General features: G+C 38.2%; 2 protein-coding genes across 3 annotated transcripts in view; both read right to left on the reverse strand.

The window, feature by feature from the left end:
• Positions 1-912: 912 nt before the first annotated feature.
• On the reverse strand, positions 913-38,109 carry ERICH2 (glutamate rich 2). Its single transcript, XM_078451156.2, is given in 12 exon segments — positions 913-1,110; positions 1,758-1,829; positions 8,811-8,868; positions 20,690-20,877; positions 24,414-24,562; positions 26,654-26,749; positions 29,132-29,168; positions 29,402-29,450; positions 37,045-37,090; positions 37,206-37,577; positions 37,579-37,777; positions 37,897-38,109. Coding segments are annotated over 11 exon segments (1,380 nt in total). The 5' UTR covers positions 37,770-37,777; positions 37,897-38,109; the 3' UTR covers positions 913-988.
• Positions 38,110-71,561: 33,452 nt separating this feature from the next.
• The window catches only part of SP5 (Sp5 transcription factor), a 3,873-nt gene continuing 3,345 nt past the window's right edge, over positions 71,562-72,089 (reverse strand). For both annotated transcript variants that reach the window (XM_060621596.3, XM_060621597.3), the window contains exon 2: positions 71,562-72,089. This exon is cut by the window's right edge and continues 1,224 nt beyond it. The gene's annotated coding sequence lies outside the window, so the exon portion shown is untranslated.

Below are 72,089 nucleotides of genomic sequence, written 5' to 3' on the forward strand. Positions count from 1 at the left end.
GATAACAGCCCATGTACTAGATAAGAGCCTGTAGAATCACAAGTAAGTGTATGTTCCTGATATAACTTCCCCAGTGCCCCTGGTGATAAACAGTCTCTCCTGCCTCCCAACTCTTTCCCCTGTGCATCCCTTAGATAAGACCCCCACGGAGCTTACTAAAACCTGATCTTTTTGGTTTGAATTGGTAAATCCAGCCTTAGCCTGAGAACCCCCAAAGCACTCCACTCATGGCCCTAATAAAGGCATGCCCCTGGTCCTGCTGTCCACTCTGTCTGCACCTTGACCTCCTTATGTGGCCCCTCTGATGCATGCCATGTACCTCCTCCAGGACCTGTGAATAATAAACTTCTCATTTTACTTTCCCTTGTGGTCTTTGTGGAAGCATCACGAACCATCTGACACACCAGGGCTCTACTTAACAAATGTTACTTTAACAAAAATCACAACAGAGGGGAGAGAGAATTAGAGAGATGACAATGTGAGAAGATCTCAGCCAGGTGTTGCTCGTTTTGAAGATGCAGGAAGAGGCCAGGAGCCAAGGAATGTGTGGAGGCTCTAGAAGCTGGCAAAAGAAAGGAATGAGATTTTCTCCTAGAGCTTCCAGAAAGAGTACAGACTTGCTGACATCCTGATTTTGACTGAGTGAGACTCATTTTGGATTTCTGACCTCCAGAACCGTAAGATGATAAATTTGTGTTGTTTTAACCCAAGCCTCATGGGTTTGTTGGATTAAATGAACTAATGTGTGCACAACAGCACCTGGTACACAATTACAGCTATGTAAATATTTTCAATTACTAATTTCCTCTCTGAGTAACTCACATAGAGGTAAGAACTAAATATCAAGAAGGAGCTCAAACCGATATGGATAAATTAAAAGAACTCTGTGCCAAATAAAGAACAAGACTAAAATGCAGCTTTCTCCTTTATATTTCCATGTATACAGTAATGAAAATACATGAAGATTAAACCATAGCAGCAACCTTCATCACCCGTCTTCGCATTCATCAGAGCTTTCTTCACTTAGCTCCTCACTGCTCTCTCCTTCACTCTCACTGCTACTGTCTTCTTCACTATCTTCATCATCTTCCTCAAGATTTTGAGATTTCTCTGCCATAGAAAGGAAGAAAATTGCTTAAAATGTTCTTGATATTTCTACTCTTTGAAAAATCATAATTCTTCTTGCTTCTCCCTCCACTAAGAAATACCTATCTTTGGAACATGAAGACTGAGCTGAACTTTGTTAACTGTATGTAGGATCAAAATAGTAGTACAAAGACCATATTCTTACTGGTATAAAGATGTTTATGGATTTAGAGTAAATTTAAAACATAGGTCTATAAAGTTTTTTTTTTTTTTACTATTGTCAATGTAATTCTTAATTAAATATAGTAAGAGTAAGTGAGATGTAGGATAATTTAGAGGGTACTAGTTTTCCTTGGAATTGTGGGATAGCTCTTTTAACATGTGTGGAAATTAGCACGTTCTGTTCCTTGTGAAGACCGTGTCAGTCCCTGATGCCTGGTACCCAGGGAGCCTGATTTACTTGGGCAGTTCTACCCCACAGAGAAAAGGGAGTCACCCTGACCATCTACAAAGGACAAGTTGGTTTCATTAAACCATCCAAGACAACCAGTTAGCCTTTTCTTAACCACTTTCTGAGGGTGTACTTCACTAATCTCCTGGGATAATAGGTTTTTAAATAGTGACTGCTCATAGTTCTATGAGAAAGAAGGAATTTCAATTTTTAAATTTACCCATCAGCAACATTTCTTCAATAAGTGAGAAAAACTCCTTGGCCTCAGGATTTTCTGGTTCATAGATTAGAACTGAAAATGGACAACAGAATGTGTGTTATTAATCTTCAAAGTGTTTCAGCAAGCACTCCTCAGAATGAGATTGGAACTGTCAATCAGAGTAAGTAAAAATGCACAAAGCAATAAATACCAATTATACCATAGGAATACCAAAGTGTAAATAGAGAAAATGTTCTACTTATCATAGGTGCATTGTAAGAGAAATAATGCTCAATATATTTTCTACCTCCTGTCTAAAAAATGCAATCTCCACCACTATGAGGCTTTCCTCATAGGCCTTGTAGCCAGAGTGTTTCTTGAATATAATCATCCCACAAACAAGGTACATATCCTGCAAAATGTGGAGGCTTTGCTAATGAGAAGACTGTGCCTGGAGGTCTGTTAATCCTGCTTTTCATCTCTCCCACTCAATGTCTACAAGACAGCCTTTCTTAGAGACCTTATCTGAACACAGAACAGAATTTTATTATGATTTTTTAAAATGCAAGCTCTTCCATGGTAGAGATGCCATTTTGAGAAACTCATCTTTCAAAGAGGGAAAACTTATGTTTCTTTTTTCTCTTCATCCTGAAAACTTTTACCCTGGTTTACACCCTAGTCATTGCCTACTTAACAGCATGTGTCATCTTTGGACCATATCAGTAGATTTTGGGGGGGCTTGGTGGTATGTTATCAATGTTTTAGAGGTTAGAAACATTTTCAACTTTTGTTTTGGAGTTCTTTAGGCTATTTTTTAACCCCAGATCTCTCTCTACCTTCTTCCTACCTGCCTTGAGGGACATTCATAATTCTGCATTAGCCATTTAATGTTGTGACTCCTGTGCACTATCTTGATGGCCCCCAGGGGGCGCTAAAACATCGTGTGCTATTCTTCTGGCTTAGAGTAAGACAAATAATTGTGGCTGGTTCAACTATGCCCCAGTGCTCAGAGGACCTCATCCCATATGGCTTTCATCCTGACCCACCAAACCAGTGTCTCTATTTCCTAATCTACCAATATAATTTACCATCAGTCTGGGTTAGCATGACTGTGTGCCTGCTTTTAAGGATCCTATAGGTATTTAGACACCTTTTAAGATTTCTAATAAAAGTATCTTGATTCATTTTAAATTGGACTAAAATATACTTATCATTAGCAGTCTAAATATTCTCTGAGCCTTTTCAAGAGCAGAGTTTCTTCAATTTGCCCCTTGGGATACTAGCTAGTTTCTTAAGATATTAATACATATTTTGGAAACTAGGTCAAATGAGGTTAATCAGGTAAAATTTACAGTAGAAGAAATTGCAGGATTTTACAGAACCATTAATATGCTCAGACCATTATGAGAATGTGGTTTCCCCAACTTACTATTCCCATGGAATCCTTTTTGGTTGAACACTTATTAAGAAATCTTGAATACAGTTTAGAAAATTTCATATTGGAATTAGGATCATTTCATGGGATTGGAGTATGAGATCAGCTACTCTCATGGTTTAAAAAAAACTGTTGACTTCTACAATTGTCAATTTTCAGAGTGAGGGAAAGGTATCTGTTTTAAAACTTAGCCCACAAATATGCATTCTAGATGATGAATCAGAAAGTCTTTGACAGGCTAGTAGAGTTGGTAAAAAGGTAAGAAAAGCCTCTAGCACATTCAGTTAGTGTCTTGGGAGTTGTTCCCAACCTGAGTCCATAAACAGATTCCAATATGGGCCCTGAAGAAAGACTGTCAGATGTGAATCCTGGTTCCGCCACTGTCTAGTTGGGTCTCCATGGGGGAAATATTTACTATCTCTGTACTTCAGTTCTATTATCTGTAATAATACTATTGGCCACATTAGGCCATTTTGATGAATCAGTGAGATAATGCAGATAAAACACTCAGTCCAGTCCTTAGTGCACTAAGAACCAAGTAACTGCTGATTATCATTCATTTTCCTGGAATGGATTTGGACCTAGAGAAAGGCTTGGCTCCTTCCTAAATGTTCAGTGGATGTCTCCTTCCAGCTAAAGAGCTGGGGCAGGGAGCTGGGGGATTCTGTTGTGCATTGGGCTCTAAGTCCCCCAGACTGGAGGCTATTCTAAGGTAGATAAGACATTGGTCTTGTTCACTGTAGCATCCCTAGGAGACTGACACAGAGCCGGAGCCCTCAAAACATTAAAAAATGGAATAAATGAATAGTAGGAAGCAGTCCTTTGATGCCTAGATAAAATTATACTCTAGGTTAGGGGCGTCTGGGTGGCTCAGTCGGCTAAGAATCTGACTTCGGCTCAGGTCATGATCTCTTCGTGGGTTCGAGCACCACATTGGGCTCTGTGATGACAGCTCAGAGCCTGGAGCCTGCTTCGGATTCTGTGTCTCCCCTTCTCTCTGCCCGTCCCATGCTCTAGCACTGTCTCTCTCTGTCTCTCAATAGTAAATGAACGTTAAAAAAAATTTTTTTTTAAATTATACTCTAGGTTAAAAAGGAAAGAGTGATTTATTTTACTCAAAAAGAAAAAGGAAGGAAAAGAAAACTGCAGAGTAACTATCTTTTCTGAAGATACATCTGTAATTGTGTTAGACCAAAATGATGAGAACCATTTTGGTTCTCAGGCCATTATTGTTAAACACTTAGAATTATTATAATTGATGAGTAGGTCTTCCAGGCCTAAATGTTTTTTGTGTGTAAAATCTTGGGCTGCTGTGAGGAGCACTGTTGTGCCCTGAGAAAAGTGAGCTGCACATTCCCTTCTTACAGGTGAAGAGACCAGTAAATAGAAAGATTGACCAGCACAACATCTCACAGTCAATCATGAGATGAACTAAAAAAAGTACTTGGGACTCTTGACCTTCAGTCCCATTTAAAAACCACTTTCCCAGGATGCTTCCAATGCCTGGCAGGAAATGGCATACAGCCAATATATCACTTCTGCATGACATAGCAGGAAAATGGCTGAGGAAATATTAGGCACATATAAAAACTGTGTGTGAAAGATAGATAAAATTCAAGCCTTTACCGACAAATAAAATTTCTTGGGGGAACCCAATACAATTTCTTTTTTTAAAGGCAGGATGAAGAGAAAAGAAACCAATGGATGCCAGGTGGGAAGCCCTGAAGCCAAACAGAGATATAAATGATTACACTGTGATTGGACAGCAAGGAAACATACAGGCAACCAGTGGCTTTATTCAGAAAATGAATTTTTAAAACATTTCAGAAGGGACAAAGATGCATTACTTTATGTAAATTAACTGCCTCAGATACAAAGAAAATAAATATATTAGTTGACCATAGGAGCCATTTCAAGCCTGATTGACCCACAAAAGTACCTCTTTTCCAAGTCTCTGCCTCCTTGACCAGAGATATGTTTATTAATCAAATGAGGAAATGGAAATATAGTAGGATATCAGAAGCTTTCAAGCCAGACCTAGCATCTAATCCTAGGTGAATTAGTTTTCCTTGCTAAGACTCAGTTTCCTCAACTGTAAAATGGGGTTCATAATATCTGCCCCATAGAATTGTTTTAAGAATTAAACAAGGTATTCAAGAATGTTCTCATTATTAGTAGGTGCTCAATACAGACACATAAATACATAAATATGTAAATAATCTATGTTTACATACATAAATATATATAAAAATATATAGAGAGATACATAAATATATATAAATACATATAGAGATATATACAGAGAGAGATATATACATAGAGAGAGAGAGAGAGAGAGAGAGAGAGAGAGAAAGGAGTGTTCTATAGCAGAGGTAGAAGATAGGGAAAAAAAGACAAACTGGGGCACCTGGGTGGCTTAGTTGGTTAAACATCCAACTTCGGTTCGGGTCATGATCTTATGGTTTGTGGGTTCAAGCCCCGCATTGGGCTGTGTACTAACAGCTCAGAGCCTGGAACCTCCTTGGGATTCTGTATCCCCCTCTCTCTCTGCCCTTCCCTGCTCATGCTTTCTCAAAAACTGAATAAACATTAAAAAAAATGAAAAAGAAAGAAAAAAGGACAATATACTATAAGCATTCACATATAAAATAACCTGACGCCATCCTAGATGAAAAAAATTCATTTTGTCTGTTGTTCTGAATATAGAGAGGAACTTTGGTCAGTCCTCAGCCAAGTGTTTCCTATTAGCATCAAACTAGTACTTTCTCCCCCCCCCCCCCCCCCCCCAGACAGTGTCTCCAACTCTCTGTTCTTTCCTGAACTTGCTTAGCATTGCTAATCCTGGGCCTCCCTAATTTCACATCAATGGCTGGAATCTGCTTCAGGGGTAGCCAATCTTATTTTGCATGCACATGCAGCCAGCCCCCCTCCCCCCCATCTCTGCACCTTTCTGCCCCATTTCCAGTCATCCTCCTCTTTTGGGAGTAGTGTTCTTTCCCACCTGGCATGGTGCCGGTCTTAGGGCCCTCCACAGCTCCTTTTCCTGTCTTCTAATCCTAGTCTGAGGCTATTTGACACTGACAGAAAAAAGTGAACAGTATTACTGGCTGAGCCAGTGGAGTAACAAACCAAACCAAACCATGGTTAATGTCAACTCCAAAAAGGTTTAGAGCATGTGTGCTGTGATACCTGCTTTCTCTCCAGCTCCCAGCACAATGTCTGGTACAAGTCTGTGCTTGATATAAGGGAGGGAGGGAGAGAAATTTTACAGGGACATAACCCAATTAGGATAGACCAGTTTGAACTTTTTCATTCTCAATGAATGTATTTAATGGACGTTTACTGGTTTGACTCAGGTCAATAAGCATTTTATTGAGCACCTGCTGTTTATGCGACATACTATAGGCCTAACAATCAAAAGTGACTAACAGATGTGGTGATATCAGTGCATATATTTTATCAGCTTCAGCCAGAGGCTTTCTAAAATGACTGATGGATACGGAGATATAATACATGAATTTTCCCACTATTAGGCTGCACAAGAAACTCTGGGAGCTGGGACTGAGAACTACAGACTCACTCACCTGTACCCCAGCCCCCAACAGAAGAGGGGTGCTGTGGGAGGCGGCAGCTTGGGCTCCAGTTTGGCCATGCCACTAGCTCCCTGAATGGTGCTGACCAAGCCGCTTAGCCTCTCTCTGCTTCTGCTTTGTTATTTGTAACAGTGGGAATGGACACGATTTTCTTGAAGGAGTCCTTCTTATCAGAAATTCTGTTTGTGCACCACCCAAAAATACTTTTAATCAAAATATTTTATTCAATGGCTCTAAAGGTCAAAAGTGCTTAAAAGGATTAGACAAGGCAAATTATTTTGGATATAAAATAAGTAGTGTGAAAAGCATTCAAGAAATCCATTTTAAAAATTAGCCAATGAGGGGTGCCTGGCTGGCTCAGTTGGAAGAGTGCATGATTCTTGATCTTGGGGTTGTGAGTTCGAGCCCCACGTTAGGTGTAGAGATTATTTAAAAATAAAATCTTAAAAAAATTTAGCCAATGATGTAAGAAGTACTGTACCCATAGCGGGGAGTCTATGTGAGGCAAGTGAAAGTAGATCCTCACAATTCCTACATTATATTTTAAAAAAACTTTTTTAACGTTTATTTATTATTGAGAGACAAACACAGAGCATGAGCAGGGGAGGGGCAGAGAGAGGGGGAGACACAGAATTCAAAGCAGGCTCTAGGCTCTGAGCTGTCAGCACAGAGCCCAATGCGAGGCTTGAACTCACAAACCGCGAGATCATGACCTGAGTGGGAGACGGTCGCTTAACCGATTGAGACACCCAGGAGCCCCAGGAACTCACTGGATAGTTTTAACAGCAGATTGAACACAGCAGAAGATAGGACAGGTTAACTCAAAAACAGGTAGGTTAGTAGAACAATTCTAAAACAAAGCATAGAAATAAAAAGAAACGAAAAAAAAAAAAGAAAAAGAAACAACAGCCTGAGCGTAAGATACATCAGCCAAACTACTAAAAACCAAAGGAAGAAAGAAAAATAAGGTAGATCGTTATTATTCCTCTACTCAAAAGTGCCCAATGGTTTCCCACTTTGCTCAGAGAAAGAGCCAAAGTCCTTAAATTATGAAAGGGTGCTATGCAATCTACATAATCCCCAAACGATAACCTCTCTGACCTCATCTCCTGTCACACTTCCCCTTAGGTATTCTGCCCTGATTACACTGGCCTCCTTGCTGTTCCTCATCAGGCATGTTTGCATCTCAATACATTTGCTATGAGTCCTGCCTTCCTAGACCATCTTATTCAAAACTGCTTTGCATCTTTCTAGTACTTTCTATTCCTTCTTCTCTACTTAATTTTTCTCCATAGCACCTATCATTTATGACACACTAGTTATATATGAATTTGTTATCTGTTTGATACTAGATATAAATGTGGGATTGTTATCTGTCTTATTGACTGCTATACTTCCAGTGTCTAAAACAGTGCCTGGCACATGGAGGCACTCAAATATTTGTGGAATAAATGCATATTAAGTAAGGTTTGCTATACTACCTGACATGTCTTTGAAACTAAAGGCATAAAGTTAACTAACTCATTATCATGAAGGTCAAGATTTTTATTTATTTTCCAGTGATGATTAGTCTTTTTACAAAAAATTTTTTAATGTTTTTTTTTAATGTTTTTTAAAATTTATTTTTGAGACAGAGAGACAGAGCATGAGCAGGAGAGGGGCAGACAGAAAGGGAGACACAGAATCCAAAGCAGGCTCCAGGCTCTGAACTATCAGCACAGAGCCCGATGTAGGGCTCGAACCCGAGGACTGTGAGATCATGATCTGAGCTGAAGTCGGACGCTTAACAGACTGAGCCACCCAGGCACCCCTGATTAGTCTTTTTTAGTTTATCCCAAAGTTATTCTAGATGTCTAAATTAGTCCTTACACCAATCAACTTAACTTACTATTAAGGAATCACTGAGATACTATTAGGGAGTTTACTAGGCTATAATAATCAGACCATCTTACAAATTATGAAATGCATTTAGAAACAAATAAAAGATTAGAAAACAGAAAAGTATTTTGGAAAAAAAAAGAAAACATAAAAGTATTTTGTACTTACTCATCTGACATAATTTTTTTGCCAAATGGTAGTCTTGGCCCATTTCTGCTCTCAGGAACTGGAAAACATTAAGAAACTCTTCAGATAAGTACTTTCAGAGAGAATTTAAATGTCAATAATAAACCCCTTAAAAATATTACATTATTTATTAAATATTTTTCTTTTAATATTTCTACATTTTTGCAGGAGTAAGTCTGTAATCAATTAATGAAGAATATTTAAGGACTTCCCATGGCAAGGCAACAGAGAACAAGTATGATACCTCTATGTTACTGCAGCCATACTATATGTATATTACTTAACAATTTCAGAATACATAGGTTGGTTCAACTGGCAGAGATAGTAAAGACATTCATCACTTTAATATCCCTTTGGTTCAGATACAGCTTTTTTTTTTTTTTTTTTTGTAAACTTAGTCCATAATTACATGACTAAGATTGTAATTCATTTCATTTTACTATTTAAAAAAAATTTTTTTTAATGTTTATTCATTTTTGAGAGACAGAAAGACCAAGCATGAGCAGGGGAAGGGCAGAGAGAGAAGGAGACACAGAATCTGAAGCAGGTTCCAGACTCCAAGCTGTCAGTACAGAGCCCGACGTGGGGCTCGAATTCATGAACTATGAGATCATGACCTGAGCTGAAGTAGGATGCTTAAACGACTGAGTCACCCAGGCGTCCCTTGTTTCACTTTTATTATATTTTTATTGTTACAAAGTAGTACATATTTTTGTATGTAAGGAATTTAAAAGCTAAATAAACACATTCTGTCCCCAACTAAAAAGCATTTATATTTCTACCATCCAGAGATATTTATTTTTAGCATCTTCATCATATCATTTTAGTATTTTTCCATAAGTTAAACACATATTCACAAAAACTAGGATTATTCAGTAACTTTTTTTGCTTATTTTAGAGAGAGAGAGAGAGCATGTATGTGAGTAGGAGAGAGGGGTGGGGGGGAGAGCAAAAGAGTGAGAGAGAGAGAGAGAGAGAGAGAGAGAGAGAGAGAATCTTAAGCAGGCTCCATGCTCAGCGCAGAGCCCCATACAAGGCTGGATCCATGACCCTGGGAAAATGACCTGAGCCGAAATCATGAGTCAGATGCTCAACCAACTGAGCCACGCAGGTGCCCCTATTCAGTAATTTTTTTTTTTATTAAAAAAAATTTTGTTTTAAGTTTATTTTGAGAGAGAAAGTACAAGTCAGAGAGAGACAGAGAGAGGGGGCAGGGAGAGAATCCCAAGCAGGCTCCACACGGTCAGTGCAGAGCCTGATGTGGGGCTTGATTCCACAAACCATGAGATCATGACCTGAGCCAAGGTCAGTTGGTTAACCAACTGAGCCACCCAGGCGCCCCTCAGTAACTTATGAAAAATAAGCCACATATCATGATAATTTTCTCCCCATAAAATTAAATATTCTTATATATTTTTTACTTAGGCTACAGGTTAATAAAACTAATGTCCTATTCTAAAACTTACTTAGACTGCTTCCATTAAAAAATAACCCTAAACTTAGATGATTGTTCTTGATTGTGTGTACTATATTCTGAACATAGGCAGGTATACTAGGCTTCTTCTGCAAGAGACAAGGGCATGGAGTATTAGAAGAGACACTTCCCCATGTTTCTAGACATTTGATATATACCCAGGCACCATTTTAAGAAGTTCTCTACCAGTTTTTTCAGTTTCTTCCACAGGTATGATTATTTACATTTCTTTAATGGAAATAGAACACTTCTGCAGATTTTTCTATAAACCATTACCTTTACCACAATCCCCACTTTTTCACATATTAATAAATGCTATGGTAAACTCATTAAACAGAATTGTTTTTGGGTTTTTTTTTTAGATTTTTTAAATATTTACTTATTTTTGAGAGAGAGTGAGAGACAGCGCAAGCAGGGGAGGGCAGAGGAAGAGAGACAGAGGGAGACACAGAATCCGAAGCAGGCTCCAGGCTCTGAGCTGTCATCACAGAGCCCACCATGGGGCTCGAACCCACAAACCGTGAGATCATGACCTGAGCCAAAGTCGGAGGCTTAACTGACTGAGCCACCCAGGCACCCGTTACATTTTTAAAATCTATTTTTGTCTATTAAGACCTATTTATTTTCATTCCTATTTGTGGTTTCCTTCCATTTTAATTATGGTATCTTGTGGTTTATCTAGGTCATTCTTTTTTCAAATATCCTGTTCTTAAATGGATATAGTAATTTGGTATTTACTTTGAATTTTGTTTATTTAATTCCTTTTCTTATTTTCCTTATATTTATTTTGTTCTTTTTCTAGGAATTACTATTTAGTTCATTTGTTGTCATTCCCCTTTGAATCAACATTGTCATCACTTAAGTATTCAAAACCTTAAGCTCTTTTTGAAAGCTTTAATATTTAGTGTTGTGGTTATCACTATTTTCTAAGTAGTTTGTAAGTTTAGTTTTGATTTTGATTTGTAATTCAAGTGTCATCCAGAAGAATACCTTTTAGTTTAAAGTAGTTTTGTTATTGTAGTTATTTTTATTTTCTTTTTTTTTTTAATTTTTTTTTCAACGTTTTTTATTTATTTTTGGGACAGAGAGAGACAGAGCATGAACGGGGGAGGGGCAGAGAGAGAGGGAGACACAGAATCGGAAACAGGCTCCAGACTCTGAGCCATCAGCCCAGAGCCTGACGCGGGGCTCGAACTCACGGACCGCGAGATCGTGACCTGGCTGAAGTCGGACGCTCAACCGACTGCGCCATCCAGGCGCCCCTAGTTATTTTTATTTTCAATGCCTAGTTTAATTCATAACAGAGAATGTGACCAGTATCATATATAGCTATTATTTATATTTTTAAAATCTTTATGGAAAATTTAAATAAACACAGAAGTAGAAAAAATAGTAAAAGAAGTACACATCTCCAATTCTCATCTTCAAAAATTAATATTTTGTCAATCTGATTGTATCAATATTACTATACATTCTTTTCCCCAGTCTGCCTAGACTGTTTTAAGATTTTTTACAGATATCATCTCATTTCACTTTAAATTAAAAACCCAATGACACTATGGCTATTATACCTAACAAAATTAACAAGAATTTCTCAATATCAATTAATATCTAGTCTATTTCATGAAGCATTATGTTAATAATACTAGCCTCAGAAAATGAAAAGGAGCATGGAATCAATTTAAAAATGTACTTAGCACTGACCTGTTTGTTGTTGCTGTTAACAAAAAAATGTGTATGTATATATTTCCTTTTAACAGTTCAAAATGCAGTGAAATTAAGAAATTCATGCAATGGATATTTGGCTAAAGACTTTCATGAGAATTGCTTAAAACTTCAAAGTCAAGCTAAATTAAGAAGACAGGTTTAAAAAAAGTGGTTTTACATTAAATTATTTGTGACATTCAAAATAAAGAGATGGGACTTCCAGGGAAGATGGCAGAGTAGCCGGACCCTAAACTCACCTTGTCCCTCAAATACAACTAGGTAACACTTGCATCACTGCAAACAACCCAGATAATGACCCAAAGACTGGCCAAACAAATTCTACAACTGAATATAGAAAAGAGGCCACGTCAAAGAGGGTCAGAAGGGTGAGGATTCAGTGGGAACCTAAACCCCATAGATCTGACCACTGGAAGAAGGGAGCCACAGACCCAGAGAGGGGTGAGAAACAGACTATCACACAGGGGGAGCCTGCAGGGGGAAGAGGAATACCCACAGCATTTGCCTTTGAAAACCAGAGGGTCTAAATTTCCTGAGTGCTTACAACCAGAGGTACTTAAAGCCTGAAACTTTAAAACTCAGCAGCCTTGGCTCTGGGAGAGCTCAGAGGGTGATAGGTAGCTGAGCCCTTACCCTTAAAGAGATAGCACAGCAAACATCCTTCAGAGATACAGCTTGTAAACAGTTTGAAAGTCACCTGGAGCTTATGGGAGGGAGAGTTGGTTACCAACTCAGGAGTTTGGGGAGGAGCTTCTCCAGGAACAAAGGAGCTGGCAGCCTCCATTTCCCTCCCTTGCCCCTCATCATAAACATACAACTACCTGTGGGAACCAGCACAACACTGGCATTCACTACCTACCTTGCTTACACCACACCCCGCCCCCTCCAGTCAGGCCTGCCTCAGTCCTTGTGTTGTAGATCCTCTCCCCCAGAAGACCCCTGCAAACCTTGCCAGCAGTGCCTCTCCTGACCTCTCACGGGGGACGTTTGCACCTTGTTAAAACTGCATCCCCTGACTGCTCATCCTTTGTGGAGTGCCCAGCTCTGTCTCTGTGGTAGCTGCGTGTCCCCTGTGGAAGAGGACCAGTGCTACCTAGTTAAAAGTGCATGTCCTTCCCACTACTTACAAGAGCAAGAGACTTCCCTAACACACAGAAACAGACACAGAGAGTTAGGTAAAATGAAGAGACAGAGGAATATGTCACAAATGAAAGAACTGGACAAAATCACAGCAAGAGACCTAAGCGAACTGGATATAAGTAATATGCCTGATAGAGAATTTAAAGTAATGACCATAAAGATACTCACTGGACTTGAGAATAAGGTGGAGGACATCAGTGGGACCCTTAACACAGAGATAAAAAAAAGAACCAATAAGAGAGAAAGAACATAATAAATAAAATCAAAATACACTTGATGGAATAAATGGCAGGCTGGAAGAAGCAGAGGAACAAATGAATGATCCAGAAGATAGAGTAATGGAAAGTAATCAAGCTGAACAAATGAGAGAAAAAAGAGTTACATAAAACAAGAATGGTCTTAGGGAAATCAGTGACCCATCAAGCATAATAACTTTCACATTATAGGGATCCCAGAAGAAGAAGAGAGAGAATTGGGGGCAGAAAATTTATTTGAAGGAATAATAGTTGGAAACTTCCCTAATCTGGGGAAGGAAACAGAAACCCAGAGATCCAGGAGGCACAGAGATCCTAACAAAATCAACCAAAGGAGGTCCACACCATAGTAATCAAAATGGCAAAAAGTAGTAATAAAGAAAAAAAAATTAAGCAGTAAAAGAAAAGAAGATAGTTACCTATAAGGGAAATCTCATAAGGCTTTCAGTGGATAGACCAGAAGGAAGTGGAATATATTGAATATATTCAAAGTGCTGAATGGGGAAAACGTGTAGCCAAGAACACTATCCAGTAAGGCTATCATTCAGAATAGAATGAGATGAAGAGCTTCTCAGACAAACAAAAACTAAAGGAGTTCATGACCACAAAACTAGCCCTACAAGAAATATTAAAGGGGACTTTTTGAGTGGAAAAGAAAGAACATACGTGAGAGTATGAAAAGTAGGAAACATAAAAGTAGTAGGACTAAATATTTCTGTAAAAAATCAGTCAAAGGATTCACAAAATAAAAGGATGTAATACATGACACCATATACCTAAAACACGGTGAGGAGAGGAATAAAGAATGGGTTCAACTTTAAGTGACCATCAACTTAATATAGACTGCTATATGCAGATGATGTTATATACAAACCTAATGGTAACCACAAATCAAAAACCACTAATAGATACGCAAAGAATAAAGAAAAAGGAACCTAGGTATATCACTAAAGAAAGCCAACAAATCATTAGAGAGAGCAAGAGAAGGATTAGAGGAAAACTACAAAAAAAAACCATAAAACAAGTAGCAAAATGGCAATATATACAAATCTATCAATAATTACATTGAGCGTGAATGAACACTCCAATAAAGACATAGGGTGACAGAGTGGATAAAAAAACCAAACCCATCTACATGCTGCCTACAAGAGACTCATTTCAGACCTAAAGACACTTGCAGATTGAAAGTGGGGGGATGGAGAAACATTTTTAAAAAATGAAAAGGTACGTGCAAAAAATAAAAAAAACCAGAGTAGTTTTTAAGAAAGAGAGAATAACGACACTTTTTAAAACTATGACTACCTATATTACATTGATAATATTAAATAAAATTGTAAGGTTAAAAAAAAAAGACCTAAATATGAGACCTGAAACCATAAAAATCCTGAAAGAGAGCACAGGCAGTAATGTCTCTGACATTGGCCATAGCAACATTTTTCTAGATATGTTTCCTAAGGCAAGGGAAATAAACTATTGGGACTACATCAAAATAAAAAACTTCTGCAAAGAAAGGGAAGCAATTAACAAAACTAAAAGATAATCTACTGAACACAAGATATTTGTAAATGACATATCTGATAAAGGGTTAGTATACAAAATATATAAAGAACTTATACAACTGAACACCCAAAAAACAAACAATCGAATTAAAAATGGGCAGGACATGAACAGATATTTCTCCAAAGATGACATTCAGATGGCCAACAGACACAGGAAAAGATGCTCAACATCACTCATCATCAGGGAGTTGCAAACTGAAACTGAAATGAGATATCACCTCATATCTGTCATAATGATAAAATCAAAAACATAAGAAACAGCAAGTGTTGGAGAGGATGTGGAGAAAAAGAAACCCTCTTGTACTGTTCGTGGGAATGCAAACTGGTACAGCCACTGTGGAAAACAGTATGGAGGTTCCTCAAAAAGTTAAAAATAGAACTAAACTATGATCCAGTAATTGCATTACTGGGTATTTGTCCAAAAAATACAGAAACACTAATTCAAAGCGATACATGAACCCCTATGTTTATAGCAGCATTATTTACAATAGCCAAATTATGGATGCAGCCCAAGTGTTCACTGATAGATAAACAGATAAAGAAGATGTGGTATATTATATACAATGGAATATTACAGATCAAAGAGTACACTTATGATGAAAACAAAGAAAAGAAAAATTGAAAGATTAGAACTATGAACACACGTATACATTTTACCTAGATTCAACACTTCTTAACATTGTGCTACATTTGCTTTATCTCTCTCTTTTGATAGGTAAGGTGTAGATAGTCTAGATATTTTTCACAGAAACATTTGAAAGTTACAGACATTGTAAAATTCACCCTGAAATATTCAAGCATGAGTCTCCTAAGAATAAGTTCATGCTTCAGTGTAACATTATACCCTTATCACATCTAAGAAAATTAACAGTAATTCTGTAATAAAATATTACATTCAAATTGAGACTTCCCAATTTGTCTTTAAAATTTTTTTAATTGTCTTTAAGATTTTTTTCTAGGCAGGATTCCATCAAAATTCATGTTGTGATTTTAGTTGTTAACTATATTTTGTTTTTGTTTTTTTTTAATTCCAGTACAGTTAACATACAGTGTTATATTAGTTTCAGGTAGATAATATAGCGATTCAATTCCATATATCACCCGATGTTCATCACAAGTGCACTCCATAATCTCCATCACCTCTTTCACCCATCCTTTCACTCATCTCCCCTCTGGTAACCATCAGTTTATTCTCTATAGTTATGAGTCTGTTTCTTGGTTTGTCTCTAATCTTTCAATTTTTCTGTAGGTTTGAAAATTTTGAAAATAAAAGTTGAGAATTTAAAAAGAGATGCATTCTGAAAACAAAAGATCTTATGCACAGATACAGCATAACATATGAAAATAAGCAATCTCATATTGTTTGAATATTTATCTGAAAATGAAGTCATGGATTACTTTTATAATTTAATGTCAAAAAAAAATAGAAAAGAAATAAGGGGTGCCTGGGTGGCTCAGTCCAACTTCAGCTCAGGTCATGATCTCACAGTCTGTGAGTTCGAGCCCTGCATTGGGCTCTGTGCTGACAGCTCAGAGCCTAGAGCCTGCTTTGGATTCTGTGTCTCCCTCTCTCTCTGCCCCTCCCCTGCTCACGCTCTGTCTCTCTCTGCCTCAAAAATAAATAAAAACATTTAAAAAATTTAAAAAAATAAAAAACAAAAGAAATAGTGACAGGGCACTTGGGTGGCTCAGTTGGTTAAGTGTCTGACTTTGGCTCAGGTAATTATCTCACTGCTTGTGAGTTTGAGCCCCACATCAGGCTCTGTGCTGACAGCTCAGAGCCTGGAGCCTGCCTCAGATTCTGTATCTCCCTTTCTCTCTGCTCCTCACCTGCTCATGCTCTTTCTCTCCTTCAAAAAAAAAAAAAAAAAAAAATTAAAAATTAAAAAAAAAAAAAGCAATAAAATGAGCAACTACAAAGTGTTTGGTTATGGCAAATAGGGTCTTTGAATGCTTTATAATTCATGAATGATATAGATGTTCAGTCAAAGGATGAGGTTAAGTAAAATCTTCCCAATGCTTGGCATCAATTTTTTTCTCCCTTGCTAAAACACCTTATAATATTAAGGAAGTTTCAAAACTCTCTACATATGCTTTATTCTAAGAGGAAAATACGGCAAATGTGTCTGATTTCTTTATATGATTCCATGGCTTAGCATTTCGGTTAAATTATATTAAAAGGCAAGCACTTTAGCATTTTATGCTAAAACTCTAATTGAGGCTTCTAGCCATGATGGAGCTAACAGAGATCAGATTTTTCTCCCTCCTAAACAACCATAAAACTATACAAAATATATGAAACAAGAGTTTTCAGTAATTTGACAATAGGTATTACGGGATAGTGATCTGGAGAAGAGAAACAAGATGGGTCCTATTACTACCTCAGTTTACAGGTGTGGGCTATTTCCAGGTACCAGCACAGGCAGGAAGGAACCAGATACCAGTGACTGGAGTGGAAAAAAGACAGTTTGGAGTTCAGAGAGGCCAATGTTATATTTTCAAGAGAGCTCCAGCAATCTGCAGAGGTGTCTCTTTGAGTCTTTGGCTGGAATTCATCTGCATGTGAGTATGAAGAAACTATTTGAGGCTAGAGAAAGAATTGCTGGAATGAGCAGGTAGAACAATTACTGAATCACACACAGGGCTGAACAGAGCTCATGTTTTCTCCAGCCAGAGTAGAAGTTCCTCTTAATACACAGAGCATTGGGAAGAGTCCTCATAAGGGCATTGCCTTAGTGCTGTCCCTACAATATAAAGGCTACCCTGGACCCTCCCAACAAAGCTTGAAAGATAAGACTCAAAAAGAGAAACCTGCTTCCAAGAAACCCAACTATGTCCCAGATCAAAGCCCAAAAATATTTAAAGGAAAACTACAAAAGTTTGTACCAAAGAATATAAAATTTTTAATGTCTATGATTTAGTAAAAAAAAATTACTAGGCATGCAAAGATGCAGAAAAATATGACCCATATAATGGAGAAAACTTAGGCAACAGAAACCGACCTAGAATTGACAAAAACGATAGCATAGCAGACAAGCACGTTAAAATAGCTATTATAAATATGTCATATGCTTAAAAGTAATATATGAATAGATGAGAGAAATAACTGATATAAAATATTTAAAACTTCTAGAATGATAAAATATCTGAAATTTTATACACACACATATATGGAGAAAGAGGGAGAGAGGGAGGGAGGAAGGATGGGATTAACAGTAGAGTATAACTATAAGAAAAGATCATGAACTTGAAGAGAGACCAATAGAAATTTCTAAAATGTAATATATACAGAAAATAAACAAAAAAGGAACATCAATGACCTTTGGGACAACATTGGGTCGTCTAACATACATGTAACTTGGAGCCCACAAGAAGAGAGGGAGAGAAGAGGTTAAAAAAACAATTATTTGAAGACTTAATAACATTTTCAAATCTGGTTTAAACTATAAACTCATAGACCCAAGAATCTCAATGAGCAGAAGCAATGTGAAGAAAACCACATCAAGTCATATTGTAATCAAATTGCCAAAAATAATAATACGAAAGAAAAAAAAATTAAATAATGAGAAAAAAAACATATACAAATGGACAAAAATAACAGCAGACATCTTGTCTGAAACTATGCAAAGTATTGGACAATGGAACAGCTTTCAAAGTACAAATCTTCCTCAACTTATGATGGGAATAAACCCATCATAAGTTGAAATAAATTGGAAATGCATTTAATACACCTAACTTACCAAACATCATAGCTTAGCCTAGCCTACCTTAAACATGCTCAGACCACTTACATTAACCTATAGTAGGGCAAAATCATCTAACACAAAATGTATTTTATAATGAAGTATTGAATAATTCATGTAATTTATTGAATACTATACTGAAAGTGAAAAATGTAATGGTTGTAAGTGTATTGGTTGTTTACTCTCATAATTGCGTGGCTGGCTGGGAATTGCAGAATGCTGCAACTACCCAGCAACATGAGAGAGTAATCATACAACATGTCAATAGGTAAGGAAGAAATCAAAATTCAAAATTCAAAGTATGGTTTCTACTGAATGCGTATCATTTTCACACAATTATACAGTCGAAAAATTGTATGCTGAACCATTAAAAGTCAGGGACTGTCTGCACCAAAAAAACCTCGCAACCTACAAATTTCTAGCTCATACATTCTTTAAAAATGAAGATGGGGCGCCCCGGTGGCTCAGTTGGTTGAGCCTCCAACCAGCTCAGGTCATGATCTCATGGTTTGTGAGTTCAAGCCCCACCTTGGGCTCTGCGCTGACAGCTCAGAGCCTGGAGCCTGCTTCAGATTCTGTGTCTCCCTCTGTCTCTGCCCCACCCCCTCTCATGTTCTGTCTCTCTCTCTCTCTCAAAAATAAACATTAAAAAAGTTTTTTTTAATTAAGATATTAAGACTTTTTCAGATAAAAGCTGAGAGTATTCACTGCTCACAGAACTACATTATACAAAAGAAACCATAAGAAGTTTTTCAGGTAAAAGGAAAATAGTGTCAGGTGGAAATTGGGTTCTACACAAAGCTATGAAGAACACCAGAAATGTGTTCCAAAAAAGATATTTTCCAATTAAAAAAATGTTTTTAAAGAGGATTGACCATTTAAAATAAAGATAGTAACAATGTATTATAGGGCTTATAATATACATGGAAGTAAAATGCATGACAATAAGAAGGGGGAAATTAAAATATATTGTTATAAAGTTCTTATAATATACATGAAGACGTATAATATTAACTAAAGGTAGACTGTGATACCACAACTGGGGTAAAATTGCTTTTTTCTTTTTTTTTCTTTTTCTTTTTAAAAAAAATTTTTTTTTTAACGTTTATTTATTTTTGAGACAGAGAGAGACAGAGCATGAGCAGGGGAGGGTCAGAGAGAGGGAGACACAGAATCTGAAACAGGCTCCAGGCTCTGAGCTGTCAGCACAGAGCCCGACGCGGGGCTCGAACTCACGAACTGTGAGATCGTGACCTGAGCCAAAGTCGAATGCTTAACCGACTGAGCCACCCAGGCGCCCCAAAATTGCTTTTTTCTACATAGAATTATCAGTAAACGTTTATGTACAACTTTTGCATGTGATGTTTCAGGCTTCAGTGCCTTTGCACATGCTTCCTATGCCAAAAATGCCATCTCTACTTGTTTACTTGATGAATTCCTGAGCTTCCCTTTTCCTTCAAGTTTCTAAAACTCCAATGACTATTCTAAAAATCTTTCCTTTATCCCATTTCTCCTACTTCTACTCTCAGTCACTTAATCCTCCCTATTCCCTGAGAACTTCTTAAATACTTCTACTAGCACAGATTTCATTTTATTATAAATTGTACTATACACATAATATATACCTGTTAGTTTTCAAGGGTAAAGACATATCTTTCTTACCTATCTCTAAATATCCCCAATAACTAGCATGGTGCCCAGTTGTGTAGAAAGCATCCCTTAAAGCAGTCCTTGCAGAGTTTTGTACCCAAACTTTTATTCCTGTTTCTGCCTTGGGCAGAATAAGTCACTTCCAGAATCTTCTCTCACCTCTCACTTCGTGAAGGTAGTAAGAGAGATGAGTAGCTAGGTAAGCATCTGTACATGGGCAAGGATATTTTTACTATTTTTTCAATCTTCAAGACTATACACTACTTATTTTAATATTTTTAACTTTCTTACATTATAATGCACAAGTTGAACTTACTTCTGCCATTAACTCTAATGGAGCATGAGTATCCTTATTAGGGTGACTGTCTTCATCATTATCATCATCACTGGTATCATCTTCACCATCATCATCTGTCGATTCAGATAACTTATCATCAATATCCTGAAGGCAACGTTTATTATTTTTCTCCTGCTCTTGAAGGACTGCATCTTTGCCCACTTGACCTAAAATAGAATATGCATATTTTTTTAATTTAAATTTAAATTTTTATTTTAGAGAGAGAGACAGAGAGAGAGAACATGCAAGCCAGGGAGAGGGGCAAAGGGAGAGAAAGGGAGAGAGAGAGACAGAGACAGAGAGAGACAGAGAGAGAGAGACAAAGAGAGAATCTTAAGCAGGCTCCATGCTCAGCACAGAGTCCACTACAGGTCTAGATCCCGTGACCCTGGGATCATGACCCGAGCCAAAATCAAGAGTCAGACACTCTACCCAGGTACCCCAGAATATACATAATTTAATCAATACTGAAAAGTTCAAAAATTAAAAATGGTTACTCCTAAATTAAAATGTATATATACTATATGGCTCCCTGTTCTGGGGTTTATTTTTTTCATGACTAAACAGCACTGCAATGAACTTACCTGATTTCCAAAAAAAAAAAAAAAAAAAAAGTAATACAACTACCAAGAGGGAAAAAAACAAACCCAAAACACTGAACTAATCTTAGTGTTGTTTGGCTCTTAAAATTTTAATAGTAAATGGAAAACAGTTTTGTTTATATAAAATATGATTTCAAGAAAAAAAAAAAGAAATGAATACTATTCTATCTCCAGAAATACATTTCTTAAATTGTTCTTATAGGAAGGTAAATATGAAATAAAGAGCCTGGAGAGTAAAAGTAAGACTGGAGAGGCTGAAAAGAAAATAGTTCTTCTCAGGCAGGTCATGTCACTGCTTGGATACTTGAGAATAAAGTTCTTTATCTCTCAACACACACACACGCAAATTAGAAAAGAGACATGTGGGGGCACCTGGGTGGCTCAGTCGGTTAAGCAGCCGACTTCGGCTCAGGTCATGATCTCACGGTCCGTGAGTTCGAGCCCCATGTCGGGCTCTGTACTGACAGCTCAGAGCCTGGAGCCCGTTTCAGATTCTGTGTCTCCCTCTCTCTCTGCCCCTCCCCTGTTCATGCTCTATCTCTCTCTGTCTCAAAAATAAATAAACGTTAAAAAAAAATTTTTTTTAAAAAAGAAAAGAGACATGTGAAGTATTCTAGCTATAACCAGAAGTTACATAACATTAGTAATGATTTTTCTAATGTCAAAACACAATAGTTATGGTGAAATGCAGATGACTGAAAAATAAAAATAAGCACTAATAACTACCCATTCAGTGCCCAGCACTATGTAGAGTCCCAGGAACACAAAAATGACAGTTCTTGACTTCAGGGTACTCATTCACACTCTCACTGGGGAGTCAGAAACATAATGGATAGTGATAAAACAGTATGAAAGTACGGTGATAAAAACGTGTGGAATAAACAAAAGAACAAAGGAAGGCCCCATGCCAACCTGGAGAGTGGTCAGGAGTTGCCCAGTCTGAGTGGATCAGTTTTTCTAAGGAGAGGAAACAGCATGAACCAACACAGAAACAAGAACGTGCCTCAAAGCGCTTTGACACTTCTTAGGAGTCAAGGTTGAGACTAAAATGGTGACAGATATGGCTGGAGGGGTAGGTAGATAATGGAATCTTATGGGCCAGGAGCCTTGGAATTAGGACTATACCCTATAAGTAAACCCTACTAATGATGGATTTTAAGTACGAAAACAAGTATGGTCAAATCTGCATTTCTGGAGGAACACTTGGTCAGGACGGTGGAAAGTACATTTGAGGGGAGACCAAAAAATAAAAAGAGCAAGGAGAGAGGTTAGAGGTCTCTTTTAAAAGTCTAGGTGAGAAATATGACTAATATGAACTGGTAAAATAGGGATGGAGAGGGGGGAAGTAGATTAGAGAAATATTTAAGAAGTAAAGTCTCTATGACACAATCTACTGGAACATTTTCCAACAGTTCAATTCTTTTATTATCTGCATCTATTTTTGCCATATGAGTATCACCTATACTAATTATTCAGTATTTTTCTTTGAATCTACTTTTCTAACATATAAGTTTTATCAGATCACAAATATTACCATCCATGAAGCTGATGGATATACGAATAAAAATAACATATAATAATCCCAACAAACATTATAAGTCATTACTCTTTTGAACATTAGATATATTAACTCATTTAATCCTCTCAACATCTCAATGAGGTGTGTACTATTTTCACTCTGTTCTTAGATGAAACAGAGAGACCGAGAGGTTAAATAACCCACCCAACTTCATGCCACTAATTAAGTGGTGGATCTGGGAGTCAGTTTGGCTCCAGAATCCATATTCATGACCATGTCTTACCTTTTTCTAACATACACTGAAATATATTATCATTAAACTAATTTTTTAAAAAAGTTACTATGTGTTTCCTAAAATTATCTCTTTGGGAAATACTACTGAGTGAGCTTGTCAACTGCTCTGGCTCTACCAAGGTCTTTCACAGTTTCAACCTGAACTTGTGTGAAACCTTGCCTTCTTGTAAGATTTTGAGTGTCTGGAAGTCTTGTGAGATGCCTTCTTGGACGGGAGTTTGGCCATTAGCTACTCCAAATCATGTAGAAACACTTGTGTCAGAAATAAAATGAAGAAATCGAGGAGATCTCAAGAGACAGCAATGTTAGGAAAACGCAGGCCAAAAAATCAAAAAGCTGATAAAACTCCAGACTCCACAGCAAACACCTGCCTAAACCAAAAAATGCTACCCTGAAAACAGGTACCAGTCCTTCCAAGAGTAGGATGGCTGGGCTCTTCAGGCCATCTACCTGCTTCTGTTTCATTAATAGTCTCCATCAGCTCACAGCCACCCTGATCTTCCAGTGGGTACCCGGTCTGTTCAAGACTCATCTCGGGGCGCCTGGGTGGCTCAGTCGGTTGAGCGTCCGACTTCGGCTCAGGTCACGATCTCACGGACCGTGAGTTCGAGCCCCGCGTCGGGCTCTGGGCTGATGGCTCAGAGCCTGGAGCCTGCTTCCGATTCTGTGTCTCCCTCTCTCTCTGCCCCTCCCCCGTTCATGCTCTGTCTCTCTGTGTTTCAAAAATAAATAAACGTTAAAAAAAAAAAAAAAAGACTCATCACGCTGATGTCATCAGGGTAAGGTCATAATAGGGAATTAAAGACTTCATGGGATGTCACAGGAACCGTCTCATTCAATTTACTAACACTGAGCCATTTATTTGCATTATAGCACCTACCACAACCTGTCATTGTCTTATTTTTCTGTTTATTATTTACATTTAATAGTTGAGTATCTCCCACTAGAATGTGGACTCCATAAAGGCAAGGATGTTGCCTATTTGCCAACTATTGTATCCACAGCTTCTAAAAGAGTCATGGTACTCAATAAACCATTGTTGAATAAATGGAAGTTAATGCTTTCATTGGTATTTTAATCCATTCTAAAATGCCTCATCATTACCATTTTATATAATGTATAGCATGGATGCCATACTCGCATATCAGAATCATCTGAAACATGAATTTCAAAAATTATAGCACAGGTTCCTTTGATTTGCTCCAGACCTACAGAGTTGTCAGAATACCAAAGGTCATGGAAGAGGGCTCAAAGAGAAGCTACATTTACTCACATAAAAGATTATTACCTATGCTTTCTTTTAAGAAGGAAGATGACCATAGCTTAGACTGTAGATTTATTTCTGTATCTTTATTTTCAATATTCTTTGAAGATGCTCTATTTTCAGTATTCCTTAAAGAGGCTGTATTTTCAACATTTTTTGAAGAGACTTCCTTCCTAAATGTTAAAATAAATAGTGAAAAAATACTTTCCTAGGTCACGGTTCTGTTTAAAGCCTCATATGGGTTCATATCCATATGCACGCACGTGCTTACACACACACACACACACACACACACACACACAATACAAACACAATATATCAATAATAAACTAAATAGCTAAAATGTAATATCTTCTTTGTGGAAAAGCATTAAAAATAATTTTTACTGATAATTATGATTTTATTTCTATCTGGCATCTGTCATTGTGTAATGATTCTTAAAATCTTTTCAGAATTCTTTAACGTAGAGCATACAAGCACTCAATTATATGAATGTCTTTGGCACATCACTGCAACACATTGGAATAAAACTAGGAACACTAGCCTTGAGTTTTTTCTAGGTTACCAATCAATTCTTACCATTGCTAAATGCTACACTCAGAGAGAGAGTCCAACACTAAGATCAACCCTTGGTCATAATATAAAGTAGCCTGCCTTTCCATTAAGTAGCTGAAATAAAAGTGGGTTAATTTTCCCGTTCAGCCTTTCAGCCTGAAACTTCATGTCAAGAATAATGCATTAAGACAGAGGATTCTTGTGTGGTGCACTCTGTTTACAAAGATAGGTACTCATGCTGGTGGAAAAGGAATCCCAAGTCTGTTTTTTGAGGTCTTGAGATTCTTTTTAATATGTCTCCTTTACCAAGTGAAAAGAAAATTCAACTTCTGCTTTGCATGTCAAGATATAAAAAGATGTAAAGTATTTTCCCCCCAAAGTTATTGACATGTGAATCCAGAACGTGAGTACAGTTAAGTCAGTGATCTTGTACAGTGATTTAGCAAACAGGCTGGACACCTTGATAATTCCTGATATTAATTCCTGATATTCTTAACACTGAGAGGGAATAGAATCTTGGCTTCCTCAGTATATGCTTCTAAAGCAAAACCCCTGTCTGGTAATGAAAAATGCAAAGTTAATTTACATTTGGTCTGCCTCTGCCTTCCTTGATTTTCTAATTGTGAAAGAAAGCATCCAAGAAGAAACTCTACATATAAAAATTTGAGAAATCAGTTAAGTATTTAATTTCTAGCCTGGTGAGATTCCCATTATGCCAAAGGTTGCTACAAGTGATTACTAGAATTTATATGCTCTAGTATCTAATCTAAATAAAAGAGCTTTACTGCCCTTTTATAGAGAGGCATCCCCGCTCTCCACGAATTAGTGTTTCATTGAATCTAAGATACCATGTATTTATTAGAAGACATACTGTTATTTAAAAAGAAAAAGCACTGCCAAGTTTAAGTGTAAGATGTAATCAATTTTAAGAGATGTTAAAATGTGAAGAAAATATGTATGCTTTAGAGTCTATGAAACATGTTACTTGCATATTCACTAAGTTATATCCCTAAGGAAGGGAATTTATCTGGTATAGTTCTGGGCATTTAAGTAATTGGAAATACCTCTAATAACCTTAGTGACACAACATGGAGGAAGCCAACATACTCAACGGCCTGATATTAAATGGGATATTACTATTTGGAAGCAGTGAACATGCCATAAAAATACACATGAGAATTGACAAAAATCATTTTAACAGTAAAATATGAATTCCCTTTCTGTTCACCTTCTGTAGTCTTTCTCATATGTAGTTTCAAAGAATCAAAGGCCCAAAGTCCAATGTCTTTTTCAACTTAATCTTTTGATTTCCATTTGAGAAAGTGACATTATTGGTAATAATGCCTCTAACCACTTAAGAAAAATAGATAACTAGTATACTCTAAAAGATTTGTTTTCTTTAATTCAAATACAGTTACAGTTGAAGAAAAATTCAAATTTTTACTTTATGTAATATCCTTTGGAAATGGAAGGTATTTAATTTAGTTTCTACTTAGGTTAGAGAGTCAGTCAAGTATGACACTGAAATATTTATGCTGGAAGGTAGATAACCTAAATTTTAGTATCTTAAGAGTTTGGGGCATATTTATGAAATGGTCCCAAATTTCTATTGGAATAATTTTTTCAGTAAGTTTAGGTTTTAAACTTTGTTTTAAAATTATTTATAGTTGTCAAACATGGGCCTAAAACCATAATTGATTAAAACTTACTTTTCTGAGATCGTCCTAGCTACATTTAGAGAGACTTGTGTTGGCGAGGTACAAAGTTTGCTTGCCAATCTTGGTCTGCGTCCAAAGAGGCATTTACTTAAAGTATAAAAATAGAAATAAGAAAATAACTTGTCATTCATTTTAGGAAGGATAAAACATGCGATTATGGAAAACCTATAGACACAATTTTTTAACCTCAGAGAATTGAATGCTATGCTATGGACTTACTTCAGCCATTTCCCCTCACATCTTTTTTTTTTTTTTTTTTTTTTTTTGAGAGAGAGAGAGAGAGAGAGCGAGCAGGGGAGGGGCAGAGAAAGAGGGAGAGAGAATTTTAAGCAGGCTCTACACTCAGCATGGAGCCTGACACGGGGCTCAATCCTACCACCCTGGGATCATGGCCTGAACAGAAATCAAGAGTTAGATGCTCAACTGATTGAGCCACCCAGGTGCCACCCCTCCCCCACATCTTTAATCTTGACTCAAAGCCCAACAGATCAAAGGTTCAAGATCTATAAAATTTCGTCTAGCATTAAAGATATATTTTATTTTTATTGCTGAAAATGGCTAATTAAGTTCAATTTGTTGAGTAGACAAAATCTTTCACACACGGGATCCATGGGGAAAAGAGGAAATAATAAATATGGGCTTTGCATGCAGAGAAGTTTGAAACTCCTGGAAAGACATCTATATGGAGAAAATTCATCAACTTTGCAGGTCACACTGTTCCTCAAGCAGAGGTCCACTATGATTTTCCTTTTTCCTACTTGATCATATTTTTCCAGGACTGGTGGCCCTGTCTACCTTAAACTCTGGGTAAGGTACATAGGTAACAAAGCCACACACCTGTGAATCTCACTGGCTACACTAACCATTTTCCTCCTCCTCCCTCACTCCAAACAACAATCAAACCAAACCTAAACTCTTCTCTGCACGTGAAAAAGGGATCATTTTGTCCTTGCAAAAATTAGTTTGACACGCAGATACAATTATTCATGAGATCAAGAGAACAAGTAATCACTCTGCTTTTCTATTTTTGGCCCAGGCCGCATTTGATTTATCCCTGGGGTTTAACTCAGGATGTGAATTGCCCCTTGCTCCAGTTCCAATGCTGCTGACTTATCACAGTCTATGAACATCAGTATTCACAGATACAATAGTAATTTTATTTTCATTAATGACCTACTATTATTATTGAAGTTATATCATATTTCCCTCAAAGACTTAAAATTTTCTTACATTTTAAAATTTAAATATGTTTCAACCATGTAACAGGATATAGATACTTACATGTAGATACTAAATATAGATATTTACATGTAGATTAATACATTTACATGCAGACTGATATATGTAATGGGACATTTATTTTTTCTGGTTGTCTATAACACTTAATCTGAAATAAACATAGATTCTCTGTCTTTGATGTGTTATACATTCTTTCTCTTAAAAATTATTTTTTATTGTTTATTTTCAGAGAGTGAGAGAGAGTGGGAGAGGGTCAGTGAGAGACGGGGAGAAAGAAAATCTCTGCGCTGATAGCAGGCTACTGACGTGGACTTGAACTCACAAACCATGAGATCATGACCTGAGCCAAAATCAAGAGTCAGACACTTAACTGAATGAGCCACCCAGGTACTCCCATTCTTTCTTTTTAAGATAAACACATGTATTTAATATATAATTTGCAACAAAAGCCAAAGTGAACTGTAATTTTCATTTTTAGCTTTGACAATATAAAAATTAAAATATATATTTCATAAGGTAAAAAATTTTCCAGCCAATTATACTCAAAATAAACCAAATAATATCAGTTTGGCACCACTCTACCAATCTGTTAATAATTGATATCTATGAATGTGTTTTACGATCAACATTCAAAGTGTCATTTTTCATGGAATAAAAAATAGGATTTTTTTTCAGGAGGTAGGAGATGATCATAATAGGAAGGGCTTTGAAGAATTATCAGAATCAGTGCCTTGAACAAAGCAAGTACTGAATATTTAGCTACTATACTGAAATTGAACCATGATTCTTTTTAACACCAGTCCCTTCAACTAATTAGGGCGATTAGTTTCCCTTATTTAGTAGTAATGATGCATCTCATAGTAAATAAAGAATCTTTAAAGTAAATATTAATTTAAAGGGATATTCTGAAAGAAATAAGCAAGTACCAAGAAGAAATAGGAATGAGCAATGAAAGTTGTATAAGTAAAATACCGATTACTTGGTATTTAGGCATTTAAAAAGTGGAAGTGAATATTATTTATACCTCTAGACTTTTATCAAAAATCATTTTTCATTTTAAATGTCCTTTTATCTAAAGTAACAACTGCTTTGACTGAAGCAAAAATTAAAGTGCTAATCCATGCATTTCTGGCCTTTCAAATTTAATTGGGTGACAAATGATTGCATTATCTAGTTCTAATTGTTTAAAAGGCATGTGATAGATCAGCTGCACAACCAGAGACATCTTACTCTGACATTGCTTCATTTGGTTCAAGCATCACTTTTGCTGAAAGAGAAGAAAAGAAAAACACAACTCAGTATTTTATCTGTAGTAATGTTCCTAACAGGAATTCCTGATTGGTAAATATACTTAAGCAGTTTTTGAATGACAGGCAATATACTAAAGGATTTAATTGCTAAGACTTCAATCACATTCAATCACTCCAGTAGACTATCTTCTTAATATTTAGGACAAAATGGTGATGAAACATTTTTTTTTTAAAGTAATAAATCATTTACCCTTTGGATCAAACACTAGCACTCTGCCATTCTGTCTATATTTTGGTACCTAAAATAGAAGCAGAAATTAAAACTAGCATTATCATTATTATTTTCATTTGAGGTATTTGAAGTAATTTATGTAGACTTTATATAAACATTTCTATTATCTATGCTAAAATGTAATTTTACACTGAAGTCAATTATTCAAAAACTATATAAACTTATGGTAAAAGAGATCTAAAGTATCCTAAAAAATAGTTTATATATGGTCTTATCTTTACAGCATCTGTCTTGATAATTCCTGCAAAAAAAACCACCCAAAATATTAAAACTTCCTAAGTCTTTAAACACTATACAAATTTAGAATATAAATAAAACAATGCAGAATTCTGTCAGAAGGGTATTAAATATTGTGTGTGTGTGTGTGTGAATTTATTTAGCAGTGTTACTTCCATCCTAACTGAAAAACCTCTTTCTTTTGGATTATGAAATTGGGTTAAAAAAAAGTCTAGAGAAATTAACCCTTCCCCTTCTCCACATTTCATCTTGGAGTTTATGTAAAAAGAGCTATAGGAATAATATTGCACGTTAGAAAACTGATGTATTAAATAAGCCTCTAATTCTGTTACTGTTTTGGTTTTACATAACTTGGACTCTAGATCCAGATCCAAATACAATCAACAGCAGGTTAAGGACTCCCTTTTCCTACTGAGCTGACCCTAGAAATCATAAATTCAGCTTGGCTCATGTTTACAACACCACTTTTCTCCCCTACTTTAACAAAATAAAACAATATATAAACCAAACTATCTGCCACATTCCAAATCATCTGTGTTATGAAAAACGCCTCCATAGAGTGTATTTAAGCCAGAATAAGAAATTTTTCCATGGTATTTGAAGATAAGAGTATTTTAAATAAAATATTATTTCAACAAATACATTTAGAAATTAACCTTTGATTTTATCCAAAAAGATACATTTTAAAATACAATTCTTACCTTTTAAGTTCCCCTATGTATTTATTAGTACTTAGGTTTTCTCTGTTAACGTTTAGCTTTCTTAGGTTACCCTAAATAAATTTTCCTATAACTTAGCCTTTTACATATTTGAATAAATTTAATTTTGACTGTAAAGAGAAAAACCAACTTTTAAGTGTTTTTGTTTTTGCTTTAAGTATGAGAGAGGGCACACTTAAATTTTTCATAAATAACAATTCACTTGCCCTCTCCTTCCCTAACACTTGTTGTCCCTACATCCCAAGCAAGACTTGAAAAAATTGGTAGTAGTAGTATCCACTAAGGATTTCTGGAATACAAAATTCAGGGCCAAAACTGTGGACAACAAAAGAGAACTGCTATTTTATATTGAGTTTTTCTCTTTATAAATCTGTCCGCCTCAAAATGATTTTCACTCTGTGCTGATCTGCACTCTGGAATAAAGCATTAGTACATAAACTTTTGCCTCAGGCTTTGTTTTCTGGGGAATTCTGATCAAGTCACACATTGTATATATATTATCCACCCGATTATCCCTCTGAGAAACTTAAAGACAGCTAAAGTCTATCAGAAAAGCAAGGCATCTTTTTGGGACAAAGAGTTGTAGAAGACCAAACTCTAGCATAAATGCCCTACTTCTCTAGGGCAATAGAGTTCAAAAGCTGAAACAATGCAATAAGGAACCAAGTAAGGCCTTCGCAAAAGAAATCCAAGATGTTCTGTCCAGAGAAGTACTTTCTATTGATTTCGACAATCCTGTGGAAACCCATATATCTGGATAGACATCTTCTTTACATTTACAGCCTTTCTCTCCAGATTGCTACATTCTACTCTTTACCTGAATGAAACATCAGTGCATACAATTCTCCCCTTTTCACCTGGTAAAAGAAAAACTTAGGATGCGCAGATCCCAGCCCTTGATGGAAACCCAGGCTCTGCTAGGTCTGGATTTATCATTATCTAGGAAACGTCCATTTAATTTCCTTTCATAAAATTGAACTCTATGGGGTGGAGGGCAGTACAGAGTAATAGTTGAGAGTTGGGGTTCTTTAGTGAAAGAGACTGGATTCACAGCCCAGTTCTACCACTTCTCATGTAAGTTTTCAGTAGGTTACTTAATTTCTTTAGGCCTTGGTTCCTCCATGTGTAAAACAGGAATCACAGTGGTGCCAACTTCATTGGACCATTGTATAGATTTAATAGGATTATTTGGTAAAGTGTTTAGCATAGCACCTGGCACATAGGAGGGATGCTGTACAAACAACTTGATGTTTTATCTAAAGGAAAAACTGCAAAGATGTCCTATGGGGCTGGTTAAGATTGCTTAGGGAAACAAAGAGAAGGTTTTACTGTGATTGAGACAAGCAGACTAGCACTGAGGACTTTTAATTAATTAATTTTTAAAAAATCACCAAAGCCTCAAAGTAATGATACTTGCTTAGAAAGATCACTGACTCCAGGGAAAAAGAGTCATTGAGAACACAGGTAGAGTTAAAGCAGTGGCTTAAACTGAGCTGAAAGAGGTCCAGCCATTGTAGAAATAATATGTATTTTTCAAATAATAATTGGTATGCAAAAGGTATCTCTGAAAGGAAATGCTTTCAGAAAAGAAACACAATAATGGCTGACTCTGAGGAGGAAAAAGAGATGGTTGCAGGACTGGGGTGGGAGGGAGATTTTTACTTTATGCCCATTTGTATCTCTTGAACTTTGAACAAAATAAACGTATATCTATTTTTTAAAAAGCAATTCAAAAAATTTACAACACCATTTTTACCTCTGTTTATCCACCTCTTACAGGCATGTAAGCTGTATGTCGGCCTTGTGCCACTTCAATTCTCTTCTCCACCCAGTGGCCCCTAGTCAAATTGAGGTCATAATATCCAGAAAGAATGGTATATACATGCACACTTTATATATTAATTTCTATTGTATATGGTTAATGTTAACATCACAACATTCAGTTAATTAGCCTTTGAGTCTTTACCAAGTATACCCTCTGGCTTTTGGAACATGGGCAGACTCTTCTGATGTCTTTCAATAGTCCCAGTGGTAAAGAGAACAACACAGTTATGACAGTTCCCAATTTCCATGTCTATTTCATGTCCCAATATTCAATGTCTATTTATAATAAATATTTGCTGAATACCTACTATGTGTCTTATTAATCTGTGTTAAGCTCTGGGAATACAAGAGAAGCTAAGAGAAGCTCAGAATTTTATAGGGGAAACAAGTACTAAGTTTTCTATATATAGGACAGACCAAGATTCAAAGTACTGAATTAAATGCTTCCCGCTAAGGTAATTTTCCATATTGCCCAAACAGGATCAATCAAATCCCTTCTTTTGAGCTCATAGATGGGAAGTTACCCAAGGAGAGTCAGCAGGCAATGGAGACATAATTGGAAAGACAAAGGAAGAGAGAGTCTAGTCAACAGAACTGTACCCGAACAACTTTCCAGTTCCAGAATCCAGTTCTGAGGAATGTCCTCCAGGTTTGCTATATTCCCCCAGGTATCATGATTTCTACCAGCATCCCTAGAATATGGTATTGTACTACCTGCTATGGGAAGCAAGAGTCAGGCTTCACAATGAATGTGACATTTCATTAGTCAAGTAGGCAGTAAACAGAATGGGAAGAATAGTTAAGCAGTGTCTTAGAAAATGGAAACAGATGAAGTTGGATATATATGTGGGAACAAACTTTAAAAGTCATTAATTACCATGTGCTAAGGATTTTGGGTTTTAATCAGTAGGCAATGGAAAGCAAACAAAAGCGTTGAAGCATCATCATATGACTAGAACTATCTTACCCCGCTGTGGAGGGTAAACTTGAGAGAGAAGGAGGTGGGGGAAACCATTTAAAAGGCTACTGAAATCATTTAGAGAAGGGGCTGGCAAACTACAGCCTTTGGGCCAAATATGACTCATTGCCTACTTTTATAAATGAAATTTTATTGGAACAGACATGCTTGTTTGTACAATGTCAATGGCAGCTTTCAGGATACAATGGCAAAGCTGAATGGTTTCAACAAAGACTGTATGGCCCACAAAGCCTACAATGCATATTATCTGGCCCTTTACAGAAGAAATTTGCCAAATCCTAGTTCAGAGGAAAAAAAGAGGATGTACAAAGCCACTTGGGAACAAAAGAGAGGTAAAACTGAGGGTCACTGGGCATAGAAGTGAGGGAGAAGAAAAGAAGTTGATGATTCTAGTATGGATAACTAAGATGTGGGTACCAGAGGAGAAACATTCTGGGGAGGGGGAGGGGGGATAATGAGTTTATTTGGGGAAAATTCTGAGTTGGAGATGTCTGTAGGTCATCTAAAATCAAGTGGCATTCCATTCTGTTAAAGAGAGTTAGAACTTAAGAGAAAAGATGATGTATGGGATAGCTGTGAAAAAGTGGGAATGGATGGCCTGGCCCATGTAGAATAAGACTAGGCCAAGGATAGAATCCTGGGAAATACCAACATTTAAGAGGCAGGTGGGGGGTGCCTGGGTGGCTCAGTCAGTTAAGTGTCTAACTTCAGCTCAGATCATGATCTCACTGTTTGTGAGTTCATGCCCCGCAGAGGGTTCTGTGCTGACAGCTCAGAGCCTGGAGCCTACTTTGGATTCTGTATCTCCCTCTCTCTCCGCCTCTCCCCCACTCACACTCTCTCTCTCTCTCTCTCTCTCTCTCTCAAAAAAAAACCAAAAAAAAAAACATTAAAAATTTTTTAAAAAAAAGAAAGAAAAAATACTGAATGACTAATATAGAAAGATGGGTAGTCAAAAGATGGCTAATCAAAAGATAAATGTACCCAGTTAAGTAAATATATAAAATGTACATGACAAAGTGATTTATAAAGACATAATTATGTGATTAGGTATGTTCAAAACTATTTATTTTGTAAATGAAAATGTACTTTACGGGTCAGGGTGGGGGTCATCATGGGCTCATTTCTAAAAGAAAGGGCTTAGTTCTTGGCTTTTTAGCTGTATCGGTCTGGACTCTTGGTTGCAAGTTATAGAAACCATGTTCAAGTTAGCTTAGGCAAAAGAAGAAAAGTGTTGGCTCATAGAATCCAAGAGTTGAGTTAAATATCCAAGCTGTGTGGAAGTAGGAATTGTGGATACAGCTATGTTCAAGGAGGGGTATGGGGGTTTGCCCTTGTTCATTTCAGCTTCTCCCTGCAGGTGAGCTCCCTGTCTCTCATGAATACAGATTTTCTACACATGGTACAACACACGAGTTTTATATGATATGATTGTAACATGTATGGAAAAACGGACTCTCTCAATAAAAACTCCAGTCAAAGGCTCAGTTGGTTCAGCTAGTTTTTTGGACTAGCTGAAATGGAACTGAAAAACTCAAGCACCTCATAAACTGGTGCCCAAAGAATATTTGTTGAATAGGAAGGAACAAAGCAAAAGAAAAGAAAGTATTAAACTAGAGCTTTGCGATCCAATATGGTAGCCACTAGACATATGTGGCTGTTGAACACCTGAAATGTGATTGGTTCAATTTAAGATATGTACACCAGGTTATAGACTTAGTGCTAAGAAAAGAAAAAACTTAAAACATCTCATTCCCTTACTCCTCCAGGTAAGTGTTCACTAACCAGCAGCCAATAGGGTGGGCCAAAAAGGTTTTATTTGGATTCTGTAGGTTTCAAAAAACCTTTTATAAAATGAGTTACCAGCATTCAAAATTCACATTTCACAAAATTCTCATTTTAGGTTTCTCTTGTAATACTGGAAGACACACACACACACCACACACACACACACACTTTCCTCCATTCCATTTGCGCAATTATCTTTTCCTTTTGGGCTATTTGTTTTTATATGCCACCTAGAATTCTAATATGCAAAGGATAAATTAAGAAATAGATAGCCACATGCTCAGGCCCTGCTACTGTGATGGAGACAGCTGATTAAGCACCATCCTCTATCCTAGAGGAGACTAGTACGGACACAATGGGATTCAAGGACAATCTTCATTGCATAGCTTCAAATGTATATAAAAATGGTTTTAATGATCATCTATCATTTACATTCATATTTAAAAGTGACTACGTACATATTTTATATCTTTCCTTTACAGCATAATGTAGAGCTCGGAGCCCAGACTCTGGAGTCAGATTGCTTATGCTCAAATCTCAGCAAATTGTGTGAACCTGAGCCAGTTCCTTAACCTCTCTAGGATTCACTTCCCTCAACTGTAAAATGAGGACTAAATACTACCTGTCTCATAGAGTTATATGAGGATTAATATAAATAGCTTATAATAAATAATAGCACCTATCTCCTACTGTAATTATAACTACTACAACTCTTCCTCCTCCTATTACCATTATTACTACCTACCACCTAGCAAGGACAGTGCTGAAGGTAAATTCGAAGGAAGCCAGTTCTAAGCGCTTTCAATTTGAGACTGGATTGAGCAAAGAAGGAGGAGAAAACATTGAACATTTAGCTCAAATGGTGGTGGCGAGGGGAGGGGGTAGGAAGCTCTGGAATTCTGTAGTGCAGTGGAATCCCTACAAAGGTGTTGGAATTCGCCTCTGTAAAAATCTTTCTTTTCTTGAGAGTAAAAAAAAAAAAATTAAGGTGGATTTGGGGATCACTGGATTTGGTTTTAAGAGAATGAAACAAAAGACACTTCCAGTGTCTTTTTCAGATTTATTAAAAAAAAAAAAAAAAAAAAAAAGGGAGGGGGGCGCCTGGGTGGCTCAGTCGGTTAAGCGTCCGACTTCAGCTCAGGTCACGATCTCGCGGTCCGCGAGTTCGAGCCCCGCGTCGGGCTCTGGGCTGATGGCTCAGAGCCTGGAGCTTGCTTCCGATTCTGTGTCTCCCTCTCTCTCTGCCCCTCCCCCGTTCATGCTGTGTCTCTCTCTGTCTCAAAAATAAACGTTAAAAAAAAAAAAAAAAAACAACTTCCAGGAGTCTCTTGGGGATAAGAACAAATTGGTGCAATTCACCTATGCCCTCTGGGAAGTCAAACAACAAATTTATAATTATTCCACGTGCTGATTTAAGTGTCATTGGGGCACAGTGCAGAGTAGTTTTCATAATCAAAGGCCACGCATCTTGATTTTGGAAATCTCAAGTCCATTTCATTACCTCATAGAAGGCTGAAGACTGGACCTTAGAAGTGATTCACTGTCCAAGCCCCTCATTTTACATAAGATGAAAACAAGGTCTAGGGAGGTTCAACAATTTGTCCAAATTCCAGAAGAATTTTTTATGGCCGGGCAAGTTGTGTCTAGTAATGACTCTTAAGTACAGTCAGTGAATGCTGGCTCCTACTGGCCATTAAGCGGTTTCCCAAATAACAAGTAAAAAGAAAAAAACAAGTAAAAGAAAAAAAGGTGTTTTTTGTTTTGTTTTTTTTTTTTTTAAAGGGGGTGAGAAGCGCGAGGATCAAATGGAGTAGCTGGAAGTTCTGCGATGCAACAAGGCCATTTGCATGGTTTTTTTGGAGGGGAGGGGAGGGGAGCAGTTGGTGCACGCGAATGGGCAGGTCAGAGAATGGTGGTGTAGACCGCCTGTTAGAACTGCCCAGTTATCATTCACACCCATGTAGACACAAATACTATATCTCTTCCTGAGTGCCGGACTACAGACAAAGGAGGAAGCCAAGTGCGAGGTGCCCCACCAGCCCCGCGGATCCTACCTTTTCGAGCGCCGCCTCGGCAGCCGTGGAGCCCCAGAGCCCGAACCTGGAGGGGGCAGAGAAGTTGAAGTGTTCAGGCGCGGCGCCTGGGGGAGCGGGAGGCCAGGGCTGGGTCGAGCTGCACGCGAGGGTGGGAAGAGGGCACTCGTGGTGCCTCTTACCTGCCCGTGGTTCTTTCACACCGCCCTTCCTCAGGGCGGATACCGAAGGCCAGCCCAACTCGGGGTTCGCGCGGTGTTCTGAGCTGGGAGCTGTACACACGGCGTCGCCATGGAGACGAGACCGCGCGCTGCCGGAGCCCTGGTTGTGGCTCAGGGAAGCGGAAGGAGAGGGGCGAGGGCGGGACGAGCTGAGGGAGCCACTGAGGGCCAGGAAGGAGGCGGGCCGCACCCGGGGAGCTGTGGAGGGAGCGGGCCGGGGAAGGTGGGACAGGACGGGACCCCGCGAGGCCTGCGAGGCCAGGCTGAGGAAGCTGAGCCAGTCCAGGACCGGGTAGAGGGGCAGAGCGAACATAGGGCGGGGCTGAGGGGCAGCGGAGGCGGGACGTGGGCGGAGCAGGCTCTGGGAATCACAAAGGAGGCGGGGCGAGAAACCCGGGTTATCGAGAGCCCAGCGGTTGCGTCGCGCTGCGAATAGGATGCATGCAATCTCGAACACACGTCCGGAGGTGCACTCGTTACTTTGAGAAGTGAAGAAAGGAGCGAGATTGGAATGTCGTTGTCCATAACTGAACCTGTTCTTGGCGGGGAGAGGGAAAAGTGAGGGTGGGGATAAAAGAAGTCTTGAGTTGGGAGAAAGGGTTATCTCCAGATGTGGATGAACAAATGTCGCCTGCAGGATTTGGTCTCCAACCTGAGGTCGCCCAAGAAAATGAGTTTCCTGGGGGTCTTGATTCCCCAGAAATCAGATTCGAGTGATTAGAACAGAGACCCTCTTCTCACAGCAGCGGAGGCCACGTCCTGGGATGTGAAATTGAGCTTGGCCAATGGGAGGTTTTACGGCTTAAATAACTGCTTTGGTCACAAAAGGGGGTGGGGGAGCATTTCTATTAGAAAATTCTAATTGTGCCTCAAGCTTGGCTTCCAGGAAAGAATTGGTTGCTTTTCTCCATTTGGGATCGGGAAGTCTCTAGGATCGATTTGTTGCTATGCGACAGGTTTTGAAGGATGACCGTTTTTTTGGAATCAAATCTGGATTCGAATTTCACTAAGTAGCCACAATATATGGAGTATAATCCCTATTTAACTTCTGGGGTTAGGTGCCTTCTTGGGAATGTGTACTTTGGTAGATGATACTGTGCTTCAAATAACAAAGTATATACTACTCTGACATGTAGAAGATGCTTTAAAAGCGGTAAATTTTATCATCAATATCATAATAGAACCAGTTGAATGGACCATTTCAGGAACCAAGAATATATAGAGATTTGGTTATCTTTAAGTTATCCTAATCGTCTGTCCACATTCAATATGCTTGGATTCCTAGATGGAGGGGAGGAGGCAAAGGAAAAAAGTCAGAATGTAAGTTGTGTGTGTGTTTGTTTTTTTTTTTTTTTAAAAAAAAACTCAATGAGTCCCAGACAAATGCATACCCAGTTTGATCTGGACATAGAAAACCACTATCTCCACTATTATAGGAACACCGTTACATAGCTGATGTCTTAAATTTGAAGACTTTTCATTCAATCAAGACAAAGGGAAATTCATTTTATTGTTCAATGCCTTTGAAACATTAGTTTTGAAGAATTTGTTTAGTATTGATAAAAAAGTAACATCTGATTGGCTATTTCCATTATCCCACTCCAAAGAAATGTAAGGAAACCTCAAATTTAACTAAACTTCCTCTTCCTACCCTTCTTTCCCTCAACAGAAGAGCTCAAGTCCATTTGTAGAATGCAGTGTTTTCAATATGTATTTTTCCCGAAAGAAGGGGCAAAAATGGTTTAATGACCTTGGTCGTTAAATTTTCTCCACGTGGGGGAGTGGTTAGACAGCTCTGGCTTCCACCTTCGGCCTGAAGGTCTTCAAGTGCAAAATGGGGATAATAACACTACTTGCCCTGGTAGCTCAGAATATGAAATGAGAGAAAAGTCCCTGATACAGTCTGGCACATGACCATTGATCAATAACTCTTAGCTATTATTACTTCTACTGTAATATTATATATATGAATAAAAGTACCTATTTCCAGGATAGCTGTGAAATGATTAAAGATCATTTAGGTAAAGTGCCTGTTTGAACCAATGATAGTTATCTTATTTCTCTCTGATGAAAAAAATATCACATTTCATCTTTGAGTAACTTTAGAAGTAATTCACCTCCCTTTATAACCTTTGTGCAAAAGTTTTTATTGGTGTAATACTCAAAAGTAGAGCACAATTTAGTTCTGGCTCCTGAATTTAGGTCACTGAATAAATTACCCAAAGTATCTATGTAGTGAGGATTTGTTCTAACAAAGTGAAGGGGCAAAGCCAAGTACTCATACAGATACTGAATTACCCCACAACAACTATCTCTTATTAAACTCCATGATTTTTAATGGATAAATTTTTAATACAGATCTGAATGCTAGCAGAACATCATAAAAATGTTTAACATTTGGTGTTTTTTTGATTACAAAAAAGTAATACGTGTTCATGATAGAAAATTTGCAACATACAGAGAAACACAAAGAAAAAATAAAAACCATTTCAGTCAGTAACTTCTTTTTTCCGTCTAGTCTTTTCATGTGCATATATTTATAAAGTTTGTATTAAATGTTGTATACATGGTTAGCATCTCTTTTTGCTTAACATTCTCTCCAATGTCTTAACACTTCCCCAATGTCTTTAAAAAGTCTTCAAAACATTGTTAATGGCCATATGTTATATAATATGTATAAACCACAATTTATTCATAATTTAGTCAATCAGTCTCCAATATGGAAATTTCCAACTTTTCTCCTGTAATTCTTTCTTTCAAGAACATTTATTGAGTGCTTACTGTATATTAGGCACTATCCAACCGTAAAACTAAAGTAGTGGGCAGTAATTATGAAAATAAGGTTTTGATGAACATCTTTGTAAGTAAATCTTTGATAGCATCTTTCATTCTTAGACTAAATTCCTAGGACGATGAAAACAGAACTTCAAAAAGCATTTTCCCAGCTTCAAAGGCAGACTTAAGAAATAAAATTCTGAACTGTAAAATATTAACTTTTTGGAAAATTACCAACAACAGAATTAATATTTATTTTGTGCAAAGTGTGAACTTACCCAGGAGATGCTTTCTCCTTAGTGAGTGTGAAACATCAAGGGTATTTGAAGTGTATTGACTTTGGCTTTTACCTCTAATTCTTTCCAGGATTTGCAGGTTTTCACAATAGGGTGAGATTGTTTGAAGTATATGCAAATTGCCCTACTTCCTCCCTTCACAGTTAACCTGCTAACTATTTTATTTCCAGCTTTCCTCTTGTAAACATAAGGCTTTTCTACATTTCTTTCATTTACTTTCCTGTGTGAAACATTTTGTATCTTCACGGTTTTTAACCTGAAGGCAGATTTCTTTCTTCTAAACCCAAGTTATAGAATGTACTATATTGTATATAAGACACTAGACCCAACACATCCCGTAGTTAATTTTGGTCAAGAAGCATCACGTAAATTAACCAGTGTATTTAGGGCATTTCATAATACAGATTAAAAGCAATAACCACTCCCCAACACACATACACATACACACACACATAAACACACACATACACATCCCTTACTGTTCTCTGACAATTAAATGTTCATATATAAGGTTGAACCACATGAAGTGACAATTTGTGGATTAAAAACGATCAAATAATGACCTTCATATGGCCATTGGTTCCATCTATGTAATATTTCATTAACTAGTTTATAATTTGTTCAGCTTTCTCCAAATATTGAACTTCCTGGTTATCATACTGAGGATATCCTTTATTATTGCACAAGAATTGTGTTTATTTGACTTTTATAAATACTGGAATCTAGTCAGGAGAGTGCCATAAAATGTTTGTCTGTTATTGCAGAGACAGCAGAGGGAGCCTGGAGCCAAAACATTATTTTAGGCCTCATGCAAATGATGATTGTCTTCCGATTCTTGATGTGTGGATGAATTTAAATACTAGTATGTATATACATGAAAGAGCAATTTAAAAAAAAGTTGGTTGTACTTAATCACTTTTTTTAAAGTTTATTTATTTTGAGAAAGAGAGCAGGAGGGGCAGAGAGAGAAGGAAAGATAGGGAGTCTCAAGCGGGCTCTGCAAAGAGCTCGAACTCATGACATGAGCAGAAACCAAGAGTAGGACACTTAACTGACTGAGCCACCCAGGTGCCCCAATAACCACTTTAAAAGATGGGCAGGGGAAGGTTGGTTGCCGGTCAGGCTAGACCTCATCAGGGTTCACACTGGAATCCCATTGCTTTCTGCTCTGCTCTGAGTGATGCTGGAGCTTGCACACTGCCACCCTGACATATCTGTTCTCCACAATTTTTCCCTTTCAATCCATGATTAGATCACCCATGTCTGTGAGGATTATGTCATGATTATTTCATCAGAACCTGAAAATATGTTACCATCTCCAACTGTATGTCTTAATTTAAAGTGATTGTAGTTTAGTTGATTGCTTCCTCCAGACATGTAAAAAGGCACTTTGATCCTGTCCTCAATCATATCCTTCTAGAAAGATTTCTTTTTTTTTTTTTTAACATTTATTTATTTTTGAGACAGAGAAAGACAGAGCATCAATGGGGGACGATCAGACAGAGGGAGACACAGAATCTGAAACAGGCTCCAGGCTCTGAGCTGTCAGCACAGAGCCCGATGCGGGGCTCGAACTCACGGAGCGTGAGATCATGACCTGAGCCGAAGTCGGACGCTTAACCGATTGAGCCACCCAGGCGCCCCTAGAAAGATTTCTAATAAATTACCAGTCCTTTTACAGAGCAGGACATTTCGTTAATGTTAATTAAAGGCATTGTCTCTTGCTGACCTATCCTCGACCATCTTTATCCTCTGTCCTATCTTTTGTTAATTCTCTCCCCCATGGTGTTATAAAGGGGTCCCCAAGGTAGTTGGTGGTGTCACCACTATTCTTCACTGTAGATAGTCTAGGGACTCTTCCAAGTCCCTAAGGTAACATGACTCCTTAAATATAGAGATAAGATGGAGAAGAACTTCTCTATTGTAAAATCTAACAGAAATACACAGAACATAGAATCAGTTTGCTCTGGCAAGGTGTTCTAAGGGGAGAGGTGCTAAGAAGAAATTCTTCTGCCATGTTAATAACATACAGAATAAAAAGAATTTCCTTGGGGGAAATTAATTTGTTAAACTGTTAGATAGGTTTTTTTTTTTTTTGTTTGCTTGTTTGTTTGTTTTGCTTAATGTAGGACACCTTGGGGCTTTAATATGCTAATGTGGTTTGTCAGTCTCTCAGAGGGAGATTTTAAATGTACAGTTTTTCTCAAAGTATTTGACAAGGGAATTTCACTTCTTTTCTTAGCGCCATTTGGGAACTCTTGGATCACTAGATACTTCCTCTGTGATTTGAAAATAACTCCAAGTGAGAAAAATCGCCTGCCCCACCTCAACTTTTTTTTTTTTTTTTTTTTTTAAATAGGATCCATGCCAAATGTGGAGCTTGAACTCACAGCCCTGAGGTCAAGAGTTGTATGCTCCACCATCTAAATCAGCCAGGAGCCCCTTATCTCTCTGCGATTTAATCCGGAATCAGCTAATATAAAAACTGTAATGGAAAAAACAAACAAATGTGGGAATTTTAACCAACTATATATTAAAATGAAGGGCGGTATTGTAAAAACTAAATACATATAGGATTTTTCATGAAAGCTAGAAAAGCAAATGTTGGGGGAAAAATCCCTTTAGAGTATAACCTTTCATTGTTGTTTTTATTCTTTTTTAAAGTTTATTCTGAGAGAGAGTGTGTGAGTGGGGGAGAGGCAGGGAGAGAGGGAGGAAAAGAGAATTCTCCAAAAGAATTCCACTGACTCTGTCAGTGCAGAGTCCAATGCAGGGCTTGAACTCATGAACCAAGAGATCATAACCTGAGCTCAAGTCAGTCGCTTAACCGACAGAACCACCTAGACGCTCCCATTGTCGTTGTTGTTTTTAAACTACATTTCCCCCTTGATTAAGAAACAAGTTCAAGTCAAATAGCCTAAAACAAAACAAAACCAAATCAAAACCCCAAACAGTTGACATTTAAAGTGTTCTCTTTCTCCCTTCTCTCTGCTGGGATTCTCTTTACATATCAATACCCATATTCTAATGTTCAGTCTTTGCTCTAAATGCTGGCCTTACCACCCTGCTGAAAATGCTCTGGCAAATGGTGTCAGGTTCAATGGGGTGCCTTCCTGGGTCTTGTCTTACTAGAGCTCTCTGCTGCATCTGACACAGTTACTTCTCACCCCTTTTTGAAATACTATTCTTTTAGCTTTCACACACCTCTTCTTCCCAGTTCTGCTAATTCATGGGCCTCTCTTTGTGGTGTTTCTGCCTGTGTGTACCCTCTACAATCTTAGTGTTCCCCAAGATCCCCTCCCCATGCCATACTGCACAGCCTCCCTGTGGATGTCGTTTATGCTTCTAGCTGTATCATCTACATGCTGACTAGCCCTAAACCTTCCACTGAGCTCCAAGCTCAGATCATGTAACTATGTGCTGGACATATCATCCAGCCACGTACTTAGACATCCCTTATGCACCTCAAACTCTACCTGTCTAAAACTGAACTTACCAATTTTCCCTCTGCCCCATATGTCACACTGAGTTTTCACGACCTTAATGTCATTAAATCCAACAGGCATTTTCATCTCATCTGATTTGAACTTTCAGCCATATTTGATACTGTTGGCATTCCCTCATTCATGAAACACACCTTGATTTCTGTGGGTCTATTGCTTGTTGCTGTGACACTACACCTTTCTGATTTTCTCCCTTTCTCTCTTTCACTTTTTTGGGGGGTCAGGAAACCATCTTCTGTTTCTTTGTCCAATATTTAAATATTGGAATTTCTCCACCACTAGGCTCCTGCATCAGTGGTCAATTGCTGCACAGCAAATTATCTGAGAACTTAGCGGCTTAAAAATAGAAAATATTTTTTTAAATATCAAAAAAAATGGGGGGCCTGGTTGACTCAGTCAGTTACGCATCCAACTTCAGCTCAGGTCATGATCTCGTGGTTCGTGGGTTCAAACCCCGTGTGCTGACAGCTCAGAGCCTGGAGCCTGCTTCAAATTCTGTGTCTCCTCCTTTCTCTGCCCCTCCCCAGCTCACAATGTGTGTGTGTCTCTCTCTCAAAAATAAATAAACATTAAAAAAAAATTAAAAATCCAAAAAAAAACCCCCAAATCATAGCAAATATTTTATTTGTTCATGATTCTGTGGGTCAGCAAGTTGGGTTTGGCTTGGCTAAGTGATCATGACCTTCAACCCATCTGCTGCTCTTACCTATGGTTGCTCATGCAGCTATGGTCACCTAATGGTAAAACTGGGGACTGGATAATCCAAAATGACCTTATTCACATGTACGGTGGTTAGTGATGGCTTTTGGCTGGACCTCCCTCTCATTGTCCGTTATCCTCAAGAAGGCTAGTCTGGGCTTCTTACGTGGTAGTCTCAAAGTCAAGAGCAGAAGCTGCAAGCCTCTTGATATCTCAGCTCAGATTCCCACACTGTTTTCGCTATATTCTATTGGTCAAAGTAAATGGGAGACAAAATCACTTTGCAATGAATCATGCAAACCAGGATGAGAGGAGCATATGGCCATTTTTTATAGTATCCTACAACCCCCGTCCCTTCTTATTCTGTGTTCACTTCCTGACAGATTTTATCCATTCATTTACCTTGTTGTCCTTTGATATACCATCAAACTCCCTAATATGTCTCCTTCTCAGACATCACCTCGAAACTCATACAGCATGTGCCTCTTTGACATCTTCATTTGGATATATCAGTGATACTTCAAGCTCAGTAGCTTTAAAACTACAGAAATAGTCTTCTACCAAAAATGCCCTCTCCCAGTGTTCCCTATCTTAGTAGTGAGTATAGCCATTAGCAAGAAGCCTGGGCAAATTCCTCTTTTTTATTCCTCATTTCCATTCCATAACCCAGTCATGTCAATTTTCCATCCTGAACAACTCTCCACACCATGTCCTTCTTTTCATTTCCACCACCTACCACTTTGGACCAAGCTACCAGCACCCTTGGATTACTGCAACATTGCCCTGCGGTTAGTACATTCATTCTTGTCTCCACCAAATCCATTCTCTAAGAGCCAGAGTGATCTTTTAAAATGTAATTTGAGGGGCACCCGGGTGGCTCAGTCGGTTAAGTGTCCGACTTCGGCTCAGGTCATGATCTCACGGTTTGTGGGTTTGAGACCCATGTCGGGCTCTGTGCTGAATGCTTGCTCAGAGCCTGGAGCCTGCTTTGGATTCTGTGTCTCCTTCTCCCTCTGCCCCTCCCCTGCTCATGCTCTGTCTCACTCTCTCAAAAATAAATATAATTAAAAAAAATTAAAATGTAATTTGAGAACTTTTTTTCAAAATGACAAACTGTGCACATCATATGTTTATCACCTACCTCTTTCCCTCAGTACCCTTACTAAGATAAAATAAGAATAAAAAAGGTCTAAATCCACAGCAAAGAGGATGGGGGTGGAGAGGTGACATCATATAGACTGGTTGGTCTTAGAGAGTATGATGTGTCAGGAGCTAAAGTCTATATAAAAATGTATTATTGCAGAATCTAGTAGTGCACTGTGATTACTTTTCTCTTTCTTTCTTTCTTTCCTCCTGGTTTTTTTTTTTTTTTTTTTTTTTTTTTTTTCCTGTTGGTCACTGTATCACATCTTTAGATTCTCAAGACTACTTGCTTGGTTAAATCTACAACCCCAGTTAAATCCAGTTCTCTGCCTTCTTCATGCCTGTATCAGTCCAACAGACTGCAGCTAATGGAAAACACATGACTAATTTCATTTTAAATTCATTACGGTTAACCTCCAGGGGGTCCTCAGTGCTGCCCTACCATCCTGCCACATGTCCTTAGTCCATCTGCTCTCCCTCTCCTACACCAGTGGTCTTCAAACTGCAGTTGCTTTCCAAGAAGAAAATAGTTTAAGGAAATCAGCTACAGGATCCTCAACATCTGCATGGACTCTTTCCTGTTTCTGCTTTTCCTCTCACTTTACAAAAGAAAGGCATACCTCTCACCCACCTCAAAGCTCAGAGGTGGCCCTGTGGTGTAAATACTCCGGGGTTAAGCCAAAGGGCGATTCATTTTCGTGATGGATCCAGACAACATCAACAGTTTAGATTTCCCATCTTTCTCTGTTCTATGTGTATTTCAGTTAAAGCGGAGCAGCGTCGGAAATAGCGTATCTTGAAATGTTGAAATGTTTTCAGTTGTGAGACATTGTAGAGTAGGGTTGTGAGAACGATGGAGACAGTCTTTGTGGAAAGACCTGGATTCCTCCATTCCCAGGCTGTCAGGAACACAGAGCATTCTTGTGGGGAGAGTCCACGGGAGCAAAGATCGGTGAAAAACAATAAACACTAAAAGTGGCTTTTTAAATATATTTAAACACTGGCAAATCTTTTTAGCTATTCCTAATATTCATCCTTAAGGCCACGTCATTAGCTAGAAAGGATTTTGAACAGCAGATCACTGTAAATTAATCGCATAGATTCTTTTCGGTGTGACTGGCAGGATTTCTGGGACTCCTGAGTTTTAAAAGACACATTAGATAAAAGCTACAGATAAAGCTTTCATGTGATTTCTTTCAGATTAGGGTGTACATTATTAAATAACGTAGTTAGTACCCACTTTATTAAATCATATGATGAAATATTTATTTCAGTTACAATTAATCCTCATCTTATAAAATGTTAAATATTGTCTACCACCTATTTAAAATAATGGTTACTAGCTTCAGATTTGTTTTGTTTTCAGCGGGCTACAGATTTCAATTTCATTAAATAAACAGAAAATGTGATTATGAGGTCTAAAGAAGCTAATGAAGTTCTTTCTAATTTTTATTTGAAATCTTTATCAAACGACTCTCAAAAGCAGAATGCTAGAGATCAATATATGCTCATAAACATAAATACTACAATAAATACATAAATAAATAATAATAGGACTAGTTAACAATGGCATTTAGAAGTAATTAATAGTATGACTAATTAAATAATATGTGTGAGAAAAACATAACATTTTAATAGTTTACTTCTTGTCCTAGATATAGCGATTTATTTGATCTCTTCTTAAACTTTATATTGGATATTTAAATTTTATAGGCTATTTTACTATGTATTCTTAAGGTGGTTTTAAAAGATAACATAAATACAGTAGCATGAAACAAATGTTACTTATATTTAATAAAAAATAACAATGATTTTTTTCTGTCTTCTGATATAAGTAGGTTATTTTATTTTATTTTAATTTTTTTAATGTTTATTTTTGAGCAAGAGAGAGAGACAGAGAGCAATCAGGAGAGGAGCAGAGACAGAGAGGGAGACACAGAATCTGAAGCAAGCTCCAGGCTCTGAGCTGTTAGCCTGGAGCCCCAAAGCAGGGCTCGAACCCACAAACCATGAGATCATGACCTAAGTGGAAGTCAGAAACTTAACTGACTGAGCCACCCAGGTGTCCCATAAGTATGTTGTTTTAAGTCTTTGTTTCCTTTGCCAATAACATTTCTCTGAACTGCCTGCAGCCTTTAAGACATGGGGGCGTGGGGGGGTGGGGGGGTGGGTTCTTTTATGTAGTGGTAAAACTGAATACAGTCAAATGTAAATTCACATTGACTTGCAGCTCTGCCATTATTAAGTCTACATTAGAGAAGTTTATAGACTGAATAGAATTTGCCAGGATTTACATTTGCACTCTCTGCTGAATATGCAGATAGATGAGCAAGGTCTAGTTTTTATTTGAACAAGGTATCAACAATCTTTTGTTTTCTGTTTTCTACACTTTTCTTAAAATCTTCATAGAAACCAAGAAAATGCTTTGAGACTCCATTTTTCACATTAAAATACCTAAGACGGTGGTGGGGGGAGCCTGGGTGGCCCAGTGGGTGCAGAGAGCTGCTTTGGATCCTCTGTCCCCCTCTCTCTGCCCCTCCCCCACTTGTGCAGGAGCTCTCTCTCTCTTTCAAAATTAAATAAACATTCAAATAAATAAAATAAAATAAGTACAATACCTAAGAGGGGGTAAACATTTTGTTGTTGTTGTTGCTGTAATTCAATGCATTACTTAACATATTAAGGAAAGTACATTCATGGGTAAGATCTGACACAATGAGCTCTACAGTGTAAGGGGTCATTCTGGGTTGAATAGTGTCCCCGGCAAAACTCAAGTCCATCTGAAACCTGTGAATGTGACCTTATTTGAGAATAGGGTCTTTGCAGATGTAATCAAGTCAGGATGAGGTCATATTGGATTAGCATGGGCCCATGTCCTTTAAGAAGAGGGAAATTTGGACATGGTGGGGGGGTGTGGTAGGTGGGCGGGGGGAGGGGAATGGCCATGGGAAGATGAAGACAGAAACTGGAACAATGGAGCTACAAGCCAAGGAATGCCAAGGATTGGCAGAGCCACCAGAAACTGGGAGACAGGCACCAAACAGATTCCTCTTAGAACCTCAGAGGGAGCCCGGCCCTGCTGACACTTTCATTTCAGACATCTAGTCCCCAGAACCGTGAGGGGCTACAATTTGTTTGTTGTTTTATGCCACCTGATTTGTGGTACTGTTTAGCCCTGGCAACCCAATACAGAGGCCAACAGATCTGTTCTCAGATTGCCCCACAGGACATTTTAGCTCCAGCCCATGAATCAGTAAATATAACTTTACTCAGGTCCACAGAGCCAGAAGGGGGATGATCAAATAACGTGTGTTCATTCATGTGCTATGCCCAAACTAATTCTGTGGTCACTGTTTTCAGCTGAACATTGGTACCTTTGGGGGACAAGCATTTGATTAATTCAGTGTTTCCTTGTCTAATACCAGACTTGTGAGATTCAGTCCCCGCATGTGTTTTCACAGTCTCCTCCTCAGTCTCGCCCAACCTAAGATTATTTTCTGCATATTGTACAGCATGCTGTGTTCAGGCTATTTACTGCCCTAGTCCAGTTGTGTGTGTCTTTCCTTCCGTCGTAAAATCACACAGTTAACCTCCCTTTCAGTGATATCTCGACCATGCTTGTGATATTTCAGGTGTTCCTGTTTTCATGATCTGAACTTTTAGAAAACACTGTCACACTATTCACAGTTTTAAAAATTAACCTAGCGCTATCTCTGTAGTAGGAGGCTGACTCCATTTTTGTAGCCTCATCCCTTCTGTATCCCCACCCTGCCCTACATCTGGGCAAGCTGCCACGAAAGCCTGTTCTCTCTTTTGGTGCTACTGGGAGGTTCAAACCACACAACCTGTACCCACACTGGGAACCCTCATCCCACCCACACTCCCTCACCGCAATAGAAACTCCAAGCCCATCTGTCTCCTTTCCCTGCTCTCTCAAAGCACCAGGGCTGGCTGGAGATGTCCGCCCTGCTCTTCCCAGATGCTTCAATGATATAAATAAATTAACTTTTCCATAGCCTCTTGGTGTGTGCATCAATCTCAACATTTAAACCAAATTTTGGGTGGGGATCTATCCTGATTATCCAAGGTGGCCAAAATAATCTTAATACAAAGCGCAACAGTTAATCCACAGGCCAAGTCAAACATGGACTGTTAATACCATGATCACAAAGCACTTGAGTTGTACACTTAACTTGTAGCACTCAAAAGGACATAACAACAGGTGATCCACTATTGTGAACTAAAAATCACGGTTGCCAGCATTAGTGGTCAAGAGAAAAATCAGTGATAGCAACTGCTACAGGCAGATAGTTTATGCCATGTTCATTTGGCACTAAAAACAGTGCTGCCTTCAGTTCCAATTTCTTTGGCTGCAAAGCCTGCACCCATCACCGGAGCTCACAATTTGGGAGGGGTGCCCCAGGAACCAGTGGGTTTTAGGACTTTCAGTGATAAAACCAGGATAGTTTCGATGAGAAACCTGCTGAGCTCTCTCTGAATCTTGACCCACAGAAGCCATAAGCCATGGCAGTTTTGCGGTGATTTGCTATGCAGTAATAGACAACTAAAACAGCAACCCAACCCAGCTAAGGTTGGGTCCCTGGTCTTTTCCCTCAAAGCCTGCTCTTCTCATTGTCTTCCTCATCTCGTGAGGGGACAACACCACTCTTGTGGTTGCTCAAGTCAAAAACCATATGGTCATTCTTCACTCCATTTTTTTTTCTCCCATATCCAACCATTCACCAATTATGTTGGTTCTACCTTCAACATATATCCAGATTCTGACCACTTCTCATCCTTTTCACTGCTACCACACTCTACTTCAAGCCACCATCATCACTTTCGTAGATTATTTCAATCTTCTCCTAGCTAGATTTCTTGCTTCATCCCTTGCCCCCAATCAGTCTCTTCTCAACACAATATCAAGAGTGATCCTGTCACTCCGCTGCTCAAAACCCTCTCAAGGTGTCCCATCTCTCCTACAACAAAAGCCAGCATCCTCACTAGGACTTACATGGCCCTACACAATCTGCTCCCTATTTCTTCTCTTTCCTTAGTCCCCTGTACATTTCCCCCTTGATCAATCCAGCCACGTGAGCTTCTTTGCTGTCATTCCTGCAAGATAAGCACACTCTTGCCTTAGGGCTCTTGTACTTGCTATTCCTTTTGCTTCAAATGTTGTTCCCTTTGCCAAGATGGCCATTTATCTTTCTCCCTCACTTCCATAAGGTTACCTTCTGAGTGCAGCCTTCCCTGCCCAGCCTACCTAAAATTTCAGCCACTTAGCCTGACTCTTCCTATTCTTCCTTGCTTTATTTTCTTCCTAGTACTTAGCCACCAACAATATATTTTACATATTTATCTTATTCTTTGTCTCTGCACTGAAATTTGAGCTCTGCAAGGGCAAGGATTTGTCTGTTTTGTTCATGGTTTTATCCCTAGAGCCCACAGAACAGTGCCTGAAACACAGCAAACTCTCAGCAAACATTTGTTGTTCAACAGACAGTCATCATAGCATAGGCACTGTATATTGCACTTCAAATTTAGAATCAGCACTTAGGGAAATAACAGGACAATCGTGATTAGAGAAGAGGATGCAAATGCTGTCAACCTTAAGCATGTGAAAGTATGATGCAGAGGTTTGGAGTGAAAGGGAGAGAAGTAAAAGAAGGAAAGGGATACCAGTGTCTTCATCCTGCAAAATGCCAGAGACGAGAGGTCCTATCTCAGGTGGTTGCAAAAAGAAGTAAAGTTATAAGCACAAAGCTGAAAGTTACAAGCATAGCTAATACAACTGAGAATGAGTTAACTATAGGAACATGGGAGAAAGATGTGAGTGATGGTGTTAAGTCATAGCTGTAAATCAATAGATAAGATTGGCAATATCTGTCTTAGCCTAATTTTCCTAGAAAACAGCCTGAGGCAAAGCTTAAAGGCTAATGCTTTATTAGGATGTGTCATCCCAGCTCTGCAAGACTTAGGGAAATGGAAGAAGAAGCAGGAAAGGACTGGCAGCAGATAAGAGATGTTGCTTTACTGCACTGGCTATTGCTTCATGAAGTACCATGAATAAACATAGCTGGTTCCTCAGCAGGTGACCACTCAGTCACAAAGGGCCTCTTTGGACAGAATGTGTGGAAATATTTTGCCTGGAACAATCCATCAGAGGGAGAAAAGAAGAGAAAATATATCTGCAATCTGCCTTTGTTTTCTGTCTTCCATTGGTCATAATGTGCTGCCTGGAGAGTTAACTACCCTCATCCCCATGCAGGTTGTGTCACTGAACCTCCTTGGTCCCACTGGGGAAGCCAGATCTGGGCATGTGGCCTGAAGACCTCCTGTGGTAGAACCGGAAGCTCAGACTTAGTTGTCACTGATGGGATGGCCTGGGCAGGACAAGCTGTGAGCCTGGGAGAAAGGTGAGCCCAAGAAATCTAAGCAAGCACATGTGATTGTTGAGTATGCTGCCCCAACTCAATAAATCAAGAAATAGAGATATAAGCATATATTCATATATAAAGATAAGAAAACTGTCAGAAGAATAACAACAGAAGAGAGTTAAAGTGGTTGTTTCTGGGGGTGGGAAAGAGGTTGGAGAGCAAAAATATTGTTTATTATTACTATTAGCTCTTCTGTACAATTTTTGCAAATGCATGAATTATATTGATAAAAATTCCCTTTTTTTAAGACCTTGAAAACTAGATTTTATCGTTCTCCTTTCACAAATTCTTCAGTGATGTCCCACTGCTATTAGGATAATTAAAACATGTGAAACAACACCATTCCCAACTGGAATATTAGCTCTCAGACTCTTTAAGTCAATATCGTTGCTATCTAGATAGTATAAATTTGTTCTGTTATAAGGATACTACTCAAATACCACTGATTTTGTATTCACCTGCTGCAGGTACAATATTTAAGGGAAAAAAGTACAATTGCTCATTTTTATTTTTGGTGATTTCAGTTCTGAACTGAAGTCCCTGAACACCAGGGCCCTGCTGGCTTCCCTTAGCTCACTACAAACTATTCCCTCTTGCTTTCTGCTCAAGTTGTGTTGGCTACTTTTCTGATTCTTGGACCCCCACCCTCACCCTTTCCACCTCAGGGTTTTGGTACCAGGATGCTCCCTTTACTGCCCATGACTCCCCTCCCTACCTGATCACCCAACATAGCAAGTCTAGTGCATTCTAAGCTTCAGGTATCCACACATCACCTACATGATATTTATCTTTCTTGTGTAACGCCTACCCTGTTATTTAACTTACCATTGTTCTTTAAACTGACAACTTTGTTAAACTCAAAACTATTTATTTTTACAAGAAAACCTATGTGCTAACAAATATGGAAAACCAATATATTGGTTTGTGGCAATATCACTTGTCACAAATTGCACAAAACTGTGAAATAAATGCATAATAATGACAATAAGAATACATCTCTGTGCTACCAGTGGCTCATGTAACATATCTGGCAACCTCCTGGTTTAGTTACCTGCCTTTTTGGTCATCTTTGAGTTATTAGCCTGTCACCTTTTTCAGGGAAATCTCTGATGCCTTGGACTAAACCAGACTTCTCTGTTGCACACTCATTAGTTAGCTCTGGGACCGTTGCTGTGTAACACTCATAAGATTATAGCACTTGTAGTTACGTATTTGTGGGATTATTTTTAGTATATGTGCTGCCGAAGCGAGCACATGTGGGATTATTTTTATTTTTATTTTTATTTATTTATTTTTTATTTTATTTTATTTTTTTTTATTTTTTAATATATGAAATTTACTGTCAAATTGGTTTCCATACAACACCCAGTGCTCATCCCAAAAGGTGCCCTCCTCAATACCCATCACCCACCCTCCCCTCCCTCCCACCCTGCCCTCCCTCCCACCCCCCATCAACCCTCAGTTTGTTCTCAGTTTTTAACAGTCTCTTATGCTTTGGCTCTCTCCCACTCTAACCTCTTTTTTTTTTTTTTTTTTTTTCCTTCCCCTCCCCCATGGGTTTCTGTTATGTTTCTCAGGATCCACATAAGAGTGAAACCATATGGTATCTGTCTTTCTCTGTATGGCTTATTTCACTTAGCATCACACTCTCCAGTTCCATCCATGTTGCTACAAAAGGCCATATTTCATTTTTTCTCATTGCCACGTAGTATTCCATTGTGTATATAAACCACAATTTCTTTATCCATTCATCAGTTGATGGACATTTAGGCTCTTTCCATAATTTGGCTATTGTTGAGAGTGCCGCTATAAACATTGGGGTACAGGTGCCCCTATGCATCAGTACTCCTGTATCCCTTGGATAAATTCCTAGCAGTGCTATTGCTGGGTCATAGGGTAGGTCTATTTTTAATTTTCTGAGGAACCTCCACACTGCTTTCCAGAGCGGCTGCACCAATTTGCATTCCCCACATGTGGGATTATTTTTAAATGTCCGCCTCTCCAGTGGGGCTTAGGCTTCATGAGAACAAGGCCTGTGTTAATTTTGCTCACCTCACATCTTCTGAGGTGATCACAGTGCACAAGCCACTGTTAACGCTTAAAAAATACTTATGGAATGAATAAATGAATACCTGTATGAGATTATCACCTGAGCTCAACCAACTTCATTTGTTCTGTTTCCACACCCACCAGTCTATCTTCTAAATATGGCTGGGTGTCTCAAATTCTTTTTGAGAGGAAGTAGGGTAAAAATAAGTAGTAGGAATGAATGAGTAGACAGATGTCAGGAAGAGGGTGATCTGTAGTGGCAAATCATAGTTACCAAAAACGGCTGCAACAGCATCTCCCACCCCGCGTGTAATTGTGCAGAGGGACTTTGTCACTCTCCCATTAAGAGGTGAGTCTAGAGGCGCCTGGGTGTCTCAGTCGGTTAAGCGTCCAATTCTTGGTTTCGACTCAGGTCTTGATCTCGCAGATGATGAGTTTGTGCCCCACGTCAGCCTCTGCGCTTACAGCACGGAGCCTGCTTGAGATTCTCTTTCTCTCTCTCTCTCTCTCTGCCCCTCCCACAATCACTCTCTCTCTCTCTCTCAAAATGAATATATAAACTCAATAATAATATAATAATAATAAGAGGTGAATCTAATTCCCTCCCTTTGAATCGAGGTTAGCTTTGGTGATTTGCTTCACTAAACCAACAAAGGTGACTTCCAAGGCTATGTCAGGAAAGGCTGTGAAGCTTCTGCCTTTCTCTCTCCTAAGAGATGTCTGGTTGTATCTCTTAGGACACTCCATCACAGAGCCCAGCTCCCATGCTGGCAAGAGCTAAAGCCAGTGGTCACCAGCCCCAGTGGAGCCTGGGCTTCTAGTTGCCTCAGCCCAGGTGTTGAACAGGTGAATGAGTCAGCCTCCAGATCATTCCTGCCTCCAGCCATGCAAATTTTCCCACATGAGGGCCCAGACATTGTGGAGCATAGATAAGCCATTCTTATTTGTCCTGGATGAGTTCCTGACCCACAGGCTCTGTGAGCCTAAGTGACTTGTTTCATTCTACTAAGTTTTGGTGTGGTTATTTTATGCCACTAAGTTTTGGGGTGGTTTTATGCAGTAATAGATAACCAGAACAGAATTTGGTACCTGGAAGAGAGAATCTTTCATAACAACAACAACAACAACAACAACAAAAACCAAAAAAAAAAAACAAAACCCAAAAAAACAAAAGCATAAGCCATTGGCTTTTTACTGAGCAGTAGGAGGAAACTTGTGGAAATAAAGTAAGACCAACTAGATGAGAAGAGGCAAAAGCTCTTATTTAGAACTTCACCATCACTTGCATTTTGGCAGAAAGTCAAAGGCAGGCAGAGGTGTGGGATACTTTCAGTTGAAGAAAGGGAGGACATTGTTCTGATTAGAGACTGGTGGTGTGGGGTGCTGTAGGTGGGCTAACTAGAAGCAGGGCATCGTCCTGGGTGATTGGTTAGGGTACACATCCAGGTTCTTCTGGTTGGTCTTAAGTTGGAAACAGTGACAAAAATTAAGGGAGCCGTCAGTTACTAATCAAGTCCTGGTCACTTTAGGCCGATTGTTATAGGGGTTATTGTCTGCGTTCCTGGAATTTTGCTAGTGATCAGCATTCTGACTTCCTGCAAGTCTGATTTATAGTAGGCTGGCTTCCTGGGCTGGTTACTATAGATTATGGCTTGGTTTCTTAGCCATAAGAAGATGGTGAGTCAGAGTTCCGTATCTATATACTATCTGGCCATTAACTATGTGTTTAATCTCTCAAGGTCAAATGGCCTTAGGAAGTTTGTTAGTGAAATGTGGATGGACCTTGAGTAGGCTGTCAGTGAAGGCTAGAGGGACAAGGAGGAGATTATAGTTGGAAGGTGGAAAAAGGTGACCTTGATACGTGGTCATGAAAGGTTTAGCAACACCGTCGCCTGCAGTAACATGAAAAATAGAAAGATACTGAATGAACTAGTGGATCTGGCTAAGGAGATTTCCTGGCGGGAAGCTGAAAGTGCTCACTGGTTTCTTTTAGTTGCTGATGATAAAATATGATTGAAGAGAAAGAATCTGTTCAATTTTCCAGCAAAATTTAGAGGAAGTATTAGAGGGCTCAAACCAGTCTTCCAGGGCATAAAGCATTCTCAAAGTAAGAAAGGTCCTCAGTGCAAAGGTCAAATCCAGGGTGCTATCAGGAAGACACAGTCCCAGAGTAAAAACGAGACCAATGATGTGACTTTAAATACCTTCTTAAGATCTCAGAAAGATTTAAGATGGTGCCTATGAACTATTCCAGACAGATAATTGGCCTTTTAAGGATTGTAAGACACCACTTGTCTTTCCAAAGATGGTAGCAATGACAGCCCTTTCACAGTATGAACTTGCTAACCCTGCAAAAAGATCTGCAGTCTCCTTCCCCTTTCCTTGAATCCAGGCTAGCCTTACTGATTTGTTTATTATATATATAATTATATATATTATATATTTATATATATATTAACATAGTAATATATTATATTACTATATATAGTATATAGTATACCATAGTATATAGTATATAGTGTGTGTGTGTATATATACATATACATATACATATACATATACATATACATATACATATACATATACATACATATACATATACATATATATATATACACACATATATATATATATATATATATAGTAGAAGTGTTAGTGACTTCTATGGCTAGGTCTGAAAAGACCATGTAGCTTCTGCCTGTTTTGCAGTGCTCACTGTCGGGATGCTCAGTCTCAAGACGCTCCCTCTGGGAACCCATTTGCCATGTTTTGTCAAGCCCAAGTCATGTGGGGAGGCCACAAATAGGCACTCTGCTTGTCAGACTCTACTGAGCTCAGACTTCGTCATTCTAGCTCAGGCATCAGATGTGTCAGTGGGACAGCCTCCAGATGATTCCAGTGCCTTTGAGTCACCCTTAACTAAGTCATTCCCAATTGAGACTCCAGACACTGTGGGACACAAGCCACCTCCACTGTCCTGTCACACAGAATGTGTGAGCATAATACAACGCTTGCTACTTTATGGCAATTAAGTATTGGGTGGTTCCATTTCGCAATAGATAAACCTGAATACCTGGCTATACATACAAGTGATCCTAAGAATCGTGCCATTTTCAAGCAGGAAAGGACCTTAAGAGAGTCACCGAGTCCTACCGCCTCAGTTTTCAGATAAAAAAAACAAAACACCTGACTCTCCTAGAACTACATGGCTTGCCTAAGGTCATCCCATTAGTTAATAGCAGACCAAGAGCCTGAACTCCTCTTCCATTACAGTACAGATGTGTCCACTGCACAGTGTAGTTTTCTGTGAACTGGAACAGTACCAGCTATTCTGCCAGAGACAGAGTCTTCACCAAAGTTCTAGCTCTCTTGAGGGATACAGCCCTGACTTTGGGGAAGCCTCTAAGCTCCTCATGGGGTGTATCTAAAGAGTAAGTGTGGATCATGTTACTAGACCGGCCAACTTGTTTCTTCCTTTCTCAGTCTTCCTTGGTCTCTCTCTCCTTCCTATGGCTTCTTCCACTCCACTATTGTCTTCTAATTTTCTTTTATCAACACCATGTATGAACAAAACCTTGTGTATCAACCAATGGCTCTGAGAAGCATAGATTATGCTTGTAGTTCATGGGATACAGACTCATAACAGAAACGGAAAGGATCGTTCAGTTGGCTGATGGTTATCAAAAGAGCTCAGGATATGAAACAGAAATGGAATCCCCTATCTACAAGGAGAATCCTGACTCCCATCAGTCACCAGGGGCTCTCAGGAATTAGGGAATTCCAAATGTAATTCCTGAGAATCCCTGGTGACTGATGGGAGTCAGGATTCTCCTTGTAGATAGGGTATTCCATTTCTGTTTCATAGTCTAAAAATAATTTGCCTATAATCATCTATGGTCTTTGCACTTCTGTGTGTATCTCAGAACTGAAATCCGTCAAAATCAAAATAGGCAGTTGTATTTTTCCCCTTAAAGTTCTTACCATGGTAGTTCAATATTAAAATCACTGGTATTCAAAGAACATGCTTTGAATGACAATTTTATTATATACTTTTTAAGCTTTTTGGGGGGGGGGGCTCAAACCCACAACCCTGAGATCAAGCTCACATGCTCCTCCAACTGAGCCAGTCAGGCATCCCTCGAATCACAATTTTAGACTATCTAGTTCATGGCATTAAATTGTAGGGATGAAAGCAAACTTATAGGGTGTTCTTCAAGTGTTTAATGGAGCCTATGTATCTTCTCAAAACTGGTGCTTTAGAATAGATGCAAAGGGAAGAAAATATAATAAGGACACATTCTACAGAGGAAAAGAAATAGATCTTATGAAGGTATAGTACACAAACTCAGGTTTTGAAAGCCCGATTGGGAAGGTATTTGGGGATTGTTTAACTAAACTCAAATGTAGACACTGAGAATTAGTCCTCTCCACTGAAGAGCTGGAGGTAAAATGGAACCATCAAATTTAAACCTAGTAATACTGTTCATTTTGGTTCTATGTTTCTGTTTTTGTCTGTGTTTTTTCTAGACAGCTTTCACATTTCTAGGAAAGAGGGCGGAGTGATTTAGTTGAATGCATAGACAGAGCACCTGGAGCACAAAAAAAGGTGAAATCACATGATTAAGTCAGGGATTGGTCCATTTAAGTCACAGACCTGCTTTTGGATTATGAATCTGTTCAGAATTTAACTAAATTTTGGATCTACTCTCCGGAAAAATAAGTACATTAATACATTTTCATAAAATTCCCATTCATGAGGCAAGAACATGCAATGGGAAAGTCTCTTCACAAACGGTGTTAGGAAAACTGGACAGCTACATGCAAAAGAATGAAACTGGACCACTTTCTTACACCACACACAAAAACAAAGTCAAAACGGGTTAAGGACCTATATGTGAGACCTGAAACCGTAAAAATCCTAGAAGAGAACACAGGCAGTAATTTCTCTAACATAAGCTGTAGCCACATTTTTCTAGATACATCTCCTCAAGCAAGGGAAACAAAAGCAAAAATAGACTATTGGGACTACATAAAAATGTGTACACATATTTTCCTCTGCACAGCAAAGGAAGCAACCAACAAAACTAAAAGCCTATGGAATGGGAAAAGTATTTGCAAATGATATATCCAATAAAGGGTTGATATCCAAAATATATGAAGAACTTGTATAGCTGAACACCCCAAACCCCCCCAAATAATGCAATTAAAAATGGTCAGAAGACATGAACAGACATTTCTCCAAAGAAGACATCCAGATGGCCAACAGACACATGAGAAGATGTTCAATGTCACTCATCATCAGGGCAATACAAATTAAAACTATAATGGAATATCACTTCACACCTGTCAGAATGGCTAAAATAAAAAACACAAGGAACAATAAGTGTTGGCAAGGATGTAGAGAAAAAGGAATCTTCCTGCACTGTTGGTGGGAATGAAAACTGGTGCAGCCACTGTGGAAGTCAGTATGGAGGTTCCTCAAAAAGTTAAAAATAGGCTCATCTGGGTGGCTCAGTAGGTTAAGCCACTGATTCTTGATTTTGGCTCAGGTCATGATCTCAGAGTTGTGAGACTGAGCCCTGCATTGGGCTGTGTGCCAACAGCGTGGAGCCTGCTTGGGATTCTCTCCCTTTCTCCCTCTGCCCCTCCCCTGCATGTGTGCTCTCTCTCTCTCAAGACAAATAAATAAGAAACTTTAAATAATTTTTTTAAACGTTAAAAATAGAACTATCCTGTGATCCAGCAATCTCACCACTGGGTATTTACCCCAAAAACACAAAAACACTAATTCAAAGGGATACATGCACCCCTAGGTTTGCTGCAGCACTATTTACAATAGCCATATTATGGAGGCAGTCCAAGTGTCCATTGATAGTGAATGAATAAAGAAGATGTGATATATTATATCCAATGGAATATTATGGATTAAAAAGTACACTTATGATGAAAAAGAAGAAAAATTGGAAGATTATAACAACGAACACATGTATACATTTTACCTAGATTCAATGCTTCTTCACTTTGTGCTACATTTGCTTTATTCTCTCTTTTGATAGATAAGGTGTAGATATAGCCTAGATGTATTTTTTTTTTGTAGAAACATTTGAAATTAAGTTGCAGACATCACAAAACTTCACCTTGAAATGCTCCAACATGGGTTCTTAATGTATAGAATTGTTGAATCACGGTATGGTACACCTGAAACTAACATAACACTGTATGTTAACTATACTGAAATTAAAAGTAAAAACTTACTTAAAAAATGAAAAAAAATGCCCATTCCTGGGCCCCATGTCCATCAATCTCTCAACCAAATAGATTAGTATAAATACGGACAACAGAATACCATTAAGCAGTTAAAAAGATGAACTTGGGGAGCCTGGTGGCTCAGTCAGTTGAGCGACCTACTTCGGCTCAGGTCATGATCTCACAGTTTGTGGGTTTGAGCCCCACGTCAGGCTCTGTGCCGACAGCTCAGAGCCTGGAGCCTGCTTCTGATTCTGTGTCTCCCTCTCTCTCTGCCCCTCCCCCACTCATGCTCTGTCTCCTCTGTCTCAGAAATAAACATTAAAAAAAAATAAATAAAAGAGATGAACTTCATCTTCTGTTTTGAAATGGAAAATGAACATTACTTATAGGATTCAAGAAGTAGACCAAAGAATAGTTTCATATAAATAGTACAGTGAAATAAAGGAATAACTGAATGAATGAAGTCCCCTAGATCCCTGAGCATGGGCAAAGCTGGAAAGCAGTGATGGAGTTTTCCATAGCAGCATCCTAAGAGGGTATGCTTTCTGGGTTGAGAACTCATTTTAAGGACTCCAACAGATACAGACTAGGAGGAGCTGGAAAGGTGACACCATGTGACATCTCTTAAAGGGATGTAATTCACAGCTGCCACAGGAAGACTCAGCAAGAGCACAGCTAAAAACTGCCTCTAGAAGCATTTTGCGATCTACCAGTTAGGATAATGGTTTAGTTACTGTAACAGACACCAAATAACAATGCCTTAAACAAGATGAGTTACTTTCCTCTTCTATAAAAGTCCAGCTGGCAGGCAGCCCAGGAAAGTTGAGCTGCTCTGTTTCAAGTGATGGTCCTGAGACGCTGGTTCCTCTGCCTTTCTTTCTTTCTTTCTTTCTTTCTTTCTTTCTTTCTTTCTTTCTTTCTTTCTTTCTTTCTCTTTCTTCTTCCCTTCCCTTTCTTTTCTTTTCTTTCTTTCTTTCTTTCTTTCTTCCTTTTTCTTCTTCCCTTCCCTTTCTTTCTTTTCTTTCTTTCTTTCTTTCTTTCTTTCTTTCTTTCTTTCTTCTTCCCTTTCCTTTCTTTCTTTCTTTCTTTCTTTCTTTCTTTCTTTCTTTCTTTCTCTTTCTTTCTCCTTTCCTTCCCTTCTTTTTCTTTCTTTCTTTCTTTCTTTCTTTCTTTCTTTCTTTCTTTCTTCCTTTCCTTTTCTTTCTTTCTTTCTTTCTTTCTTTCTTTCTTTCTTTCTTTCTTTCTCTTTTGCCATCTTCCAGGGTGTTACCCTCATCCACATGATTGAACTGCATGTCTACGACCATGGCTGAATTCTTGTCTCAGAAAGGAGGAAAAGTGGAAGGGAGCACATGCAACTTTAAGGATGTTACCCAGGAGTGGCATACATCACTTAGGCTCACATCCTATTGATGGGAACTTAGTCAAATGGCCATACCTGACTACAAAGGTGGCTAGGAAATGTAGTCTCTACATGGACAGCCATATGCCTCCTTTAAAACTTGGGGATTGCTGGGGCACCTGGCTAGCTCAGTTGGTAGAACATGTGACTCTTGATCTTGGGGTTGTGAGTTTGAGCCCCATGTAGGGAGTAGAGCTTACTTAAAACAAAATCACAAAGCCTCACTCCAAAATCTCTGTACTCTGTACCACCCCACTGCACCTACACTGAAAAGAGAATAAATCTTTAAAACAAAAACAGAAACAACTTGGGGATTACTGTTACTAAAAGGAAGAAAGGAAATGCTGATGAAATAATTTGTCCAAGTCTTTATGTCTATATATGTGACTTCATTATTATTATTCTTTTTGTTAAGCTTTGTCATAGGTCATGACAGACATTCTCTAAAATGTCCCCCCACCCCCTGCCAATCATTCATGCCTCCTGGTATTTAAAGCTTTGTTTAATCCCCTACTCTTGAGTGACATTCTTCAAGTGAATAGAATGTTGACAGGCTGTCACTTCCATGAGTAAATTATAAAAGATGTACTTTCATCTTGCTGGCAACTCTACTGCCTTCTCAGTTACATGTTTTGATGAAGTAAGTGGCCATGTTGGAAAGACCCATGTACCAAGAAACTGAGGTTAGTCTATAGACATTGTAGTAGAAAAATTCTCTAACCTTATATACAAGACAACCTAGCTGTAAATCATTATAGGCCATGAGACCAATGAGAATATAGACATGAGGCATGTCAGGGAGCTCTGAGCTGTGGGCTCTATGGCTAGGGACATTTCTCTTCCTTTGATAGCCTTGTTGCCTCATCTGTACAATGATAAGCTTTTAGTTGGTGAACTCTTGAAATCATTTCAATTATAAAACTCAGTAACTCATTGATTCTGAATTTTCACCAAAAGGTATGAGCCCAGAATGAGAGATTTAGAACATACCTGTTTACTTCAATTTTCCTGACTTCAGTTCAGAATCAAACTAACGTTAGCTGAGAATTTAGCAAACCCATGTGACAATTTAGTGTCTCCATGTGACAATTTAGTGACAAGGAAAGGAGCACCTGGCTGGCTCAGTCAGTACAGCATGTGACTGTTGATCTCAGGGTTGTGAGTTTGAACCCAACACTGTGGGTAGAGTTTACTTTTATTTATTTATTTATTTATTTATTTATTTATTATTTATTTATTTGTTTATTTAATGACAGGGAAAGGATCCTGACTCCCACAGCCTTTGGCAAAGACCTGGGTAAATAAGGTAAAACTTGTAAGCCACCTCCACTCTTCAAGATTCTGAAATGTGTCTCAGGACCAAGCACATGAGCTATTGACTTTTTTAAAAAGTAAGATTAGGTATGGATTTATTACCTGATCGCTTGCCATTGTCAAAATGCTCAGAACTCTCCCCACCCATTAGAGGTTTTTTTTGGGTCAGGAAGTACTTCTTTAATGGTGGCCTTCTAACCACCTATCTTAGAGTCCCTGGGGTGATGGTTATATGAAGCTTCCGGGGCCTCACCCCTAGACCTAATGAATCAGAAGGTCTAGAAATGTAGCCCTGGGAGTTTGCTTTTAATTATAGCATCCCAGGTAATTTTCATGCACACAAAAAGTTAAGAACCAGTCTTTTGCCTGCTTGGGGCCAAAGGTTCTCTTGATGCTACCTCCCTGAGTCTTCTTCCACTCTTTGTGATCCTCAGCTGTCCCTTGCTTTTTCTAAGCTGCTGTATCTTTATTGTGTGTTCTTAATATTTAATGTCATGGATGGTGACTGTTTTGTTGATCAAGGACACCCTTAGTTTTCTCCTGTTAAATCAGAAGATCAGATTGGATGATTTTAAAAGTCTCTTCCAACTCAACATGTTCAATTCCATTTCTATAAATTCTGGCTGGGTAGATATACCTGGTCATAGACAGCTCCCTTGACCATTCAGGGTTCTGGGGAACTCCTTGGGAATATGTCAGAATCAGCATGACGCTAGCTTCTTATTGTCATCACTAGGGTCTTCCTAAAGTATCTCAGATCAGCGATGCTTGCATCGCTTAGACTTAGGCACAGAGAGACACCCATTCACTGGGAACAATTATGGAATATTCTCACTTATGTTACAACCTTCCCTGGTACTGACAATTCCCAGCTTTCTAACATTTTGAACGTTAGAAATGAACTGTTTTTCAAAGAAATTTTACGAAATAATATTCTGGTTTGAGTTATAGCCTTGAGAAGTACCTTGAGCAAGAAAGACTTCACGGAGAAAGAGGGGTGGGCTAATGAGGACTGCAGTGATAACCAGGGGAAGTGAAGACTCTAGGTTTAGATAAATATCTATAACCTCCTAAGTTTGGGCTCCACAGAGAAGCCCCAGGGTTCTGCAATTCCCTGTTGGTAGTTCTAAAAAGCGATTTTAACAAAAGAGAAGTTCAAAGCAAACTGGGCTTGTGTTTTGGAAATGTCATCACTGTATTTCTGCAGCATAGGGTGTATATGTATTTTTTGGTTGCAGTGGTGAAGTTTATATGTTCCCTGGTATAATTAGTTATGAGTCATCTGATGACACTAAAAACCCAAACGGCTCAGGTAGCTGAGTATTCCTTTTTAAGACAACAGATGTTGCTAAAAGTCACTGTTCTACTTTCTGAGAAAAATCCCACTAACATATAAAATATACCATTTATTTAAAAAAAGTAAGTCTATTTGTATTAAATACCATAAAAGGAAATTGTCAACATAATTATTTAATGTGCATGTAAGAATCACTCTTTAAGACCCACTGCTGTATTTTCATGGAGCTAGAAGATTCTCAGCTGAGTTTCTCACTTGGGTGAGAGGTTTCAGCCAAGTGGTTTTTCCATTCTCCCCTTTTTCAGAGTAGCTTGTGTTTTCAGCTAGAGTTTGTTTACTTTCTATAGGTTAATCTTATGATTAAATATGCAGTTTCCTAAGCCAGTGCTTCTCAAACTTTAGTGTGGGGCAGAATCACCTGGAGTAAACGCAGATTGCTGGGCCGCATTCCCAGAGTTTCTGATCTAGTAACTTGGAATTGGACACAAGGATTTGCATTTCGAACAAGTTCCCAAGTGATGCTAATGCTGCCAGTCTGGGGACCACGCTGTCTTGAACTCTCAGCTCCCATGCAAAAACCGAATTGGATTCTGAATGCTCCAGAGGCAACTTGGGCATTGTTTTTGAAAGCATAATACTCATTTATGGCAGCAAATATTTTATCACTGTTTTGCCTGAAGCAATTTCTTTTTCCTTTGTGTTTTACTAGAAATTTCGTACCTTGGCCGCTTTTAGCATGAGATAGGCCTTGTATTACACTCATTTGTGTAGAAGTCTTATCTGTTTTACTACTCTGAGCTCTTTGAAAGATTGTGTTCATCTTTGAAGACTCATCGTACCTTATATCTTGTAGACATCAAATAATTCTTTGGTGAATTGAATTTAGCTATGTATACATGTTTTGAATTTGTTTCATACCTAGTTTTCTACATCTAATATCCATAAATAATAAATACTGAATTAAGTATGCAGCTCGCATATTCTTAACTGTACATATTATTTTAACTGACTTTGACGGTTTGGGGAAATAACAGTTTCTTTCAGCTTAATATAAATCTAAATAATTACATCTACTTAATCATTGATAAGTTACCTATATATTTGAATCCTGTCATTTTACTGTGAGATTTCTGTACATAGAAACAGGACTTGGGAACGTGCATATTAATACAGCAGTTACAAAGACTGACCGGCCCAGAACTGTTATCTTTAAAAGCCAATGTCAAGGTCATGGGACTAACTTCTGATATTACTCAAATAGAGGTTGATTTACCCTCAGTCACCTTTGCTTCCCTTTAATACCTTCAACTACTTAAGAATAAACTATGTCTCCAAGAACTGGATTTCTCGAATCAGATGCCACATTGCTAGAAATATTCATATGATTGTTGCATTTTTAGTAGCCATAATCAAATATATTTGAATTTTTTGACTTACAGATTTTAGATCTTCAGCTTTGGAAGAGACCATAAAGATCATCCAAGTGTACACGTCCTCAGTCAAGGCTCACATCTTCCTTACAGTCTACTCACACTCACCTTTGGTTTAAAAAAAAAAAAAAAAAAAAAGCAACCTTCAGCTTCTATGCAATCCTATTCAACCCCTTTAGAAATAAGGCCTGTCTAAACAGGGTATTCCAAATGTCTGTTATTCCCCCATGGTCATGTTATTTCCCATGGCTGTTTCCCTTTTCCCTATTTCTAACTCTCCCTGCTACAGAAGAAGCTAAGGGGCAGCTACAGCCCACAACTTCCAGCTACTAGCTGCTCAGGGCACACAGACTTGCCATCGACATGCCTGAATCATGACTGATGAAGCAAACAATTTAGCAGCTTTCTCCTCCAAACCCAGGCTCAGCACAAAATCTGTTACCACAATGACTTCCTTGGCAGTTATTGTGATACTAGCAAGAAATGATATGGACTTCATCAAGGATCAAAAAAGAATAAAGCCTTTGAGAGAAAAAGAAGTCTCCATCAAATATAATAACCTCAGTAAGGAATATAAATAGCTAAATGCTTACAGGTCATAGTTCACACCTCCCTTCATTAAAACTTTAGCTCAAGTAAATAAAGGGCTATGTTTACAGATTTAGGTAATCTATTTCTCTTGTATGCTTTTTACTAATTAAAATCTATCCAACCTGGGACTGCTTCAAACCATAATCCTCTATCATACTTTACAATTTTACTTTCAACTGTGATGAAAATATGTTTTCCCACTGATGCTCACAAAGCCACAGTAAACAACAGCCATGTACTACATAAATAAAACATGAGCCTACAAATAGAACTATAAATTTAATTCATTCACATATAAACTTTAGACCAAGAAACGTAAATGTCTATTAAAATTACAACAGATTTAAAAGAGCTATGGTTTAGAACCCTGTCAAGTTCTGCATTCTAGGGAGCAAAATCAAATAATGGGCATAAATACTTTGAGCAAAGGAAGAGAGACATGTGACACTGAATGAGTTTCCATGCTAGAGATGACCATGGATACATACAAGACACGTGACATCCACAAGTCAAGAGGCATACAGAATGGAAAAAGAAAACAGAATACAGAATTTAAGAATAAAACTCGCAAAGACAGAAATAAGAGAAATAAGCTTTCCTGGTACCTTATGCAGACTTTAGGAAATTGCCACCAAATACTTTTCAAATTAGGACACATTTTCCCCACCGTAAGTATAAATGGGGATTCAGCTTTGATATTTGCCTTGTGAATTGGATGAAATTGAGCTGAGGGCCAGATGTTTTCCATCTGTGTTTTAGATTATGCTAAACACAAAATCATTAGAGAGCACCCGTATGACTGAAGAGTTTTTTATTAAAAAGCCAGGTAACATCTCCTTCCTGCCTTAGACTTCGGAGGATTTTAGTATATTTTTGATGTTAGAATTTTGACAAGTAATGAAAAAAGTTAGATGAATAGTTTTGAGTTAAAAAACCCAACCACCTCATAATAGGTGGCCTGAATCTTCATAAGGCTGAAACAACTTTTGAAAAGTGAAAGCTGCGGATTTTCCATATATCAAACTAGGAACTTGATTTATTTCCCATGAATTGGATTTTGGTATTAGGTAGGCAACCAAAATATATTAGTTAATCTAGTTTATTATGTGCTGTGCAGAAACTGCAGTTCACGTGCATGGACTAAATTACGAATTAAGTGTCACATACCGCATTGGGGATTCTGCTTCAGCATAATCACTAACGACATGGAAGGAAAAGTATATAAAGTCTAAAAAGGGAAGTCATCAAAATGTCAGCATGAAAATGTATATACTATATCAATCATCACATGCAAATCTCTAACTGGTAACAAGTTGAAATAGTAAAACTGAAACTATCAAAAAAAGTTGTGATGGCCCATAAACTGATTACATCTTTGTTGAACAGTATGACTTATTCGTTATAGTAACACTATGTAAGTTGTTTTACAATGTCCATAAACTAATTTGAAACATTGCAGATTCTTTAAAAACAAGTGGGGGAGGAGCGATTGACACAAAGATCTTTATGCAAAAATGTGCTGAGTCTGAACGTCACCAGAGAAAGATGTACTGTTATGTATATTGGATACCACATTGATCAGGTTACCATTATGGTGGCCCAATGATGAAACGTGTCCTTTTGTTGTATTAATCTAAGTAAAGATTTTATTGCCAAAATACATCTTTCTGTCTAGATTTTTTCCTTACTTTTTCCTGTTGCATCAAACTATGCTGGCACATATCCTTATTTCAAAGCTGCCCTGGGTTTCATACTGTTTTAAAGTCCCTCTCTATCATGCAGACCAGAGGTAGGTAGTGATATCTGATAGAACATTCATATTACCTATTTTGAGTAGCTCTCAATTTGGGATATTAGCAAACCATAATCCCACTTACTAGAAAAACAAAACTTGAAGGTTGAATCTCATTATGCAACACAGTTCATTTCCCAGTGTGATATCAATGTATCTCAACTTGTCAATATTTACCGTGAAGAGCTAAGGCAAGTAAAGGGTGGCTTGCAATTTTAGAGCCCTAAACAGCTTACTAGGTGTTTACATGAATATGAAGTCATAGCTACCACTATAGTAACATTCTGTGACACTCTCACAGCAAAACCAAAATAAATGGGAAACACTAAAGGTTCAGCTTTAAACGGATTACTGAAAAACCTATAGTATTAGAACAGAGTACAAAGTAGGGTGAAAAACTGCCTTTTCTACAAATGTCATTGTTTCAAGTAGGTTTCTGCAAGAAGCATGCTCATCAAGATTAGTTTTTAAATGGCTATGTCTTTTTTGGTTGACTTACAGCAAAATAATTTAAAACAATATTCATAACATGATTTTAAGATTTAAATTCTATCTGAAACTAGACTAACACAGTAAATAATACAGTTGTATTTTCTTTAACATAATTTACTTCCATTCATTACAAATTAGCGGTCAGCTGAAGGTAAAATTTACACAATTTTCCCTTGAGAAAACTGTGGAGTATTGTTAACAAGTTTAGAAACACACATTTCAGAGCTACGTAAATAACTGATAAGTCAATTTCTCCATGTTTCTAAGTTCTTGATCAAAACGGTTCATTCATCAATTGTTAGATTCAAAATAATCATATCACATTAATTTTAGAATTTTCTAAAATGATACTGTTGTTTGCATGTTACTAAAACCATTGCTTCAAAAATGTATATGAGACCATCATTAACATATTCTCTTCAATTAATTTTTAAAACTTAATTGAATTGGGCCCTAGGGTCTTTAATAAAGCCTTGAATTTGGTTGGTAGATTAAACTTTCCTTTTTGATGTTAGCAAAACTCTAAATAAAAAATAACTTTTAGTTTACGTTTAATGGTAATTTGTTTCTGTGCTGCCCAAGCGAGCACTGAACTTCTCTTACTGTAAATTTCATTAAATTTTCTGCAAACTGCTTAATTGTACATACTTATGCATATTCTTTCTGCATATTGATTTATTTTAAAATAGTCTTTAAAGTCCTAAGTGGTACTGGTTGCAGTTTTATGAAACAGACCATGCATTAGCAGTTCACATTTTAACAGTTTATACAATCGAATACATTTTTGCAGTCAAACTTATATTTCTGATTTATTAGCTTATTTTTCAGTATAGACATGAAACGGTTTCCTACACTCGGACAATAACATCACATCATTGTGGCTTCCTTGCTTCCACTTGGACAATGGCATGAGCATTTTGTTCTAAAGTAACTGGAACACAAATGTTCAGTGGTAGGATAAAGAACGGTCTTTCCCTGGTACCAAGTTAGCCTAAAAACTGTACTTTCACCATACTTTTTAAGCTTGTAGGTTTAACTAAGTGAAAACATAAGAAGGTTATTTTGTCATCAAATGACTGCTCTGCTTTTAAATTTTTTATATATCGTATTTTTAGATACGTTCCGTATGTTTTATCTAGTTCTCTTGGCAATCATAAAGTTAAACTTAGAAGGAAACTTTACCTTCAACACTGCATCTGTTTAGATACTAAAGGATCATAGCCGTCAGTAATAGCCAGCAGGCTCATTTCAAACTTGCCATTTTTCTTTTTTCACCAAGGGCATTCTCTTTTGAATGAGCGAATCACTTTAACTTTTGAGTCCAAAGCCCTTGGTCTTTCCACTCTACCAGGATTTCTCTTTCCCTACTATCTGCAAAAAAAAAATCTTTTCTGGCTCTGATGTGAGTTTCTGTAACTCTTCATAGAAATGATTCTCAAGAATCTGGGTTTAGATTAAGACCACACACTTAGATGTGTATTACTGTAACTGCGTAGCAACTTTCTTATTACTATTGCTAGCAAACCTGTCAGTCTTGAAAATTTAGCTAAGCAAACTATCCTTCCCAGGTAGAGAAGCCTGAAGACTCCCGTTCCAATCTATCATTAAACAGTTTCAAAATCTCTAATGAGAACAACTGGTTCTAAGGCCTATCTCCACGATGATTTGAATATTCTTTTACTACCTTGTCTCAAATTAGAGTAAAATGTCATTTCTTAGGAATATGAAAGTAATTTCATCTCTATTATGTTGATGTCTGTGTTTTACTTTATACTGTAAGTCTCAAGCACAACCTTCCTAGCTTTTAAGAATTTACCCTTCAGTTTGACTTCAAATAGAAGTTTGTAAACTGTGAAATCCTATCAATTTATACACACTTCTGCTACCATGAAGACTATTCAGTTCCACTGAAATCTGGCATTAATGAGGCCAGCTTAACATATTAACAAAATTTAGAACATTTTCTGTTCTTTGATAATTCTAAATCAGATTATCTTATTATTAAGATAATTATTAAGATTAAGATGTCAGTTTCAGGTTTAAAAACTCAAATATACGCAAACATCCAGGAGTCAGCTGAGTCAAGACACTTGAAAAAACACTTGTAAACTTTTTTAGAGACAGGCGAGAAACCTACCTACGAGTATTCCTGGTTCCTCCCTGAGCAAATCCTGGTCAACTTCAATGAATAAAAAAAACCAAAATCCCAAGATACAAAGTGGAAGTAAAAACTTCCAGGCCCAGCCAGAAGATCTCTAAGTGTCTATTGTGAAACAAGACTCTTCAGATTTTCACAGCACAATGAAGAAGAAAAGAAGCAAAACAAGAGGATTGAGGTGACAGCTTCTTTCCTGGGGGAAAGACCAACCTGAAGAAGGGCCCCCAGTTTCTCTGTAACTCTCCGGAATCTCATCTGTGAACAAATCCTTGAGTGTCCAGCATCTCTCCAAACACCTGCATAACCCACTGCCAGGAGGGAGCACAGCTCCGTGTGACCTCTGTCCCTAAAGTACCACCAAATGGAAAGCCACGAATTCGCCAGATAACATAAGGTCCATTGTATGTACAGCAGGTATCAAACTTTTAAGAGAAGCCCGACAGTCTCTGGTCAAGTCCTAAGGCTGTATGAGAAACTCAAGGTGTGACTGGAAAATCTTGCCCTATCCCTCTTTACCGCAAAACTGACCCTGCCCTTCTTCCTCCATCCATGCACCCAACACACCTTCCCAGACCCTTCTAAAGCAAAGAAACCTCCCCACATGCAGTCTACAGGAACCGTCTTCTCGGTGAAATCTGACCATTTTGTAAAGCCTCCCCGAAGAAGAAAAGATCAAATGAGACTGGCTCAGCCGGGTCCCGAGGTGACCCCAGAGTTAACGTATTTATTTTCACGCTGCAACTGCGGATTGCTTTACAGAGACATTTCATGCTGTAGCTCTGCATGGAGCTGAGGACAAAAGTAACATTTTTATTAACGTTATAATTATTATAATTATTCTTTAACAAAGCTATTAAATAACCTGTACAAAGCCCGGACGGGTCCTAGCAAAAAAAAAAAAAAAAAAAAAAAAAAGCACAATTTCAAATCTCCCAAGGTCCTTCTGCTTTAACTCAACAGTGTTTCCTATATACAAGGTCAGCCCAGTGTGGTCCCCCAAAACTGTAGATCTCCTAGACGGTGGGAATGGTTAAGAGCTTGAAACCGCCCTGGCGTGACGCAGTGCTCCTCACCCTACTTCCCCTGTTCCTCCGGGGCACAGGGTCCCTGTCCGAAGGCCGGGCCAGGGAAGCTGGGAGCCCGGCGTTGCTTTGGGAGGAGGGCAGAAGGAAGACGCAAGAGCCTGTTGGGTCTTCCCTCCGCCAGCTGCCCACA

This window comes from Panthera onca, chromosome C1, assembly GCF_046562875.1.
Source record: "Panthera onca isolate mPanOnc1 chromosome C1, mPanOnc1 haplotype 2, whole genome shotgun sequence".
Taxonomy (NCBI): domain Eukaryota; kingdom Metazoa; phylum Chordata; class Mammalia; order Carnivora; family Felidae; genus Panthera; species Panthera onca.